General features: G+C 47.6%; 3 protein-coding genes across 7 annotated transcripts; 1 reads left to right on the top strand and 2 right to left on the bottom strand.

Moving 5' to 3' along the window:
* Positions 1 to 10,407: 10,407 nt before the first annotated feature.
* Positions 10,408 to 13,764, bottom strand: Timm10 (translocase of inner mitochondrial membrane 10). The gene is made up of 3 exons (XM_052725519.1): positions 13,632 to 13,764; positions 13,095 to 13,207; positions 10,408 to 10,840 (listed from the first exon to the last, which is right to left on the bottom strand). Exons 2-3 carry the CDS (start codon positions 13,163 to 13,165, stop codon positions 10,639 to 10,641), a joined length of 273 nt encoding a protein of 90 aa, XP_052581479.1. The 5' UTR covers positions 13,166 to 13,207; positions 13,632 to 13,764; the 3' UTR covers positions 10,408 to 10,638.
* A 4,881-nt stretch (positions 13,765 to 18,645) lies between these two features.
* Smtnl1 (smoothelin like 1) lies at positions 18,646 to 31,604 on the top strand. 5 transcript variants are annotated; one of them, XM_052725752.1, is made up of 9 exons: positions 18,647 to 19,041; positions 22,031 to 22,075; positions 23,180 to 23,955; positions 24,912 to 25,044; positions 25,150 to 25,201; positions 26,179 to 26,334; positions 26,506 to 26,620; positions 26,790 to 26,941; positions 31,254 to 31,604. In XM_052725752.1, exons 3-9 carry the CDS (start codon positions 23,182 to 23,184, stop codon positions 31,396 to 31,398), a joined length of 1,527 nt encoding a protein of 508 aa, XP_052581712.1. In that variant the 5' UTR covers positions 18,647 to 19,041; positions 22,031 to 22,075; positions 23,180 to 23,181; the 3' UTR covers positions 31,399 to 31,604. The 5 variants fall into 5 exon arrangements, with proteins under 5 accessions (XP_052581713.1, XP_052581712.1, XP_052581710.1 ...); XM_052725750.1 differs by having other exon boundaries at positions 18,647 to 19,289; XM_052725753.1 differs by lacking the exon at positions 22,031 to 22,075 and having other exon boundaries at positions 18,646 to 19,289.
* A 1,249-nt stretch (positions 31,605 to 32,853) lies between these two features.
* Ube2l6 (ubiquitin conjugating enzyme E2 L6) lies at positions 32,854 to 47,737 on the bottom strand. The gene is made up of 4 exons (XM_052725560.1): positions 47,636 to 47,737; positions 43,281 to 43,376; positions 37,318 to 37,504; positions 32,854 to 33,141 (listed from the first exon to the last, which is right to left on the bottom strand). Exons 1-4 carry the CDS (start codon positions 47,660 to 47,662, stop codon positions 32,990 to 32,992), a joined length of 462 nt encoding a protein of 153 aa, XP_052581520.1. The 5' UTR covers positions 47,663 to 47,737; the 3' UTR covers positions 32,854 to 32,989.
* Between the last annotated feature and the right edge of the window lie 17,428 nt (positions 47,738 to 65,165).

Genomic DNA, 65,165 nt, shown 5'->3' with positions numbered 1-65,165 from the left:
AAAACAACCAAAGACTTGGCTGGCGTTAGACTGGATGCTGAAAAGGCTTGGATGGGGTTTTGAACTGTGAAATCAAAAAGGAGTGTTTTCTTTTGAGAGTCAGAACTCTTTTGGAGTTTATATGCTCCAGTTGCGAGTCTGCATTTTAAAAACTGACTAACCTGGGTTACTTGGGGCATCTTAATCTCTCAGAGCTTCAGTAGAGTTTGCCTGCCTGTCAAGAGGAGATGGAAGAAAGGATGCAATTGTAATGCTGAGTACGCTTGACACGGTGAGCATAGTAAATATTAATTGTTGCGGCTGTTGTCCCTAATATTTCACAAGACTCCGTGATCAGGCTCTTCTGGTCAATAAATGATGGATTTTAGTCAATCATTCTTCTCACCTGGCCTCAAGTTCCTCCTCCGAATAACAAAGAAGGTATTCAGTACTTATTTGGACAATGGTGCAGATTAAGGAAATAATTATGCTGAAGGAAAACACGGATGTGGATTAATTCGGTGCATTAAGAGTGAAAAAAAACGGGCGGTGGTGGCGCACGCCTTTAATCCCAGCACTCGGGAGGCAGAGCCAGGTGGATCTCTGTGAGTTCGAGGCCAGCCTGGGCTCCAGAGTGAGTTCCAGGAAAGGCACCAAAGCTACACAGAGAAACCCTGTCTTGAAGAAAAAAAAAAAAAAAAAAAAAGAGTAGTTAAGTGATGGTGGCGCACACCTTTAATCCCTGCACTTGGAAGGCAGAAGCAGGGGGGTCTCTGAGTTCCCAGCCAGCCTGGTCTACAGAGGCAGTTTCAGGGCAGCCAGGGTTACACAGAGAAATCCTGTCTCCAGGGAGGAAAAAAAAAAGTCAAAGTGTGGGGCTGGGGTCGCGACTCAGTTGGTAAAGTGCTTGCTTAGTACACTTGATCCTGGAGGTTCCATCCAAAGCACAACACAAACCAGCCGCGTGTCTATAGCAACGGAGAGATGGAGGCGAAGGAGTCACAAGTTCAAGGTCATCTTCAAACTGCAAGTTGGAGGTCAGCTTGAGTTACGTGCAACCCCATCTCAGAAGAAAAACACGTGAAGATCGCAGCAGATGGTAGCCACAGAGCTCTGGAGGAGCATGGAGAAGTGGAGAGCTCCGCAAAGGTAAGAGGTAGGGAGTCAGTCCCTGAACCCCTGAGCGAGCTGCTGAGCCACAACACCAAGAAAGGAGCTAACACTGTCAAGTGACTACGATAGATATGATGGGCACTTTCCAAAACGAAAGTCATTAAGTGTTCAGCTCATCACAGTGTGCTTCAAACCTCGCAAGTTTTCACATGGGGAGTAGCCAAGGTTTGCAACTAGACCACAGCGATTGGAGGCAGGCCTGCCTGGCTTGTAATTTTTCTGATGTTTTCATTTCTGCGAGCCAGGTGAAGGAACAGCTAAGCAAAAGCTTGGCAGCAGAAAGGCACGGGGAGTTCTCTGGCAACAGCACATGTAGGCTTTGGTGGTGGTTTTCCTTCTTAAAATGCCTTGCTGGCTGCAGGGTGAAAAGTATGGCTGAGCAATAGGGCTCTTGCATATGTATGTACTCCATTCCAGAAAGATGTGCGCGTGCACGTACACACACACACACACACACACACACACACACACACACACACACGCTTCCAGACCTTTCACCTCAGGGTCAATTCTTTTTTTTCTTTTTCGAGACAGGGTGTCTCTGTGTAGTTTTGGTGCCTGTCTTGGATCTCGCTCTGTAGAACAGGCTGGCCTCAAACTCACAGAGATCCTCCTGGCTCTGCCTCCCGAGTGCTGGGATTAAAGGCGTGCGCCACCACCGCCCGGCCCGAGGGTCAAATTTTTTAGCTCAGTACACGGAGCCCTACAGGAGAGGTTCTAACTCAAGAGCATCATGGTTCCTCTTGAGACTGAGATAAAATATGAATCCATGATCTATGAAAATGCTTCATGAGCACGAGCACAGACATTCACATTGAAATTGCAGTGGGGTTGTGAGCCCCAACCACAAGACTTTAGTGTCCATGAACTGTGTCTGGAAGGCTTGCTCTTCCTCATCCTATCCAATGTTCTCATCTTCCTCTTGGGGACTCAGAGCTCTGCGAAGTCAGGAGCATTGACTGTGTTCACTGCTTCCGTACCCCAAACACCTAAGAGGTGCTCACGGAGCAGATGTGCAGGGAAGAGCCCGGCCAGCTGGTTTCGCGCCTTCCTGTCTCTGCACCTGTTCTCCCTTCTTGTGGGAGTGACAGATTCACTTCTTCATTTCGGATTCACCCATCCTTCCAGCACTGCTCCAGCTTCACCTTTGTTTGGAAGCCGCCCACGGATCCCCAAACACTGTGCTGACCTCTTCGGATGCCTGCTGATCTAAAACGATCAGTGTCCTCCCTCTCCTTCCCTACTCCATCGGCTGTTAAGTCTGTTGGGTGCAAGAACAACCGTGTTGTAGGTAATTTGTACGGCTGCTGCCTATCACAGACCTGGCATACAGTAAACTGCGGGTAAACATTTGTTGAATAAATGAGAAGGGAGTGGCAGGAAATCAAGCTGGGAAGGGAGGCTAGGATGACTTTGAAATGACATCCATGAAGCCAAGGACTTACAGTGCTGTGAACTGTAGTAACTCCTGTGTTTTGTTGTTTTCTTTTCTTTTGGTTTTGTTGGAAGGGGACAGACATGGTTAAGTTTGTACGTTTAATGAAAAGAAGGTATATTGGGAAGGAAAGCTTAAGTAAGTAGGAAGCAGCCGGGTGGTGGTGGCACACACCTTTAATCCCAGCACTCAAGAGGCAGAGCCAGGTGGATCTCTGTGAGTTCGAGGCCAGCCTGGACTACAGAGCAAGATCCAGGACAGGTACCAAAACTACACAGAGAAACCCTGTCTCGAAAAAACAAAATGAATAAGTAGGAAGCCAGTGTAATAGCTCAGATTGTGAGGGGTGGGAAGGCCACATATTTTCACACACGCCTATAATCCCAGCACTTGGGAAGCAGAGACAAGGCAGGATGACAGGCGCACCTGAAAGGCCAGTTCCAGGCCAGAGCTACAGAGCAAGACTAAGACCAGAAAACGGGGACGCTGGAGAGATGGCTCAGCCATTAAGAGTACTTGTTGTTCTTGCAGACGACCTGGGTTGGGCTCCCAGCCACCCACGTGGCAGCTCACAACTTTGTGTGACATCAGTTCAATGGAACTCGGTGCCCTCTTCTGGCATCCACAGGTACTGCAAGCATATGGTGCACTTGCATGCCTTCTGGCAAAACACTCAACACACATAAAATAAAAATAAATAAATCTTAAAGATTCTATTCCAGAGGAGCACATGAGGTCTCAGAAAGCTGCACAAGGGCCGTGGTGGGAATGTATAATTGGAGGGTGTAAGATATGCCGCTATGGGAATATATAATTGGAGAATGTATGATATGCCACTGTGTTAATGTATAATTGAGGAGGGGAGTTGGATCTAATCAGGGGCTCAGGGAATGGTCTTTAAGGGTGGTGTGTAAGCTGAGATCTGAGATGGCTTTAGGGACAGAATCAGCAGGATTTATCAGTTCCCAATCCTCACATGAAGGATTCAATTCCTAGAGCTCGAGAGAAACACACAGAGGAAGGGATTGTAGCGCGGGTTGCCACTGAAAGCCTCCAGGCCTGTCCTGCTGGGTCTTCTAAGACTATGAGGATGGCTCAGCAGTTTAAAGTGACCGTTCTCTCCCCTCTCTTGCTCCTCAGCCATTGCTGCCTATGTTAACATCAGACCAATTCTTCCCAGGCTGGAGTACTGGAGACACCCCAGATTCTGTTCCTCACCTCTCTCTTCACACGCAGCCTGCCAGTAGCCTGTGATTCCCACCTTCTAAAGACTCCTTGTCTCCATTCACTGGCCTTCCCAGCCCCTGCTGCTCACTGAACTCAAGATGGACCCTCGCAAGCTGGCCTTCCCAGTCCCACCCCATTTGACCCCACCTATAACCTGCATCATCTACTGGAAACAGTTTTATCTGGCCACTCCCCTTGAAATGCCTTCGGTGTCCTTTTGTTACTGGAGTGAGGGTCAGTGGTTATTCTCTTTTTTTTTTTTTTTTCCATTTTTTTTTTATTAATTTATTTTGCAATACAATTCAGTTCTACATATCAGCCACGGATTCCCTTGTTCTCCCCCCTCCCGTCCCCCTCACCTTCCCCCAGTGGTTATTCTCTTGACAGTTCAGGCTCAGCCTCTTGTCCACAACAAGTCAATTAGAAGAACCAAATTAACAGTGAAAAACAAGCCATCTACTTAATGTGGCCACGGAGAGAAAAGGAACAAAGAGATACAGTGACCCTGCACCCCAAGTCCATCTTTAGGGTCCTGGCATGAGGTTTAGGCTTAAGTAGAGAGCTACAGGTATGCAAAGCTGAACAGTCTGGTCAGGGTGTGGTTTCTGCCCATAACTGACCCATCATTGTTTAGACTTTAGTTTCATCCTGCAAGGTGGTCTGATCAGTTGTCAGAAATGTGTGAAGTCTGCTTCCAAGAGACAAGGCCCCCCTCTGGCTGGCACTCGGCTTCAGCATTTCTCTCCTCCAGCGTGAGAGTCCTGAAGAAGTCCCAGTTCATTGTTGACCATTATTTTAATAATAACCAAACAAGGAGCTTTAGGGTATCTTTATGTCGTTCACATGGTCCCACCTTGTTAGACTCAAACAATGAGCCCTGACTCTGTCAACTGTGCCTCCATGATGCTTCCAACTCCTCTTTCTAGTCTCTGTGACTTGGTCCTTCACACCATTAACACTTCATACCCTCGCCGGGCAGTGGTGGCGCACGCCTTTAATCCCAGTACTCGGGAGGCAGAGCCAGGCGGATCTCTGTGAGTTCGAGGACAGCCTGGACTACCAAGTGAGTTCCAGGAAAAGGCGCAAAGCTACACAGAGAAACCCTGTCTCGAAAAACCAAAAACAAAACAAAACAAAACAACAAAAAAAAACACTTCATACTCTCTCCCACCTCGAGTTCATCTTGGGCCCAGAACATTCTTCTGACCTGGCATAGTAAACTAATCCTTCACATCAGAATGAAGGTGATTTCCGTAAGTGCCCGATTCTTTGCAATAACTTCCCAGACTCGATCTGTAAATCCCTTTGTTGTGTGGTCTATATAACATTTGACTTTTCCTGTGATAAACTCATCAAGGTGTGCCTGTTTCCTCTGATGGACTGTGTGCTTTTCAGGGTAGGTGCCTGCATACGCCTTCCCTCTGGCCACCCACCCTCCAGGCCCACTGCCTGGCAACTCCTACTCATCCTTTGACTCTCGCTAGCCTACCACTTTGGGGGAGGCAGCCTTCACCGGATACCCAGATTATGAGCACATTCCTTCTCGTAGCCACACAGCTCCTTAAATACCTTTTGTAAAACTTATTGAAGGGTTATTACAGTTCAAGGAGGACACTGGAGACAGACTGTCCTTCTGGGTAAGAGACTTATTAGGAGAAATAGTAACGCCACGGAAAATGGCATGTGAGGGGTTCTGAGAAGAGCGCAGACCCCAATACTGTAGACAGACAGCATGGAAGGGGCCAAGTGAGGGGTCCCTTCTTATAGGTTCCAGAGGAAGAGGTAAATTCCATACACCGTTCATTGACGAGTATCCACTGCACAGGCCTGCCTCTGATTCCCAGGGATTCTGGGTAGGAGGTCTTGCATAAAGCAAGAAAGGAATTTTGTTAGTGTGTGATTTGGAGGATGTGGGGTAACTGGAGAGGAGGGGCACATTTACATGCAGTGTACCCATTACCTGGGTGAGTGTGGGGTGACACTGGTACCCGCTGATATCTTGGGAGTCTAGTAGCCTGGTTCTGTCCTTGAGGAAGTAAGGGTGCCAGTGAGATGGTTCAGTGGGTGGATGCTTGCCACCGAGCCTGCATTCAATCCCTGGAATCCACACGGCAGCAGGTGAAAACTGATGCAAGTTTCCCCTGACCTCTGACATATGTACACATATGTACCCACTAAATATTTTTTTTTTTTAATTAGAGCACCTCTGGCCCTGGCCCTCACTGGCTGGTGGAGAGCTGCCCTCCCCCTACTGGAGAGCTGACCCCACCCCGCAGGCACAGGAGAGCCAGCTTCATCCCTCACCTGAGGAGGGTAGTCCCAATGGCCAGGTCAGACCAGCTCAGCTACCACCCAGGCACACATTCAGGGCTTTGAGTTGGCACTCCCCAACATCTACCCCATCTGACCTGCTGGAGAGTGAAGGGACTGGTCCTGCAGAACCATGGCGGCAGGATCTCCATGACTCCAGGCAACAGCAGGATATCTGAGAGGAGTTTCGGTGAGGGTCCAGCATTGATGGTGTACCAGAAACCAGAGGCCTTGAACCTGACCAACAAGTCATTACACAATGAACATTTGCAAGAAAAGCTGTTTGGACAAAAGAGTAGATTGCATGATACACCACACTGCAGCTCCCAGTGCCACTGAGATCAATGAAGAGGCGATGGAGAGGCAGGAAAGATGGAGGACTGAAGTGGGGTTTTTTGTTTGGTTTTGGTTTTTGTTTGTTTTAATTTTCTTATTTGTATTTTTTATTTTTATTATTTCTCTTTAAGTTTTACTTGGGGAGTGGACGATACAAGGGTGAAGGGTAGATATGGAAGGATTATGAAATGAGTGGGACTGGGGTGTATGAAGTGAAACTCCCAAAGAGTCAATAAAAAATTGTGTTTAAAATAAATAAATGAGGGCACCTGCTATTCATCTGGAATCCAGGCTCCTGGGGAATCTGCTAGAGGGTAAGAGATAGGCTCTGGGTAGGGGGCTTGCCAGTTCCTTTACAGCAGCTGTGAGACAGAAGCTGCTATACATGAGTGTGGCTTGCTCGGCTCCTAGTCCAAACCGAACGACCCTCACAACTATAAACCACCTGGTTTGGGTATTTGTCCCACCAACTAGATCTTTTAGAACCTCATTCCACTGCGTCCTGTCACGTCAGACAACACTCATTACAAACTGCTCTCAGCTTAGCACACACGAGCTCCTGCACATTGAGAAAACAGATCTTAGCTTTTGTCAGATTTTTAAAGGGGTCTGAGACCTGAAAGAGTCTAAGCCTTTCGTTAGACTCTGAAAGGTCTGTCTGCTCTTTGGAACAGCATCCTCCACTACAATGTAAACTCTAAGAGGGCAAGTGTCTTATTCTGTTTTGCTCTGATGTATCCCCAGGGCCTAGAATGGTACCCAACACATTCTTGCATAGGTGTAAAGAAATGACCAGGAGTCTCAGACAAGAAGAGTACGATCATGTCTGTGGCTGAGTTACCCCAAAATATAAGGCTTTTAGCAAACATTTATTATCCAAGCTTCTCCAGGTTAGTAGGAGGTAAGTTGTGACTTGACTGGGTCTTGACCTTCAATGTCTCTCTCCCAGACTGCAAAGTGTGAATCAGGGATGCTATCTGCAAGCTGAGCAGGGGCAGGCGCACTCACACAATGGGGCATTCACCATGTAAGGGTTGCTTACCACAGGGGCCTCTTCACAGGTCCTCACAACATGGGAGCTGGCTTCATCGGAGTTAGCAAGGAAGGGAAGAAGTGCACGCAGCCCCTCGTAACTATATCTAATCACCTTAGCTATGATCTTTTTATAAGAAGTAAGTCTCGTGATCCCGTGCACATTGCACACAGGGAGAGGATCCATCTAAGAGCAAAATACATGGCGGTATTACCTGAGGCCCCAGGAACCTTAGAAGTTGCCTACCACAATATACTAACCAAAGAAGGCTTAGACCAGAGCCTACTGGGTCAGGCCGGGGAGGGGGAGGCAAAAACTAGCGGTGAGAGATTTGATGGACAGCTGAGGCTTTGCCCACCTTCCAACAGGCTGCTATCAACCTGTAATGCAGATCTACAGATCTTCTGACTTTTTAAAAGTAGCCAAAGCCCAGTGGTTTTGCATGCCTTTAATCCCAGCATTCGGGAGGCAGAGGCAGGCAAATCTCTGTGTTTGAGGCCAGCCTGGTCTACAAAGTGAGTTCCGGAACAGCCAGGACTGTTACATAGAGAAACCCTGTTTAGAGAAAACTGAAAAAAAAAAAAAAAAATTGCCAAAGCCTAGATTTTTGTGAGATATTTCCTGATTTTTAAATCTGGGAAAATCAAGCAAAACCACATTTGGGTTTATACGTACTCCCAATGGCAGGAAGGACCTAATTCAGTCTTATTTCTCCCACCCTTTGAATATGTCTACTATCTCTCCCGTCCTTTACTCCACCCAACTTGTTCATTGGCCGCAAAAACCTAACCAACTCATTCTGTGCATGTTCACAGAAAATGGTCTAAAAATGCAAAAATGCTACAATATTGTCTCCCTAGGGAACTGCCCTTAAGTCAAGAACAACGGCTTAAGTAGCCTCGGGTCTGTGACTTGGGATCTCAGCTCTGCCTTGGACAAGTGATTAACTCTTGAGAGCCGCAGCCTCTTCATCCATAAAACGCAACCGTTGTACCTGCCTCAGAGTTGTCCTAACATTAAGCAAAATGACGCATGTGAGGCCCTCGCAGAGCCTAGCCACGGCAACTCAAAAAACGTGAGCTGGTCTTCTGCCATCACCCCTCTCTCCTGTCTGCACCACGTCCCTCCTTGATCCATTATTTTCCGTCACCTAACACTATCTGGCTGGGAGAGGAAGCCTTTGGAAAGCAGAGCTGTCACTGAAAGGTTTAAATCCTCTAACAGGCTGCTGATGCCTTCAGCAAGCGAAAATCCAAATAGTTTAACACAGCCCACTCCCTAGGCTGTTCTGGAGCTGAGCCTGCCCAGGCTTCTGGGCGCATGGCTCAGCTCTTGTCTTCACACTTGGTGTTGCAGCCACTCTGGAGCTGTTCCACAGCACTCCACACTTCCCTGCCATGGCGAAGCCGTTCTATTCAGGAGCTCTTCCCGAGCTGGAACGTCTTCTCCCTCTGTCCACCGGGCCTTGTTTGTTCCAGCTGTGCACTGTCAAGAAAATACTCATTATGTCCCTTTTTAAACCTGAAGGCAGATACGGTATGTCCTTTCCTCACAGTAACTCCTCTCTCTTCCCAGCATTGTGCGCGGCTGGCAGAGCACAAGAAAACGCAGTAACTTTATGGCGCTGGCCCCAACAGCTCAGACCTGAGGGCAGACAGCGCCACCTGCTGGCCTGCGTTTGTATTTCAGCATTTAGAAAGCCTTTATATAGTGTCTTCCCAGCCTAATAAAACAACGGTTTTGAATTTTTACAGAAGTCCATCTAGAGTAGTGGTTCTCGATCTTCCTAATGCTATGACCCCTTGATACAGTTTCGTATGTTGTGGTGACCCCCAACCATAAAATTATTTCGTTGCTACTTCATAACTGTAATTTTGATATTGTTATGAATTGTAATATAAATATCTGGTATGAGGATATTTAATATGTGACTAAGAGGTTACATATTAAGACCCACGAGTTGAGGATCGCTTGCAGTGTCTCCACTAACCATCAAATTTAGCAAATTATTGAGTATTTGATGTACTTCAGATACTTTTCTAAGTGTTTGAGTTACTAGTTTTCACCCTCACCCAAGGAGGCAGGTAGGCCCACACTGCAGTTTTACAGGTAGGGTAACTGAAGCAGTTATGACTCTCAAGTCATGCATCTAGAAGACCTCAGCCAAGACCCAAACCCTGTTTGAACCTGCACTGGGAAGCTGAACAAAGTCTCTGCCTCTATGCCCTTCACTGCATCCCAGACACCTCTATCAGGAACGCCTACTTTCAGTCAACAAGTGTCTTCTAGAATGATCCGCACATTCTGAAAGCCTCACTCCTCCAAGGGCCCTCCTCAGACGGAAGTGGGACTTAGCCTCTTCTCGGTCAGTCCTGGCTTCCCACTGCTCTCCTGTGCCACCTGCAGCAAGCAGCGGCCTCCTGAACCTGCTTCCTTACTAGACCTTCAGTCTGGACGCGTGGACTCTGTTAGATACTGAGAAGCGACCAAGGAGCAGTCTGATCAGATGAACACAGATGGCGGGAGCCATCTAGATCACCTTCCATGATGCTCGGCCAGCCTCGCGCCTTGACAATGCCATCTAGCGCAGTTTGGCTACTTGCTTCCTAAATCCCATCCATTGTCACTTCCTCTAGATCATTTCATTTTAGTATGTGCTATGGGTAGAAATGACTGCTCGCCTCCACTTAATATCTAATTAAAAATTTTTAGTGCTTCCCACCCGAGTCACTCTACCAAAGTACAGAGGTAGGTCACAGCAAGCAGCACACCCTGAACAAAAACCTACTGATCTCACTAGTCTACAGTCCTGAAACAAAACCCAACCCCCAAACAAAGAGAAAGCCCATCGCATCCAATTCCATCTACTGTCAGGTGCTCTAGCTGAGTCATTACTCTCAAATACTAAAGACACTGCTTTTCACAAATCTGTTTTAATACAGATATATACATATACACACATACACAGTCACAAACCAGCGTGACAAATTCCCCTTCTTTAGTCAGGAGAGCTCTACCACACCCAGGGGTCCTGGAGACGCTCCAGTGAGCCTAAGCATGACAGTTTTCACATACGACACCCATTAGGGAACACTTAAATCGGGTAAGTGGCAAGGTGCACCCCAGGTGTACACTGCCTGGGGCCTCATGCGGGTCCAGAGCTCTGCTGTACCCTCTTCATCAGCTCTTCATCCTGCATAGACAGCTCTGTCAACTTTTTGCCCATCCTCTCATGGATGTCCAAGTACTTGGATACACATCGGTCCAGGCACACAGACTCCCCTTTGGACAGCTCTGCTTCCTTGTAGTGGGGAGGCACACATTTCCGGTGGCAGGCACTGGTCATTCTGGGATTAGAGAGGGACAAGGTTGTATCAGTAACTTCCTGTGGCAACCCAGAACCCTTCAACAACTTCAACCCTCCAGTACTGATTTTTGCCTCACCCTCTCCCCCAAGAAACTAGTGGAAATTCTGTTTTCACTTCAAACGCCTTGGAAGGTTCTTCAGACTAAGAACCTTGTTTGAGACATGTATAAGACTAGTTAAAGAGGAAGGACTTGCTGGATACTGGCTGTGTACCAGGCATCATGCTAAATGCTAACACAGACTCTGTTACGTAACCCTCACAGTAGCTCAGTGGGGTTAACACAATTAAATCCCCAATTGTACAGACAAGGAAATTAAGACAGAGCAGCTCAGTAATTTGCTAAGGATCATACAAAGCCAAATAGTCTGACCTCATAGTCTGCATTTTAAAAACCATTCCAGCCGAGTGGTGGTGGTGCACGCCATCAATTTCAGCACTTAGGAGGCAGAAGCATGCAGATCTCTAAGTTTGAGGTCAGCCAGGTCTACAGAGCCAGTTCCAGGACAGCCAAGGCTGTTATACAGAGAAACCCTGTCTTGAAAAATCAATAATAATAATAATAATAATAATAATAATGAAAATAAAATTCTAATTTGTGGCCTCCAAGATAAATCAACCAATGAGAAGAGCTTCTGCTGACTAAAACCCCCAAGTGTCTCACTGTTTCCTGAATGATATGCTTGATGCTAAAGGCTTTCAAGTTCAATACTGGTAATGTCATCATGAAGTAATGTTTATTATGTCAGTTTTATTGATGATATAATCAATTAGGAGACAACTTGTCCAAAGATATTCAGTGGGTGACTGGTGCACCAGGATTTGTTTCCAAATTGGCCAAACAGCTCTAAGCAACAGTTGTGAAGCCAGCCTGAAGTATTGGTTCTGACATTGCTACTGACCAGCTAGGGACTAGCTATGAGATTATTAAATCCCTCGATGCCTCAATTCCCTATGTTAAAATGGCACTAATAAAATTAACCCACTGATTTTAACTTATTTCTTTCTTTCTTTCTTTCTTTTTTTTTTTTTTTTTTTAAAGACTAGTATCATCTACCCCAGGCTGGCCTCAAACTCACTATGTAGCCAAGGACCGTGAACTATTGACTCTCTGGCCTCCACCTCTGAGTGCTGAAATTACAAGCACCACCTCAGTATCAAACCAAGGGCTTCCTGCATTCTAGACAAGCACCCTACCAAGAAAGTTATATTCCCATCTCCCAGTGAGTTATTTTATTGGGGGACTGGAAAGATGGCTCAGTGGTTAAGAGAACTTACTGCTCTTGCAGAAGACCTGGGTTTGGTTCCCAGAACCCACATGGCAGCTCACAACTGTCTATAACTCCAGTTCCAATGGATCTGATGCCCTCTATGGCCTCTTCAGGCATGTGATGTACATACATATATGCAAGCAAAATATCCATACATATAAAAGAAACACAAATAACAACAAAAAAAACCCTTAAAAATGATAATGCATATAAAATGCTTTGCAAGTACCTAGCACAGAGTTAAAGTTTAAGGAAGGCTGGGTGTGCACACCTTTAATCCCCAGCACTCAAGAGGGAGAGGCTAGTGATCTCTGTGAATTCAAGGCCAGCCTGTATACAGAGCAAGTTCCAGGCTAGCCAGGGTTACATCAGGAGACCTTGTCTCAAAAAAAAAAAAAAAAAAAAAAAAGAAGAAGAAGAGAAGAACAAGAAGAAAAAAGTTTGAATATTAGCTACTAAACGCTATTAACTACTAAATGACTGTTGAGACGGCTCAGGAGGCAAAGGCACTTGCTGCCAAGCCAGAACTTGAGTCCAATCCCTGAGACCCATGGTAGAAGGAAAGATGGACTCCTAGTAAGATGTCCTCGGACCTCCACTAATGTGCTGCTGTGGCATGCATATTGGCACTCATAAACAAACACAAAAAACATAAACAAAAGTAATTAAATGGGCTATTTGTTAAAAAAAAAAAAATGTTAGTGGTAGTTGTTTTTGAAACTCACTAGATCCCGGACTGGAGATTCTCCTTCACGCCCCTTTACGCCCTCTAAATAGCCAAGTCCTTCTAGTGACCTGTATTTACTTTAGCCAAGCACGGTGAGGGTGGGGCAGAGGTTGGGGGGCGGGGTGGGACTTGGCTCCACTACCTCATGGAAAGCATTCGTTACAAGTCCTTCACTCTGTCCTGGTAAGGGTGACTCCCAATTTCCCAAGACAAGGTATCGTGGAGTGGTTCTCATTACCTGTTGTACATGTCCGCCATCATCTCCACCTCCAGCTCCGCAGCCAGCTGCTGGGCTCTAAGCGGATCCATGTCAACCTAGCACCGTGGAGAATAGCCTCCTGGTCTTTAGTCCTAGGAGCAGACATGATCGTCAGCACCGACCCCTCCCGCTTCACCCTATGATCCGGGGGCTGGAGGACTCGAGGAATCACAGCGTTTCAGACCAGCAGGGACCACTGCCCTCAGTAAACGTAATCAGCCCTCTTATCAGAAGTGGGAATGAGGCCCTTCAAGGGGACAGTGCCCAGCTCAAGGTCACTCAGGATGTCACGAGCAAAGGGCCGGAAACTGAGACCTCTCAATCCCTCGAGATCTCTCCTAGCCAGAGGATGGACGGTAGGAACAGAACAATCGAAGCCCTGGGCCTTGCCCGCACGGCCCTGAAATCCGACCCTAACCACAACCGAGGCTCCCGGAGCCGGCCCAGACGCTGCGGTTGTCATGGCGACGGCATCATCAGGGTCCCTCCGGGGGTCAGACACCGTGGGTCACTCACCACGGCCTGGGGCAGGTCACAGATCCCACGACGTCCCCAATTTCGGGTCAATAGTAAAAAGTTGCCGGGCACCCAGCTAGGCGAAATGAAAAGCACGTGGGTCACTTCCGGGAGGGAAGTCCAACCTCTTCTTTGATCCGGAAGGAAACGCCGACCAGGCGGCGCTGGGAAATCGGCTACCATAGAGATGGAGCCACCGGCTGGCTGAATGGAAAACGACTTCAATTTGCTAGAGAGGACTCCAAAGTAGCATAGAGGCTTGAGTGAGGGGCAGAGCGCCAGCAGCCCTGTTAGCGGGCCAGTCCTCGGGTTGTCCGGGAGATGTTTGATTATTTGCAGTCTGGAAGGGGCTTGGCTCCCCGAACCCACTAAGGAGAGCCCACGTCGGGGCGCAGACAGATCTTGTGTGAAGAAGGGAGAATTTTTCCCAAAGGGAGCCTGTCAGTTTTGCATGCTAAAACCACCTGGAGCACGTTTAAAAAAAAAAAAAAACCTCAATGCCCAGACGTTACCTCATACCCGTGAAATCAGAATCGCTGGGAGTAGGACCCAGGCATTAGTAAACAAACGAGCTGTGTGTGCATCATTAACCGGTGGGGTTGCAGAGAGAAGGATGCAAGGTTGCTGCTCTCAGAAAGAAGAAACACGTGCAGAGTTTTTGTTTGTTTTTTTGAGACAGGGTCTCACGGAAACCAGGCTGCTCTCTAATTTGCTATATAGCCCAAGATGATCTACAACTTACGATCCTCCTGCCTCTCTCTTGCGCTAGTGCTAGGGTTCCAGTTGTGCTCCACGATGCCTGATTTAAACTAGGATCACATGCAAGCTATAGGCAAGCGCTCTACCAACTGAGCTGCTTTCCCAGCCCTGGAGCATGTTTTATTGTACTTCTTCATTATACCCACACGCATACGCATGAACAATAAAAATAAATAAATAATAATAGCACTGGTTTCAATCTTTTAAAACACTTTTATTAGGGCAAATTCACAACACACAGAAAACACAGTCTACCGAACATCAACATAGCTATCACCAGGATTTAATGATTCTTAAAGTTTAGCCCCATTTTCTTGATCTCTTATCGTCTTTAACGATGAAGTCTTTTTTTTCCCAAAGTGTTATGCTATGCTACTTTCACATCTTCAGCTAATAGTGATTTCTCTCTCTCTCTCTCTCTCTCTCTCTCTCTCTCTCTCAGTGCTGAAGGCTGAATCCAGGGTCTCATACACTCCAAGCAAGCAAGCATTCCACCACTGAACTACACCTCTCATTTGGTATACTTTTTAAATTTAAATTTATTCATAAGAGCATGTGCCGTGGGCACATGTGGAGGTCAAAGGACAACTTACGGGGCTGATTCTGTCCTTCCACCACGTGGGTCAGAGTCATCAAAGTTGTCAGGCATCCTGGTAAGCACCCTTACCCACTAAGCCATCTCAACAGCCCACTTATTTCTTAATGTAATCTATTGCAGATTTTGGGGGGTTTTGTTTGTTTGTTTGGTTTGGTTTGGTTTTTGGTTTTTGGAGACAGAGTTTCTCTGTGTAGTTTTGGTGCCTGTCCTGGATCTTGCTCTGTATATTAGGCTGGTCTCAAACTCACAGAGATCTACCTGGCTCTGCCTCCTGAGTGCAGGGATTAAAGGCGTGTGCCACTGCTGCCCAGCTTATTGCAGGTTTTAAAAGTCAGTTATCTTTCTATGTTTTTTTTTTTTTTTTTGTGTGTGTGTGTGTGTGTGTGTGTGTGTGTGTGTGTGTGCGCACATTGTGCACGTGGAGGTTGGAGGATAACCTCTGGTTTCCATCCTTAACTTCCACCATTTTTGACACACAGGCTCTTGTGTTTGCTACTGCCTATGCCGGGCTAGTTGGTCTGAGAGTATCCAAGATTCGCCTGTCTCTGCCTCCTATCTCACTGTAGGAGTCCTGGGATTGTGGACCCATCCTATATCTCTGGCGTTACATGAGTCCTGAGGATCTTAACTTGGGATGTTACTATGGCAAAGCAAGCTCTTGACCCACCTGAGCCATCTCACCAGCCCTATTGCAAATATTTTCTCCAACCTCTCAAAAGGGTCTTATTTTTATTGTAATTAGAACATTTAACATAAGATAATTACTTGTACAATATAGTATTGCTATTTATATGCACTGTATTGCACAGATCTCTAGAATTTATTCATCTCTAGAATATACTCATCAATGTGTTACAGTCCTTATAGAAAGGTTCTGTATTTGTCACTCACTCTGGGACAGTACTACTTTCTTGAATTGGGATTCCAGCCCCAAAGAAAGGAATGCAGGATCTCCCCATTGGGACCTGCCACTCATAAGAGACTTGGAGAGCACAAAGATAGATGTCTCCCTGAGCTGTCCTGAGAGGAGCAGAAGGTGAGAGGCTGTCCCAGTAACAGGTAGAAAGCCTCCTTGGCTGTTCCTCATCACTTCTACTTGCCTCTATTGATGACTGTCTGGCCCAGACCACCACAAACTCTTCTGCATCACCAGGTTAGTCTCCTGGCTGCTCTCCCTACTCCTGCCGATACTTCACGTCTGACTGTTCTCAAAACAGCAGCCAGAGTGATGTAAAAAACTAAAATTAGATCATGTCACTCACCCCTAAATACTGCAGTGGTTTCTAATCATAGAGCAAAAGCCAAAGTCTTCTCAATAGCTTGTAAGATCCTGCATGGTGTGGTCCATTACCTGAGAACAGCACCTAGAGGAGGAAGGGCTCACCTCAGCTTTCGGTTCAGGAGATGCACTCCACTGCGGCACGGAAGGCATTGTGGCAGGAATGGGAGGCAGCCAGCCACATCAATGGCCATAGTCAAGACACGCAGAGAGAAGAGTGCTGCTACTCAGGTCACGACGTTATCCTTTTTATTCTGTCTATTTATTAGCTGTCCCCGTCCAAGGGAAGTTGCTACAGGCTTTCTGGGTGGGTCTTCCCCACCTCAGATAACCCAATATAGAATTAGGTTGTGGACACGCCTAGAGGTTTATCTCCTGGGTGGTCCTAGGTCCTATCAAGTAGATAATCAGTATGAGCTAGTACAAATCCCACATGACTTGCCAACCCAGTCTTCTTCCTTTTATCCCCAACTGTTCTCCTGGCCCCATGCTTTGCCCAGCATTACTGATACCCTATGTCTTTACCCAACACATACATCATACCCCCTTCTTCCTAGTTACTCTTCTCTTTGCCAGGGATGCAGGTGCCCATCCCTGTCACAGGCATCAGTCCCAAACTTCTTCGAGGTCTTTATTCCTATATCATTTGCTGTAGCTACAAATATATTCTCCTCCCTATAAAACAAAGTCAAAACAAACACAAAACCCTGTCATTTACCCTGATTCACCTTATTTCATAGAATCTATGGCATCTAATATAGTCCATATTTTACTTGTTAATGTGATTACTATCTCCTCATACTAATATTATTTTCTTTTGTGTTCAAAGCTGTTGTCTCCAGGACTTACTTGGTGTTCACTGACCATTGCATCATCAAAGAATGAAAGGATTATATAAGAGAAGTTATGATGACTGATGCCACGACCTTCTAGTTTCTGCTGTTTTTATTATCTAGTGACAGCAGGACAAGAAATGAGTTAAGGGAAGGAAAAAAATCACGAAGCCAGAGAAATGTGGGAGAACTCATCTGTCTTCAGCAGATAATTTTTGGATGGATGAAGGAGATGTACTAGAGACAGATGTTACACTTATTTGAACATCAGTCCCCAAACCTGGGTTAATAAAATAAGCTCTCTCTCACATCGCAGACACTGACCCCAGCTCCTTTTCTTTTCCCTGCTTTCCTTGATTGATTCCTTAATTCAATATCAATTTATCAAGAACCAGATATGATCTAGGCAAAGCTCTGGGTCTACATCTGTGAGCATGGAAAATAGATTCCCTGTCCTCATAAAGTATAGAGGAGAGAGAGAGAATTTACAATAGATTTTAAAGATCTATTTATTTTCATTTTATGTGTAGGAGTGTTTTGCCTGCATGTATGTAGTGCACTACATGCATGCCTTCTGAGGTCAGACAAGGGCATCAGATCTCCTGGAACTGGAGTTACAGATGGTTGTGAGCCATTATGTGGGTGTTGGGAACTGAACCCGGGTACTCTGTAAGAACAGCAAGTGCTGTGCTCTTAAACACTGAACTATCTCACCAACCCTAAGAATGAAATTTTTGTTGTTTTTCAAGACAGGGTTTCTCTGTGTAGCCTTGGCTGTCCTGGAACTCATTCTGTAGATAAGGCTGGCCTCAAACTCAGAGATGACCTACCCCTGCCTCTGCCTCTTGAGTGTTAGGATTGAAGTGTGCCCACCATGCCTGGCTAAGAATGCTTTTTCTTTTTTTGGTTTTGGTTTTGGTTTGGTTTTTCCAAGACAGACTTTCTCTGTGTAACTCAGGCTGTCCTGGAACTCGCTCCGGCCTCAAACTCACAGAGATCTGCCTGCCTCTGCCTCCTAAGTGCTAGGATCAAACGTGTGTGCTACCACACCCCGATAAGAATACAACTTTTGATTCCAGTAAATATTATGAAGTACATACATAAGCAGCGAGAAGATTGGAGAGAGCTTGACAATCATGGAGGACCTCTCTGAGGGGAAAAAAAATTGAGCTGGGTCCAGAACACTGAGAAAGAGTCTGTCTCACAAAGAGCAGAAGGAAAACCCAGTCCTGAGTCTGGAAAGCACTGATTGGATTTATTTAAGGAACAGGAAGCAAGCCAGTGTGGCTGAGTGGAAGGAGCTGGGGGAGGGGAATTGGAGGAGTCACAAGTTTCATAAATGGGAGGGGTGTCCCTGCCCACAGTCTCCAAACGGTACCCTCCTTAAGTTGTATGACACATAGCCAGGACAAGGATTTGTTTCCGTTTTTCTGAGCAGACTTTCAATTCAACACACACACACACACACACACACACACACACACACACACACACACACACACACACACTCAGAGCTGATCATGTATCAGTCAACCCTGCTCAAAACAGAATCGATGAGTTATTTGTGATGTAGATGCTAAGTCCCGTGTTTCATTGGCTCTCTCCATTCCTCTCTCCTCTTGGCCCCTCCCCTTTCAAGCTTCCTGGTCCAGTGTGAGCCCACTGTTGGCAGCTGCCCCACTTGCCACCTCCTGAGCCCACCCCTCAGCAGCTGCTCTGCCTAGGGAGGGGTAAAGGAGGCGCTCAGAGGAAGACTGGAGGCCAGGGGCTAAGTTAGGAGCACAGGAGGTCCTGCCTGGCTGTGGATGATCACAGGCGACCGCAGAGCTGGAGACCATGTTCTAAACGGGCCAGGCAGTGGCTTGTCAAGATCTTCAGGCCAGAGCACTTCAGGAAAGAAGATGCTGTTAGGGTCGAGAGGGACCGCAGCATGATTGAAAGGTGCCACCTGTCAGATCTTCAGGGGAAATTTGAGCCTCCCAGTCTAAGAGAAAGTGTTGTACCAACAGGGCGGTAAACAATGCTCTTCCCGGGCTTCTAGAAGGGGGTGGAGGGGGGGGGGAGTGAAAGCAAGGAGGCGGGACTATGAGCTGGGGGCTCAAAGCTACCAGAACTTAAAGGACCATGGGAGTAAGGCTACTCAACGGGAACGAGGCAGGAGCTCCCAAGCTGCAGGCAGAACCCCACAGGTAGGAAAACCCCTGGGCCCTTTTCGAATTACTCCAGCCCCTACTCTTCCTTCCAAGAGCCGGATCTTCTAACAGCGACCCTACAATGAAAGAAATTCAGGCTGCTTCCGAATTCTCTCCACTATATCAACTGTTTTTAGCTGCCTAAAGGAGTTGGGTAAAACGAGGCCAGGTACAGAGTAGCCTGCAAGTGGCCAACTATGAAGAAGGCCTCAGGGGGACAGGTGGAGATCTTGGGGGACTTGGGACGACGCAATGGCCTCTCCAAGAAAAGGCTGAGTTGTAAAGTAGGGGCCTCAGAACTACTGGGAGAGGGACTGGGCAGTAGGAGGAGATAGAGGCATCCCAGAAACAGCGAGCATCACTCACACTGTTGAAGGCTCGGAACTTGGGTTTTCCTTCTGGATTGGGGGAGCTGAACTGAAAAGCCGAACTGGACACAAGATAGGGGTAATAGTTGGGGTTCAGGAGGACGAGGGAAGAAGGAAGCAGGGAGTAAAGCTGGAAAGGAGTGATGAAGAAAGCTTTGGTGAAGGGTCTAGTGTGCACTTACAGGAGAGAGAAAAACTGCTCAGCCTTATTGAGTGGCTCCTCGCCACAGGTGCGATGACCAGTCTTCTGAGCTGGGACTGCTGAAGGGGCACTGGGCTGAGGATCGAGTGGGAAAAGTATCCTCAATCCATGCTCTAACCCGGGACTCAGGAGACCTAGGTTCCAGGTGTGGTTTGGCCCACTTAATTCTCCTATGACGTTAGTCTCAAGAACTATAATCCCTAAACCAGACTCCTAAACTTTAAAAGGGGGCTAGTTCCACCCTTCTGAGGGGTCCGTCAAGGAGTGACTAAGGTAAAGCAGAGCACTTCAGTGTAAGCTGCAAACTGCCGTAGCATCATGAGCACTGGGGGAGGAGAGCTAGCCTCACTCCTCAGAATTCAGAGCTTCTTCACTCCTTGTCTATTTGTGACAAGCCCAGAGGGGAAAGCAGAGGTGACGAACAGGCAAGGTAACTGAGGTGTGCGCATATGTTCCCATGCATACTGTCCCCCTGCCCCCAAGTGTGTAGTGTGCAGCTAGAAAGATGGTTGAAGCAATCCGCTATGTCTTAGCCAAATATGCCGCACTTGGGGGTATAAAAAGGGCTGTTACCATCTTACTGACATCCAGTTCTCTCTGGCTTATGTCACTCACAATGCCCTGGGGACCAGGTCAGGTCCTCACCCTGGCTCAGGGATGGCACAGTCAATCTTCACCAGGCAAGCTGTGGAGTAAGGACTCCTTCCAAATACTGCCCATGTGCTAGCGACCTAAGCCTTCCACTCTCCATGTGGGCCAGACCTATTCTATCTACAGAAGTGAAAAGGCAGAACAAGCGTCACACAGTAAACAGAGGCAGCTGGAATCCTGCCGTCACAAGACCACAATGCCTTCCACCACTGACTCACACCGTCTTCCCCATGAGGACAGAGAGGGAAGAGGGTTTGTGGCTCATTCAGATCTTGAACATGGTTTTGTCAATGGGATCAATGGGAATGCCTCACGGACAGCATTCCAGTAAGGAAAGAGGGCAAAGAGAAAACCCATGGCCAGGAAGGTCTAGGAAAAGGTGAATTCAATGATATTCAAGCTAAGTTTTCAGTTTTTTTTTTTTTTTTTAACTCAGTGGCACCTGATACCTGCTTAAGTGCTAATGATGCTGTGTATCTCTAGGAGGGTGAAAAGCTGGCTATATTTGGAACAACCTTGGTCAGTGAATAAATACATCTTCCTCTCACTGTCAAGAGAACCTTTTTGTCCTCTTTCTCTCTCTCTCTCTCTCTCTCTCTCTCTCTCTCTCTCTCTCTCTCTCTCTCTCTCTCCAGCCTCAGCTGGCCTCAGCTCACCATGTGCTGGGACTGATCCTCCTGCTTCTACCTCGCAAATGCTAGGATTACAGGCATGTACCACGATACTCAGTTTATACTGTGCTGGAGGTTGAATCTAGGGCCTTGCTTGTTTTAGGAAAGCACTCTGCCGGTGAACCCATCCCTTTTGTGTGTGCCACACCTCTACAGAGTACTGTCTAGAAACATCTGATCTAAAGCTGGGGCTCAGACGGAATGCTCAGTAAGTGACTAGAATGCCAGGGTCCATGTGCCGTGACCTCCTGACCACCACCCGTGCGTGCTGCTACACAGATGCTTTCCCCCTCTTGCTAGAATATGTGGCTGGAGCTGCTTCACCACAAAGGGGCTATCATGGTGGACAGTCTTCATACCTTTACAAAATTCCATCTGCCTCCTAGAAAGTGGAGAGCACCATACCCAGAGACCCCAGGACTCCTGTCTGGAGGAACAGGAACAAGGAAGTGGGTGGCAGAATGTATCTTGTCTTCATGCCGCCTGGGCTCTGTCCAGTTTACCAAGGTGTCCTAGGTACTCTCACCAAGAAAGAAAGTACTGCCAAGAGCAGGAGGTATTTTTAGCCAATGACAGGAGTGTCCACTTTTCTTACTGTCTGAGTCATGCCCTGAACTCTATTTGGGAGCTGTTTTCTTTGTAACTAGACCCCCAACAAGAGAAGGTAACGAGGGAATTGGCCCCGTCCCCACACCAAAACTATATACCATACTCAAAGAGGAATCCCCAAGTTAAGGGGTCTTCTCCACATGTATCCAAGAGCAGGTGGAGGCCAGCTTTGCAGACTAGAGAGGATGTGATTCTATTCTCTCACCAAAGCAAACTCTTCTCATTCACTTTTTCAAGAACCACAGAGGTTCAGAGACTCGCCTGCCCCGGGGCTCCCAAATCGTGAGTATTTTTACACCATCTCTATGATCTGACATTTGTACCATCTTTACTCGTTTCCTAAATGCCTGTCTTGTTTTGAATTAAGTTATTTTTAAATCCAATAATGCGTTTTAAAAAGACACTTCAGATCACTGCTGGAGATGGAAGCTCGATATCGCTTACCAGAAATAGAAGGTAACTGAAAATCCATACAATAGAAGCAAAGCAGGGCTGTTCAGTTCTGTTGGCCAGCCTGCTTTCGGCTCTAGGGGGCGAGCAGCAAATGTTCCTTCCAGGTTCCAGAACAATGGTATTACATTGTGACCACCTCCCTTGTTAATCAAAGTGAGGCAAAATCATTGAAAAGGCACTATGTGAGGCTGGACATTTCACTCAGGGGTAAAGTGGTGGCTTGCATGCATGAAGCCCTAGGTTTGATGACAGCAATAATAATAATAATAATAATAATAATAATAATAATAATGGCCAAGTATGGTGGTGCAAGCCTGTAGTTCCAGCACTCAGGAGACAGAGGCAGTAGAATCAGGAGTTCAAGGAAATCCCCTGCTACAAAACAGGTTTGAGGCCAACCTGGGCTACATGAGACCTTGCCTCAAAATAATAACAATAAAAAAAAGTCAGGGGACTGGACCTACCTGGACTGAGGGGACTGGACCTACCTGGACTGAATCTACCAGGTTGAACTCAGTCTGTGGGGAAGGCTTTGCCCTGGAGGAGATGGGAATGGGGGGGGGGGCTGGGGGGAAGGTGAGGGGGACGGGAGGGGGGAGAACAAGGGAATCCGTGGCTGATATGTAGAACTGAATTGTATTGCAAAATAAAATAAAAAAAAATAAAATAAAAAGTCATAGCATACAGAAGGGCCTTGGGTAAATACCATCCAATATCAAGTCAATATGGCCCAACTGCCCCACTTTAGCAAAAGAAGCGCTCTATCCTTCATGTTACCACAGGGAGAGTGGGTATGTTGTCATGCCCAACTAGTTAGGGAAACAGGACAGAACCAGAGACTTCTTGACTCCCGGGCCAGGGCACTCAGTGGGCAGGGTCTGCACCTCATGCTGGAGTAGTGTGTGACAAAGTCTTCATGTCTTCTCTTTCTAGACATGGAACGGACAGAAGAGAGTCCCTCTGAGAACGGGACCACTGTCTCCCCAACTGCGGGGAATCTTGACACACCAGGAAATCAAAGCACTGCGGAGGAGGTGGCCAAAGGTCCAGCTGGGACAAGTGTCAAAGACCCTCCGGATGAGGCAGAACAGGAGGGTAAAGCAGCCCCCAAGGGGGCTGTGTCGGGGGAGTGTCCGGAGGACGCAAGTGTATTAGATGAGCTCAAGGTAGACCTGCAAGGGGAGGCCAGTGGGAAGGAGGAAGCCAAGGGTGACCTTGCAGAGGAGGAGGGTGGGAAGGAGGAGACCACCATGGCTTCCCAGGAAGAGACTGGCAGGAAAGAAGACACAACACCTGAACCCAGCGAGGTTAAGGGAAAAAAGGAGGCCATGCTGGCCCCAGAGAAGCAGAAGTCTGACGGAAAAGAGGCCAATCTGGACTCTAAGGAGAAATTCGATGTGAGTGATAAAGCCAAGCCTGAACCCAAGGAGGGTGCTGGGGCAGAGGTTACTGTCCAAGAGGCTGAGATGGAATCTCAGAAGAAGGCTGATGTGAAGGACCAGGCCACAGCTGAACTTCAGGCAGTCGATGGGAAGGAGGTCGTCGATGGGAAGGAGGTCATCGATGGGAAGGAGGTTGTCGATGGGAAGGAGGTCATCAATGGGAAGGAGGTCGTCGATGGGAAGGAGGTCGTCGATGGGAAGGAGGTCGTCGATGGGAAGGAGGTCGTCGATGGGAAGGAGGTCGAAAGTGGCACAAAGGAGCTGGTGGTGAGTAGGGCAGAAAGGAGGGTCTCGAGTCCCCTCTTCCTCGGGAACCGAGGCCTCCCTGACTCCCTCGTTTGTTTATTGTTGTTGCTGCTGCTACAAATCCCCCAAGCAGACCAATTTAAAGGGGGAGAGTTTTATTTTGGCCCGTGGTTTCGAAGGTTTCAGTCCTGGCTTCATTGCCTTGAGGTCTGTGATAAGGCAGAAATATGAGAGGGGAAAACTGTTTTCCTTACAGCAGTCAAGAAACAGGAGACAGAGAGGGAGAAGAAATCTCTGAACATAAGACATTCCCCTCACTGGGGAGATGGCTCAGTGGGTAAAAACTCTTGCTAAGAGGGCAGAAGCACCTGGGTTCAAATCCCCAGAACCCATGTAGGAGTCAGGCACAGTAGTACACATCTGAAGTCCCCGTGTGCCTGAGGGAAGGCCAAGACGGGAGAATCCTACTACACACCGGAGGACAACAAAGAGAACTGGTTTGAAAGAAGGAGGAAGTAAGGGTTACACCTGAGGCTGTCCTCTGACTTACACGTGCACGCATGCACGCACACACTCACACACACACACACACACTGTGGCATGCGTGTGCCCATACTCACACACATAAATACATTCACATACACACACACACAATCGCAGCACACACACACATCACAAACACACATGCATCACATAAAAGATATGCCCTTCAAAGGCACACCCCCCCCCCCATGATAGATCCTCTAAGTAGTCTGTTGATGAGGTTAGAACCCTCATGATAGCTACCTCTCAGTAGACTGTGTGGCCACTTTCTATCCAAATCATACCTTGGGAAAGTACAATCTTCCTCCACCAGGTATCAAGATCCTGGGAGTGGGGATGGGGAAAGGAGATTGTGGCTCAGACTGCCTTCCAAATCTTTCTGAAGTTCTTAGAAAGCCTTGGGTAGCTGCCCACACAGATCCTGTCCACCCCAGGAGCCAGGGAGTCCCACTGAAGAGCAGGAGCAGGGTGAGGAAAAAGAATCAGAAGAAAGGACAGCGGTGATTCCCAGCTCCCCCGAGGAGTGGCCTGAGAGCCCCACAGATGAGGGAACCAGCCTCAGCCCAGGTAAGGGAGAGCCCAGGGTGTTGCATGACTACCCTGAGGAAGGATGCTGCAGGGAGCACAGGACAGACAGCCTCAGCTTCCTTCTGCTCTCTTCCTTCCCTCCAGATGGCTTGGGTCCAGACTCTACGGCGTCTGGAGAGACCAGTCCTTCAGCCAGGTAATCTCAAGCCCTGGAGCTCTGACTCCTCCAGTCTCCTGCTCCTTTTGAAGTCAACTGTCACCTCTCTCTGGGCCTCCCCAGACCTGATTTCCAGATATTCCAGGATTCCTTGTATCTCAGACAGATCCCAGAAAACAAATGGAGGGAGAGGCATGAACGGTGCCTGGTCTACCTCCTGCTCCGTGGCTGAAGCCTCTTCAGGCCCCACAAGTATTCGTTACAGCTCTCTAAGTGTCGTCCATAAGAAGGGTCAGAAAGCCTGAGTCTGGACAATGGCTCTGCCGCTTACCAGCCCGGTGACCTTGGCTGTGTCCCTTAGCCTCTTCGCGTCTGTGAAGTGGATATAACAATTGTAAGGACCTCACCGGGTTATTGTAGGCTCCAGTGACTTGTGAGCAAGAAAAGCGCCTGAGCACACAGTGCCTGCCTGACATATGGGAAGCGCTACACAGCTAGCCTTATTCTTCCATCGCGCACACTTCAGTCACTTCCCTGTCTCTTGGGGAAAGCTGACCAATGAATACTCAGCAAGCATTTGCGCAGCTTTGTAGTAAGCGGCAGCTACCTGACCCCGTTCTTCTGTAGGCCTCAGAATCACCTTGTTAGGTAGGCATTCTTGTCCCCATTTTACAGACGGGGAAGCCGAGGCTCAGAGAAGTAAGGGGGCAGCCCCAAGATCACACAGCAAATAAGAACAAAGCCAGGATCCAGACTCAGGTCAGAGCCCAGGTGTGCCCTAGTTCTGCCCCCTATGGCCTCAGCAGACCACGTGTTCCCCAGAGTTAGCCTGAGTCTGTTTACTGCTTCTTGACCCTTCCAGTGCTAGGCACAGGATGAGTGTGTGCACCAATTAAGCTTAACTGCGCAGGCCTGTCTATGGCAGTGACCTCTGCCCAGCCAGCCCCCCAGAGCTGTTCTGCACCCTATGGTGTCAGTTGAACCTCCTTTCATGCTTCTGTGACCTCTCCATGTAGTGAGTCTTCGCCCAGTGACGTGCCCCAGAGCCCCACGGAGCCCCCACCCTCGGAGGAAAAAAAGGAGAGAGCACCAGAGCGCAGGGTGTCGGCCCCTGCTCGGCCCCGGGGACTCCGTGCACAGAATCGCAAAGCCATCATGGACAAGTTTGGCGGGTAGGATGCAAACCAGGAGTCAGGGTGGGCTGAGATTTCCCTAGGATTTGTGGATGGGGCTAATGGAGGGAGGTCTGGGGGCCAGTGGAAACCATCAAGGCCAGACACACACCTGTAGCCTGAGATTCCTCACAATGGGATGTTTGTGGTTTCTTGCCCCTCTCCTCACAGGGCAGCCTCGGGCCCCACTGCCCTCTTCCGGAACACGAAAGCCGCGGGGGCAGCCATTGGTGGTGTTAAGAACATGCTTTTGGAGTGGTGCCGGGCCATGACGAGAAAGTATGAGGTGGGCAGGGGCTGGGGATACAGAAGGGACAGGGGACACTTTTTTTCCTCCGGGGCAATAGTGCGGTGGAGAATCCGAGGGTTCGGATTCCAAAGGGTGAGAGAGGCAAAGTCCAGGCCCCCCAGCCCGGGGCCACGAAGGTCTTCCATCCCCTGCCTGTCTATCTCAGCACGTGGACATCCAGAACTTCTCCTCCAGCTGGAGCAGCGGCATGGCCTTCTGCGCCCTCATCCACAAGTTTTTCCCAGACGCCTTTGACTATGCAGAGCTGGACCCATCAAAGCGGCGGCACAACTTCACCCTAGCCTTCTCCACTGCAGAGTAAGCCTCAGTCCCGGCATGGCAGAGTCAGAAGGGAAGTGGGTGGCCCCAGGGGAGTCCAGGTGCGTGCAAAGGGTGCATGTGGGCAATCAAGCTAAGGCTACTGCCACACAGCCTTGTATCTGAGGGTTTATTTTTTAAAGCAGCTCTGGGTAAATGGCTCAAACAGAGAAAACTATGCTCCACTGTGGCTTATATTCTAAATGAATAGACAGGTCGTAAGAACATGCATGCAGATAACATATAAGCAGTGACAGGTGCCCTGAAGAAAACTCTGGGGCCGAGGAGATGGTTCAGTTGGTAGAATGCTTGCAGCACCACCGTGAGGACCTGAGTTCCATCCCCAGGACCATGTAAAATGCCAAGGGCGGCACAGACAGGCAGATCCCTGGAACTTGCTGACCATACTAGCCTAATTGGTGACCCTTCAGTTTGGTGAGAAACCAAGACTCAAACAACATGATAGGCGGCTCCTGAGGTACAACATCCAAGGTTGACTTCGGGCCTCCACAAACCTGAACACGCATGTGCACATGAACACACACATCCAAAGAAAATTCGAAATTCAAGCAGAATAAGGGAGAGAAGAAAGGTAAGCCTTCTGGTTTGGGACAGGGGGGTTACAGAAACTTGAGGTTAGGTTTTGACTCTGTGTAACCTTGGACACGCCCACACCCCTTTATCTCCATGATGTTTCCCCTTTTACGGAGATAAGAACTCAGTAACATAATTAAGTCCCTGTAACCCGCCGGTAACAGGGCCTAACCCACAGCAAAGCCCTTCAAACACTCTTGGCTACATGACTATCATTATAAAGAATGATGTCACGGCTGTTATGGTAATTACCATTCACTCTGGGTCCTGGAGGGGCATTATTGCCGAGGCTCATACAGCCACATGTCAAGGGTAGCAGCTGCTGGAAGGGTGGTGTCAGGAAGAGTGGGGCTGATGGAAGAAACTGAGACAAAGACAAGGCTTTGAACAATGGGTGTGGTGACACAGGACTATATTCCCAGCGGTCACGAGGCTGAGGCAAGAGGATCTCAAGTTCTAGGCCCACGTGGGATATGCGGCGAGAGAGCCTATCTTAAGACAAAAGCAACCAACCAACCAACCAAACAAAAAAACATGGTTGCCAGAGTGGGGAAAAGGGGTCTGGGTTCCCACCATCTTCAACCTCCCACCTCCAACCTGGGCGATGACCCCAGAAAGAAACTTGTAAGTCACTGGTGGAAACAGGGTTGTACAGGGAGTGTGGTGAACACGAGGGCAACTCAGGCCCCTGACAGACAGACAGGTGCTTTTTCTAAAGCCCACACATAGTGGTGTGTGCCTATAATTTCAGCACCCCAAGACTGAAGCAGGGTTGCTGAGAATTTGAGGCCGGCCTCATGTCTACAGTAAGACACCATCGATCAACAGCTAAGGGTGTACTTCAGTTTATAGGGTGCTTGCTTCCCGTTCACGAAGTCCTGCGTTTGATCACCAAATGTGATGGGGCACACCAGTAACCCTAGCTAGAGGAGCGAGAGGCACGAGAATCAGAAATTCAAGGTCATCCTTGACTACACACGGAGTTGGAGGTCAGCCTGTGCTACAGGAGAGGCCTGTCTCAAATAAATAAACATATAAACCCTAGGAATGGCAGTACCAAGTTGTCTGGCCTGGGAAGCCAACCCCTCTCGTCTAACCCAGGCATGGCCACCCACCAGTGGGGAGGAATGTGTGTTTTCCTCAGGAAAATGAGAGTATTATATTGATCCATACTTCTCAACTTTTTTTTTTTAAACAGCAAGTTTTCTCAGACATTGGTTGAATGAGCTACATAGCATACATATGAAGGGGAGACCTTCCAGTTTGTTGATCAGTGGCCAACTCTCTTTTTCCTAAGAGGGTCTCTGGGGACATGTCCTTAGGGCCATGGGACACATGGATGTCACTTAAAAGCCACCAGATGGCCGGGTATGTAGCACATGCCTTTAATCCCAACACTTGAAAGGCAGAGGCAAACAACAAAATTCCAGCCAGACTCTGTATTCCGGACAGTCTCTTCCGTTTTCTGTTGTTCTGCCGTGGGATGTGACGGTCAGTGAAAATGGAGTCGTATTTCAGCTCAGCGATGCTGAGTAAAAACTCCATAAACCAAGCAAGCACCTGCCGAGTGTTTGCCTGGACCCACTCACTTGTCCTCACAGGTGGAGGTGGGCAGAGGGGCTAGGGTCTTCCCAGGTCCTACAGGAGGACTGTGGCAAGGTAGGTGTTATGTGACTCCTGGTCTAGCTAAGCTTAGAGGCAACAAAAGAGCAGGCAGCTCTGCCCCAGCCAAACATCCTAATCCAGGGAGTGCAAGCCTGGTTTCCAGTGAGGCAGAGCCCCGGAGAGGCAGAGGATGAGCTGAGGATGACTGCAGGCCTTGGGAAGCACCAGGCAGCTGAACAGGACCGAGGCTAAGGAGAATTATAGAAATGGAGAGTGGAGCCGGGTGGCAGTGGTGCATTCCTCCAATCTCAGCACTTGGAAAGCAGAGCCAGGCGGATCTCTGTGAGTTCCGAGGCCAGCCTGGTCTACAGAGTGAGATCCAGGATAGGCACCAAAGCTACACGGAGTAACCCTGTCTTGAGAAAGAAAGGAAGGAAGGAAGGAAGGAGAGAGAGAGAGAGAGAGAGAGAGAGAGAGAGAGAGAGAGAGAGAGAGAGAGAGAGAGAGAAAGGAAGGAAGGAAGAAAGGGAGAGAGAGAAAAGAAAGAAAGAAAGAAAGACAGGAAGGAAGACAGGAAGGAAGACAGGAAGGAAGACAGGAAGGAAGGAAAAGAGAGAGAAAAGAAAGAAAGGGAGAGGAAAGAAAGAGAGAGAGAGAGAAAGAAAGAAAGAAAGAAAGAAAGAAAGAAAGAAAGAAAGAAAGAAAAAGGGAGAGTGGAGAATCATACTTGAGGTGCCAGGGTTTGAATCCCTACTCCTTTTTCCTAACTCTGAGGCCTCTCAGAAGTGACAGGTGAAAGGGGGCCTCTGCCACAGCTATTGCCCTGAGCTCCTGATCCAGAACTCTCCTCTAGTTCTCAAAGGCCTGGCGGGAATAGAAGAAATGACCAGTCCAGAGCCCCAGTGGGGCTGCACCGCTGCACTGTTGGAGGAGCCCTGCTCTGTTCCGGGCTCCATTGGCACAAAGGGCCTGCCTTTCCAGTGCTGGGGGAATAGCAGCGGCCCACACCCATGGGACTGAGGTTGAAGCCCTGGATGCAGAGAGCTTGCTTGTCCTAGTCTTCAAAACCCTTCACACTGGGCCTCTCCCCCAGCTTCCAGGCCAGTGGCTTACACATCAGCCCAACTGTGGCAGCCCCGAGAGAGGATTTCCGCTGGGCCTTCTGGGCCTTCTGGCTCCCACGGCCAGCATCCATCGTCGGCTGGCTGTGGCAGCCCACACTGCTGAGAGCCAAGGTGCAAGAGGCACTGGGCAGGCTTAGGGCTGAGTCCCAGCTGTTACACTCCCACCGTGGGCAAAGCACCAAACCCTCTGAGCTCAGTTCCTCCTCTGCTCGTTAGAGATAAAGAGGAGTAACCGAGACCATCTCCCGGGATCACCCGATAAGACACCTGGCACCGGGCAGGGAGGCCCCAGCAGCGATTAGGCCAGCTTATCAGCCTCAGCAGAGCCAGGGATATCAAGTAGCCTCAAAATGCAGCTGGGACGTTAAAACAGGAGGACTTGCTGGGTTCCCTGCAGTCTGGAAACACACCAAGCCGTCCTGCAAAGGACCTCTGCAAATGCCCTTTCTCCACCTGCTGTCCAGCACCCTACTACAAATTACCAGAGGTCCCCTCTAGCACAGAGCGGTCCTTTTCTGCTACCTTTTTCTCCCTTGCACCTCTCACCAGTCTGATACCCCTTCTGCCTCATGCGTTGGATTTCTTTGGCACCGCAGAGAGCAGAGTTTTGGCTATTCACTGCTGACCAACAGAAGACGGCCTGGCACCCAGTAGGCGCTTAACAAATAGGTGATCTAACTGAATGGAGCTGCAGGGCTGCCACAAGCCAGCACTCTAGGTAGGACTCATGTTCTGTCCTCTGAAGTATTTGCTGTCCCTAATCCACAGCACTGCTGTCCTTATGTTCAAGAAGGAAGCTAATACAGGCTAGAACACAGAGGTTCCCGTGTGAGGATATGGAGACCCAGGTCCATCTTGCCCCTGCAGGGGCCTCAGTTACCACACTCAACCCACCCTAGAATGGCTGACCTGGTGGCCTTCGCTTGCCTGGACCCACCTCCTCGGCTCCCTCCTCACCTTTGACCCTCTGCTCCTCATTCCACCCTCAGGAAACTAGCCGACTGTGCCCAGCTGCTGGACGTGGATGACATGGTGCGGCTGGCCGTGCCCGACTCCAAGTGTGTCTACACCTACATCCAGGAGCTGTACCGTAGCCTTGTGCAAAAAGGGCTGGTGAAGACCAAAAAGAAATGAATGGCAAAGCCGTGCGGGCGGAGGAAGGGGGGGGCAGCTGACAACGGTAGACTGGGCCTCCAGGCGTGAAACAGGTGGCACCGGTCTCAATGGCATTAAAAGAACTGTTGTAAAATCCCTCTCATTCCTTGATGCTCCCCGCACCCCAACCAGCCACATGTATGCAATAGGCGGTGGCCAAAAATAAAAAGAAACCCGCATTTGGAGCTAGGGATGGCAATTTGCTCTCTCTCCTCCCTCTCCTCTCTTCCCCTCTCCCCTCTCCTCCTCCCTCTCTCCACTTCCCACAGTGGGGGAACTTCTAGACAGGAAGTAGACTATCTCTAGAAATCTCTCCAAACTGGGCTGCTGCGACCGGCCAGTGGGTGGCGCTCTTGAGATGGACAACATTAATTTTTATTTGAAACTCAATGGTTTCAAATAAAATTAATCCCTCCTACTCTGGCTGAAGTTTTACCTTGTGTTGTTCCGCTGTATCGAAGCTCAGTTGATAATAGAGGACTGGTCTGGCATATATGAAGCTGTGAGTTCATTCTCTAGCACCAAACAGGGAAGGATAATCAGATATGCTGCCAAGGCTATAGGAAGAAATGTGGTCTCTGCTGATTGACAGATAACATATGCCCAATTCACTGATGAGCTGTTCCCTCGTCTGGAAAACACTGGTGTCCCTCCTGTAGACCTTCGGAAGGCGCCTTGAGGATGTTCTACTCAGGGCCAGCTTTCCTTATAATGTGTGGTGAATATCCACACTCTGTTAGTCCCCAGCCAGCCCTCTTTCTGATGAAACACTTAATCCATGAGACTCAGAAGGTAGAAGGCATAGGCCACCAAGCCAGGTGGGTGACCTTAGTTGAATTCTTAGGACCTACATAGTGGAAAGAGAAAACTGTCTCCCCAAAATTGATCCTTTACCTGCACTCCCAGGCCATAGTGTGCTCACCAGCCCCTACACAAACACACAAAATAAATAAAAATGTAACAAAAACTTAAAAAAAAAAAGCTATCCTCTCATGGAAAACGTAGTTGAACTCTGGAATTCATCTGTGAAGTTAATGGCAAACCATCTAGAAGCATGAAGTCCGGTTTCTGGGATGGAGTTTAGACCCTTCATTTTGAGACTCATCAGCGGAAAATAAAATGTTTAACACTTAAATCTGGGCACGCCTATAACAAGTGTGGCTGATCTCAACCACTCAACAGGGAATTTGGCTCCTTCTGTGTGCCCAGCCTTCCAGCCACAGTCCTGCCTTCCTTACTCCTTGGTGCCTGGGCCCTGAGGCATTTAGTTTTCTGCCGGTTGGCCTGGAAGGTAGCCTAAGACGGAGAACTGGCAAGCAGGCCTGAAACTGGGCAAACCTAACTTCCCCTGGCTTTGAGAGAGGCCAAGGACGTGGGAACGGCACATCTACAGCCATACGACTCGCAGAAGGAGCACACATCACACAGACCCTCCCCCATACACACACACAGTAGGCACATTTATTGGTAATCAGCAGCTACAAAGAAAAACTTGAGCACAAGATGGTGCCAGTCTCTGATATCCATCCACTCAGCAGAAGATCCAGGCAGAGAGGCCTCAGAACCAGCCTTAAGAGGGTCGGTCCACTCCAAATTGAAGGGTGAATTCCTCTGCCTTCTGCCTGAACATCTCCGGGTTCTGAGTCAGGAGGTCAGCAAGTTCCAACCGCACAGGCTCCTCTGGATTTGGTCTACTCACCAGCATGTTGAGGGCCTCCAAGACTGGAGAGAGAGGACAGAGAAGGGCATCGGGGCCAAGGAGAACCGTGGGAGGAGGTTAGGGCCATTCATCCCCAGATTCTCCCCAAGCCCCACAATCATTCCTCAGGGGACCCCACGAGGGTTCCACCACTTGGGATGGCTCCACAGCCAAAGCAGATGTCCCTCTCACTCTTCCTTCGTTTTATACAGGGTCTTGTCATGGAGCCCAGGCTGCCCTCACACCAGAGCTCCTCTGCCTCCTGTGTACCAGGATTACCAACACACCCCACCACATCTGACTGTAGGTCTACAGTTTTCAACAACTATTCGCCATGGCTTCAAAGAAGCTTCTCATGAGATAAGTGAGAGTCCTGGTCTTCACTCTCATCTTTTTTTCTTCCTTTTCATTATTCTTCTCTCATACAACATGTCCTGACCACAGCCTCCCTTCCCCACTCCTCCCAGTGCCCCTACACCATCTCCGCTCTCCCCCAGATCCACTCCTCCTCCCTTTCCCTTCAGAAAAGAGCAGGCCTCCCAGTGATATCAACTGGACACAGAATAACAAGATGCAGTAAGATTAGGCACAAATCCTCATATTAAGGCTGAACAAGGCAACCCGGTAAGAGGAAAAGGGTCAGAGACACCCCACGCCCACTGTTAGGAGGAGTCCCACATAAAACCCAAGTTTAACAGCTACAGCATGTATGCAGAGGACCTACCTAGCACAGACCCATGCAGGCTCCGTGATTGTCGCTTTTGTAGATCAGGCTGGTCTTGAACTCACAGAGATCCACCTGCCTCTGCCTCCCAAGTGCTGGGGTTAAAGGTGTGGGCCACCACCACCTGGCTGTTTCTGTTTTGTTTTTAAGATTTGTGTGTGTGTGTGTGTGTGTGTGTGTGTGTGTGTGTGTGTGTGCCCACATTTGTACAGATGATCTTGGAGGCAGAAGGGGGAGCTGGAACCCCTAGAGCTAGAGTTACAGGGAGTTGTGAGGGGCCTAATGTGGGTGCTGGGAACTGAACTGTTCTCAGCAAGAGCAGCAATCACTCCTAAATGATGAACCATTTCTCAAACACCCTGGTTTTCTGTTAGATTGGGATTTCAAAGAAACTTTTATTTGGGGTAAGGGGTTCTAAACTAAAGACTGAAAACGGTTCCCACCCCAGTGGCTTCCAATCTTCTCAACTGCTTTTGGGAACCTGGGGAGGTGGCATTCAACCCTCCTAGGCAGGTGCACAAATGTCTATGCCCTCATTGGTGAAGAGGGCATCCCAGGCCCCTAGGGCTCATCCAAGCCCCACTCCTTGTGTCTCCCCTGCCCTGGGGGTCCTTGTTCTCCTAAATCAAGAATCCTGAGCAGGCCAGACACAGGTTGGCACCCAGGTTGAGTTCACAGACTTCAGAGCTTTACTGGCCAACGTGGTCACTACTGCTTACATGTTATTTAAGTTTAAATTCATGGAAGTTCGATACAATTGAGAATTCAGTTCCAGTTTCTTTTTTTTTTTTGGTTTTTTCGAGACAGGGTTTCTCTGTGTAGCTTTGCGCCTTTCCTGGAACTCGCTTTGGAGACCAGGCTGGCCTCGAACTCACAGCGATCCACCTGGCTCTGCCTCCCGAGTGCTGGGATTAAAGGCGTGCGCCACCACCGCCCGGCTCAGTTCCAGTTTCTTTAACCACAGGGGACTATGGTATTAGTCACTGGAGACACAGCTGGCATTTCCAACACTACAGAAAGACCTGTTAATGCTCTAGAATCAGGTGTGTCCAACTTGGGGCTCAACACAAAATTATGAGCTTGCTTAAAACATGGTATTTATTTTTGCCCTTGTGGGGGTGGCTTGATAACACAGTTCTCAAGCATGAATTTTGCAGATGACAACTTCCTTTTACAATATCATTGTCTTAGGGTTTCTGTGGCTGTGATGAAAGACCGCGACCAAAAGCACCTTGGGGAGGAAAGGGCTTCTTTCAGCTTACAACTCTCAGGTCTCAGTCTGTCATTGTGGGAAGTCAGGATAGGAACCAAAGCAGAGGCCATAAACGAACACTGTCTATTGGCTTGCTCCTCACAGTTTGCTCAGCCTGATTTCTTTCTTTCTTTTTTTTTTTTTTAAGATTTATTTATTTATTATGTACACAGAAGAGGGCACCAGATCTCATTACAGATGGTTGTGAGCCACCATGTGGGTGCTGGGAATTGAACTCAGGACCTCTGGAAGAGCAGTCAGTGCTCTTAACCTCTGAGCCATCTCTCCAGCCCTCAGCCTGCTTTCTTATACAACTCAGAACCAGCTGCCCAGGGATGACACCACCCACAGTGGGCTGGGCCTTCTCACATCAATCTTTAATCATGAGAATGCTGGGCAGACTTACTTATAGGCCAATCTTATGGAGACGTCTTCTCATTTGAGAGTTCCCTTTCCCAAATGCTTCTAGCTTGTGTCAAGCTGCCATAAAAGTAACCACCACCCTACACCCGCTAGATCCAGCCAAGCTCTGCCCCTCAGCACCTGTAGGGCCTTATTCAACAGCTTCACCCTTCATAAGCTTCAGTGTCTCCATTTATTCAATCAGGCTAATGGTGACACCATCTCATAGGAAGAGATGATGGTCCTCTTACCCCAAGCCCTTCCCTCTGCAGGCAAGCTCGCTCTCTCTCGCTCTCTCTCTCTCTCTCTCTCTCTCTCTCTCTCTCTCTCACACACACACACACACACACACTCTCACACACACACACACACCATGGCAAAGTTTCTCAGTCACATCTGAAATAGTATACCAACCATCCAGTATCTAGGGAAGCATCTCTTCATTCAACAGGTTCACCTCAGACTCACATTTTTTTTTTTTTTTTTTTTTTTTTTGGTTTTTCGAGAGGGTTTCTCGGTGTAGCTTTGCGCCTTTCCTGGATCTCGCTCTGTAGACCAGGCTGGCCTCGAACTCACAAAGATCCGCCTCCCGAGTGCTGGGATTAAAGGCGTGCGCCACCACCGCCCGGCTCAGACTCACATTTTTATCACCTCTGATTTATTCATTTTTTAAAATGTATTTGGGCTGGAGAGATGGCTCAGCAGTTAAGAGCACTGGCTGCTCTTCCAAAAGTCCTGAGTTCAAGTCCTAACACCCACATGGTGATTCATAACGATCTTTAACTATAATCCCATGGGTGTGCATGCAGCACCCTTGAAGGACAAAAGAGGGCGCTGGATCACATGGAACTGGAATTACAGATCCCCTGAGTGCTGGAACTGAACCCAGGTCCTCTACGAAAGCAGCAAGTGCTCTTAATTTCAAAGTCATCTCTCCAGTGCCTATTTATTTATTTTTGACACAGGGTCTAATTTAGGCCAGGCAGACCTCAAATTTGCTATGTAATTGAGGATTAACTTTTAAAATTAATTTATTTGTGTGTACGTGATATGTGTGCATACTGACACAAGCATGCCACAGAACTCATGTAGAGGTCAGAGAACAACTTTTGTGAGGTGCAGGTTCGTTCCTTCCACTGTGGGATATGTGGATCAAACCCAGGTTTAGGTTTGCTCAGTGTGGTAATATGAATGTAATTGGCTCCCATAAACTCATAGAGAGTGCCACTATTAGGAGGTGTGGCCTTCTTGAGGTAGGTGTGGCCTTGTTGGAGGAAGTGTGTCATGTGGGGGTGGGCTTTGAGTTCTCCTATGCTCAAGCTATGTCTAGTTCAGTTCACTTCCTGTTGTCTTAGAGTCAAGATGTAGGACTCTCAGCTCCTTCTCCAGCACCACATCTGCCTGCATGCTGCTATATCCTACCATGATAATAGTGAACTAAACTTTGAACTGCAAGTCACCCAAATTCCTTGGTTGCTGTGGTCATGGGGTCTCTTCACAGCAATTGCTAACCCTAACTAAAACACCACTCAGCAAGCCCATTTGCCAGCTGAATCATCTTGCTCTTGTAGATGACCTTGGACTTCTGACCCTCCTGCTTCAACTTCCCAAGTACTGAGATCCCACGTGTGGGTCATCACACCCAGTTTATATGGTGTGGAGGACTGACCCTAGGACTTTATAAGACAAGCACTCAACTGAGTTACACCCTCTTCCCTAGCTCTTCTCTTTTAAGCCTTTAACACAAATTAAGCCCCAAACATCCCCATCCAATAGTCCCCTATCTACATCTGCCCATCTTCTGGGCAAGGCCAGTCCTACCTTGGCAGGTCTTGGTGTAAGGCTTCCAGTTCTCAGTGCTGATGAGGGGCAGGCACACCAACCCATCCTCGCTGATGTTGGGGTGATAGATCTTGGTGATGAATTTCAAAGTGGGAGGCTTAAGTGGATACTCTCTGGGGAAGTCAATTTGCAGATGGAAGGCCTTGAGGTGATAGGGAGGTTGGTCCTGGTCAAAGAGAAGAGACTGAGCTCTGTTCTGATGGTACAACTCCCCGCAAGATGGCTTTCCTCCAAGGGCTTTGATCTGGTTCCCTCCCTTCCTCATCCCAGGGTCCCAGGTGTTCTCTGGTCTACTCCCAGGAAGAGAGGAGCATCTGGCAACTGCCTTAGAAATTAGAGGAAGGATAGACCCTGGGTTTTATTCTGTTGTCATGAGTGAGACACCTCCCATCCCTGAACCTCAGTTTCCTCAACTGACAAATGGGACAGAAGCCCAGAAAATCACACAGACAGGCCCGGTTAAGCTCAATGGGTCACAACACAAAACAAGCAGACATGTGAGGAAGAGTTCTGTAGGGCAGAGGGAAGGCGGCATGAGAGCAACCAGTGTGTGTGTATAATAGATGTATGAAACTGTCAAAGAACAAATTTACTAGTTAAAAGTGGTTGTAGATGCTATGGAAAACCAGAAAGGAGGTCGCCAAAACTTCAAATATGATCCATCAATTCCACTTTGGGATCTATTCCTCAAAGAATTTTTTTAAGATGTATTTATTTTGTGTGTATGAATGCCTGCATGCATGTAAGTGTACCACAGGCTCATGGAAGTCAGAAGGTGTTAACACCCCTGGGACTGGAGTTACAGGCAGTTGCAAGGTGCCATGTGGGTGCTGGGAACTGAACTTGGGTCCCCTACAAGAGCAACCAGGGCTCGCAACTACTGAGCCATCTCTCCAGGGCTCCCCAAAGGATTTCCTTTGTTTTTCAAAGACAGGGTTTCTCTGTCCTGGAACTCACTCTGCAGACCAGGCTGGCCTCAAACTCACAGAGATCCGCCTGCCTCTGTCTCCCGAGTGCTGGGATTAAAGGTGTGCACCACCATAGCCTGAAGGAACTTTTTAATAAAATCACTGTATTACAATGAAGTCATAAATAAAAACATCACAGAGTTAAGTTAACATAGCCACACAAACCTTTGCCCAGTCCTAAACTCTATACATCTCAATGAACTTCTACACAGAACAGCCTTTCTGAAGCCACGCAACCTCCCTTAGGTTTTTGTGTTTTAATTTATTCTTCTCTCATACAATACATTCTGGCGGAAGCCTCCCCTCCCTCCACTCCTTCCAGTCTTGGTGGCCCTCCCTGCCCCCCTCCACATCTTCCCTCTCCCCCAGATCCAGCTGCTCCTGTTTCCCTTCAGAAAAGAGCAGGCCTCCCAGTGATATCAAAGGATTAGGGTTTTACACTTTCACTTTCAATTACATTTTTATGGACTTGTTCACCACACACAAAAAAGAAAAACCATGACAGAGCTGAAACTGAAAAAACAATCCGTTTTTTATTCTCTTTCACGACTTGTGTGTCCTTTTGTCTGCAGCATTCTGTCTGTCCTCATCACCTGATGTTACCCTTTCTTGGTCTCCTTTCTAAATGTCACGACGCTGTGCCCACCCTTACAGCTATTTGCATGTATACACTCTAGAGTAGGTTCTGTACATGAGAGAGAACATCCTAATTGTTTTTTTGAGTTTGAGTAATCCCACTTAATATTATACTTTCCAAGTCCATCCATTTGCCTGCAAATTTCATGGTTACGTTTTCCTACTCAGCTGAATAATGACATTATTATAAGACAAATGAATAAAACAAGACACATATGGACAAAGACACATTGTTTATCCTTAAAAGGGAACGACAGCCTAATACATGCTACAACTTGGATGAACCTTGAAGACATCACAGTAAATGAAATAAGCTAGACCAAAAAAAAAAAAAAAAACCCAAAAAACAAAACAAACAAACAAACAAAAACCTGACAGCTACTGTATAGATGGCATTCATGTCAATACCTAGAATGGTCAAATCCTAGAAATATAAAACAGGAAAGTGTTTATCAGGTGCTGGAGGGATGGAGAGAGATTATCAAATAAAGGCAGAATTTGAAACGCAGGTTGAAAAGCTCTAGAATGGAGGGGGATGATGACTACATAATGTACTTAATGCCACTGAACTCTTTAAACACGGTAAATGTTATTACTTTACAATGATACATATACACAAACAAAATAAACCTTTAAAAAAAAAAAACTAGACATAAAGCTCCATGCCTATAATCCGAATGTTTGGAAGGTGAAGTGGGAGGCTGTTGCCTGGGCTACAGAGTGGGTTCAAGTCATCCTGAACTACACAGCAAAACTCTGTCACAAAACAAAATACAACAAAACCCAGGGACTGGAGTAAAGAAGGGTTTGGCAATGGCCAAAAGCTAGTACAAGAAGAATTCAGATCAAGTGAGCTGAAGAGTCTCCTGGGCACCTACCCTGGGCCACTCGTGACTAGGAATGGCCCCACATTAGCCTGTAGAGTGGAGTGCAGGCAACATGAAGACCCTGAAGCTACAGGGTCAGTTTTGTCTCTTTCACCCACGAGCAGTGTCTCTTAGATGAGTGGCTGGACCTCTCTGGGTTTCCCTAACAGTAGATGTCTTCGTAGGGCTTAGCTGAGGATGAAATAAGTTAGTTTATGTCAAAGGCCTAGAACAGGGTATGGCAGCACACATACATGCACCAGTTATTATTGGTAAGCATGAAAGCCACGTCTCTCAACGTAAGGAAACTGTAGTTCAGTGTGTACATGCAATGTCCAGGTCACAGTGACTGTGCTAAAATGGGAATTCAGGATTTGACTCCACAACCCACATATGACCACCACTCTGTGCTCCCTGAAGAAGTTCCAGGGGCTGGAGATGTGGCTCAGTTGGCAGAGCATTTACCCAGCATGGACAAAGCCCTGGGACCAGTTCCTGGCACCACATAACACAGGGTGTGACGGTGTACACCTGCCATCCCAGTGCGTGGGTGGCAGATAAGACGTTCAAGGCCATTCTCGGCTATCTAGGGAGTTTGAGGCTAGCCGTGGACACACGAGACCCTGTAAAGAAGAGGAAAGGGGAGGGGAGCGGAGACCAGAATGATCCCAGCACAGAGCTCAGGATGCTTCACGCTGGTGCCAAAGCTCCAAATCCTTCCAGAAGTTCCATTATTGAATACACAGGGCTAAGAGAGCTAGAACTACAGCAGTGGTTGGGCAGAGTCAAGTACTGTGTTTTGTTTTGTTCTGTTCTGAGTGCTGGAATGGACACCGAGGCCGCACACGTGCTAGGCTCGTCCACTGTTACTGAGCCCTGTCTGTAGCCCAGAGTCAAGGTTCTGACTGAGTACCTGTCTCTAACACACACAGAATGGAAACTGGGCTTGGCTGTGTTGAAATGAGACAGGGAGCAACCCCTGGGCAGATAGAGAAAATATCCAGCTCATGGTCTTGATAAACAGAAAAGCCTGGGTCTGTGAGGCAGAGACAAGAGTGACTGACGTAGGACCCTCAGGGCAGAACCGGGTGTCTTTGCATCCTGTCTGGAGACTTCTTCTTGCTGAGCTCCAAGGTCTTAACAAAGGATGAACATGCAGACAGCTGAGGCCCGAGGCCTTCTCCTGCTCTGCCTCATGCTGCTGTGTGACTCTGAGCTTCTCTAGGACTCGCTCTCTCATCCGTAAAGAAGGTGGACCAGATGAAGGAGTTCACACTGCATCCCATGTTGGTGGAAAGACTGTTACTGCTTTCCAAATTCTGGGTTAAATAAAATTTTTGATTGAAACCGTCCATGCACTGGTTAGGACGGAAGACTCTGGAGCTGGAAATGTAGCTCAGTGGCAAAGTACATGCTTTGCTCATGTGCCTTGGGTTCAAATCTTAGCACCGCAAGCAAAAAAAAAAAGAGAGAGAAAAATAGGAAAGTCCAAGGCAGGAGGACTGCCAGCCTGAGCTACAGAGTAAGGACCTGTCTCTAATGAAGGAAGAAAAAACAGAAAAGGAAGGGACTGAGGGAATAGCTCAGTCAGGAAAGTGTTTGCATTGCAAACATAAGGACCTGACTTGGGTCCCCCAAATCCCTGTATGGGGGAAAAAAAGAAAAGCTGGACATAGTGTCACACCCTTGTAATCCTGGTGCTGGGAAGTGTAAGCAGGCAGATCCCTGGGGACTGGCTGCTTGGCCTACCTACCCTACTTAGAAAGTCCCAGGCTAAAGTCCAGAAAAAAAAGAAGTGGACAGCATTTAAACTGACCTCTTGCTTCCACAGGTTCGCAAAGGCAAGCATGGAGGAAAAGGGACAGAATTTAGGGGGGTGGGGGGATGAAATTGAATTCTGGAGCCAGACGAGCCCCTGCCCTGCCCCCTTATTCTGTGTAACAGTGGGCACATTCCTCGACTGCCTAGCTTTCCACATCCTCATCTGTAACAGGAAGATGTCCTTCCTTAAGGTGGGTGAGGCTTCTTAGTGTAACCTCATGCCGTGTTCTTCAGACAGTGATCCATCTGCTGCGATTCTCTACACAGCTTTCCAAGGCCAGCGCAGCTGTGACCCGCTTTCACTGAAGGGACAGGTGGGCTGCGTGGATGAACATGTAAATTGAGACTAAGTCTTTCTGGGGCTAGAGGTCTGCTTATCTCCAAAGCCTCTTTGCTTCTCCTTCTCTGCAGGCCAGCTACTCTCTTCATCACAGCTCCCTAGAGTCTAACAAATGTCCTCCAGCCTCCTGATTGGCTGGAGAGGTGTTGGCACATCTGCCTGAGGACTCACCCATAGAGATCCTGTGACTTCACAGTCTCTCTCAAACATGCCCTGTCCTAATTTTTCCTGTGACTGCCCTCTTCCTTCTGACCTGCCCCTCCTCCTCACCGTCATCATCCCAAAACTGGTCTCCTGGAAGACATAACCAGGACCCATTTAGTATCTTTTCCCCAACACTTGTGGCCCAGCATCTGGACAGCTTCAACCCGGGGGCTGAAGGACCTTGACAGGGCTCAGATGTTGGCCTAGCTCAAGCCTTCCTCCATTTTCCTGTACTACAGATTAGTGGGAAGGGAAGGCGAGACCATCGCACAGTAAGTACAGATTCTAAATAATTAGACCATCAGTTTTCTCCAAGAGCTTTGCTTAGCAAAGGGCTGTGTCTTTTGTTTTTGTTTGTTTGTTTGTTTTTCTTCTTCTTCTTCTAGGTGTTATTTCTCAAGTTGAATCATGACCCTATATCAAAAAACCAAGGAGGTCTCATTTTGTCAGAAACAATATTAACTAAGCCTGGTAGCACATGTTTTTAACTCCAGCACTCAGGAGGCAGTGCTCTGAGTTCAAGACCACCTTGGTCTACATAGCAAGCTCCAGACCAAGCTACATAGGGAGATCGTATCTCAAAATGTGTGTGTGTGTGTGTGTGTGTGTGTGTGTGTGTGTGTGTGTGTGTTAAACTACCTTGTTTTGGGAGACAGGGCTTCCCACTGGCCTGAAAATCACCAAGTAAGCTAGGCTGCCTGGTCAGTGAGTTCCAGGGACCTGTCTCTGCCTCCCCAGCTCCGGGATTACAAGCTCCTGCCATCATGCTTGACTGTTTACATGGGCTCTGAGGGCCGAACTCAGATCCTCATGTTCACCAACTGGGCCTCCCCTGATTTTGGTACTGTTTGTCTGCTGAACCTTCCTTCTTTGGTGGGCTTGGTAGCTACCAGTTTGAAGGAGAGGTGTCCTCTTAAGTCCAAAGTTTCTGTTGGTGTATTCGTTAGTCTGACTGGACTTAGAAGCAATTGGTCTAGAGACAGAACTTTTAACATACACCACAACCTCCAGGAAGAGATCCCAGGTCAAAGGAAGTTCTCACCTAGGCCTAACCCTCCCATCTAGCGTAAGTCACCCCCTACCCCAAGAGTTCCCATGGATACTCACAGGCAGCAGGAGCATGTGCCATACAAGCACGTTGGCATCATCGCTAGACAGGTCCCGCAGGTATGGTGGAAGCTTCTCCAAAAGATCCTCCAACTCCTGTAAGGGGTCACATGGGGACCGTGGGCCAAGTGTTCATAACCTCAGCCCTGAACCCACAGCCCTGCAGCAAGCCCAAACAGGATATTGTAAGAATAGAAAGCAAAAGGTCAGAGCCTTTTGTGAAATATTTGTTTACACTATGTGAAGCTGTGTCACTGTGATTGGTTTAATAAAGAGCTGACTGGCCAATAGCTAGGCGGGAGAGAATAGGCGGGAATTCCCAACAGATTTAGGCGTTAAGAGATGCCAATGAGACAGTGAAGAAGTTGGCATACAATACAGAGGAGAGGTAACTGAACATAGATTAATAAAAACAGGTTAATTTAAGTTATAAGAGATAGTTGGGAACCAGGCGGTGGTGGCGCATGCCTTTAACCCCAGCACCCGGGAGACAGAGTCAGGCAGATCTCTGTGCGTTTGAGGCCAGCCTGGTCTACAGAGTGAGTTCTAGGACAGCCAGGGCTGTTACACAGAGAAATCTTGTCTCAAAAAACCAAAAGAGAGAGAGAGAGAGAGAGAGAGAGAGAGAGAGAGAGAGAGAGAGAGAGAGAGAGAGTGCTAAGTCTCCATGCCATTAGTTGGGGAAAAGCCTAAACTAAGGCCAACCTCTTATAACTAATAGTAAGTCTCTATGACGTTATTTTTGAACTGGTGGCCCAAAGGAAAGTCCGACTACAGGAGCCCTCACTTAGGGAGCACTTAGCTGGTGTGAGACACAGTACCGAGTGATGAATGAATTACCTGATTTCATTCTCACCCCAGGTCTGCAGGCCCCAGCATAAGAATAAGCTGATCACTTCTCTCAAATACTGAGAAATTGGGAGTAAGTTCTCCTAGGAGCCTTTCTTTCTGAAAGCAAGGTACTTAACTCTGTCTTCTTGCCCTCTTTCTGGAAAGTCACTGGGTCCAATTTCCTCTTGGTGTCTTCAGTAATACCTGCTGAGTTTCCAGTACAATGTGCACTGGCGGAACCAACGGCAAGGACATCACCCACCCACCCCTCCACCATGCCACACCGCCCTTAGAGTAAAGGACTGCCCCCAGTGAGGAACTCTACACACCACACATGGGAACCAGGGGATAAGGAGTAACCAGGCTTCTTAGAAATATGGCCCAATCACTTGGGCACCCCTTCTTCATTCTCGCAAGAGCAGTTTACTGAGCATCCTCTGCTGACCCCTGACTAAGACAGGGTGCAGCCCTCAAGAATGTCTTCGGAGCAATGGAGGAAACGCAGATTTGAGGATATGAATGCTGTGAATGGACACATAATCAGGGAGGAGGGAAGAAGGGGAGCAGGAATGCTTCACAGAGGTCGCACGCTGTGAGGTGGGCCTTTAAGAGTAGATGGGAGCCTGCCAGGTAGAAAAGCAGAACGCCAAGGCTGAGGGCCCAGACAGGACAAGTGTATGCAGGTGCCCCATGGAATACTAACGTTATCACAGAAAAAGGGCTTCACAGCTAAGTACATTTGGGCAAGTTGAGCTAAACAGGTTCATCACTGCAGAACAGCCCAAAGGTTGTGGGTTTGGTTTGGTTATTGCAGTACTGGGGATGAAACTAAGTGCCTTGAACATACCAGGTGGTACCCTGCCGGGACCACATCCCCACATGCCCGGAGTCCCCGTATACCACAGTGCATCTGACCAAGGGACCTTGCCCCTGGGACTCCAGAGCTTCTCATTTTGGAAGGGGGGCGGCACTGAAAAACATTCACGCAACAAGCAGCTCAGTCCTCTGGGACAATGACTAGATGCAAACTCGTGTTTCTCATCCAGGGATGCGTGTACCCCCTAGGGTACATTTGTCAATCTCCAGAAACATTTTCCACTGTCACAAATGGGGTGAGTGCTACTACAGTTCAGCAGGTAAAGTCCAGAGATACTGATGAAACATCTTACAAAGAACTATCCGGTCCCAAGCGCCAACAGAGACAAAGTTGAGAAGTGCTTGTGTAAACACACGCAGAGAGAAAGTTTCCCTAACCCAAGGGGTTGGGTGTGGGGTCCTTCACTGCTGTAGACTGTCTGTACTTCCTCTCCCAAACACATGGACTTCCCACATGTTCTTCTGTCTCTCAGCCTCTCCTCCATGTCTAGCCACACCAACAAATTGCCTCCTGCGTCTTCCACTTAGAACCGTGACCGCTCACTTGCCTGTGCCACCTGACGACAACCATCCTCTTGGCAAGAACAAAGGTTTAGGAAAGAACACAGACCTTGAACGAGCATGTTCTGGGCTAGAGATGCAGCTCAGCTGGTAGAGTGTTCGCTTGGCATGCACGAAGCCCTGGGTTCGATTCCCAAAACTTCAAAAAGCTTGATGAAGTGGCACACATCTCTGATCCCAGGACTTAAGAGATGGAGGCAGAAGAATCAAGAAATTAGAGGTTGGACTGGTGAGGTAGCTCAGCAGCTAGGTGCACCTGTTGCTCTCTAACCGAGAGGACCTGGGTTCAATTCCCAGCACCCACATGGTGGCTAACAACCATCTCTGTAACAACCAGTTACAGGGGATCCGATATTCTCTTTTGCCTCTGCGAGCACCCGGCATACAGGTGGTTCACAGATGCACACGCAGGTAGAACACCCATGCACATAAAATAAAAGTAATAATTTAAAAAAGAAATTAAAGATCATTGTCAGCTACATATCAAGTTTGAGGCCAACCCGGACTGCATAAAACCCTATCTCAAAACAACAACAACAACAAAAAAAAAAATCCAAGGGGAATTTTCTCTCTTACCACTGGGAATACTTGGATTTTATGTGCTTTCGTGAATTCTGCCATGACTTTCCCATAATTGCTGAAATCTAAGCTAGGACACACAGCTCCTCCCAAAGTCTGCTAGTAAGTCACCTGACTTGGAGGAACTGAAACTGAAGACACAAAGGCCCTTAATAGCCCTGTTGTGATAGAGTCTCGTCAGTCTAGAGTCAAATTCTGCCCCATCACTCCTGCTGAATATCTGAACAGCACGGTCAGCCAGGTCACTCTCTCTGATATCTCAATTTCCTCCTCTGCGAAATGGGAAGACACAATTACCTCACAGAGTTGCTATACAAATTAGATAAAATAAACTGCCTGGCACTCAGGATTCTGGAGCAATACAAGCCTGTCATCTCTTAGCAAGAGGTAGCGAGGACCCTCTGCCCTATTTTGCACCAGCCTCCAAATTTTAGTTCTGGGATGGGTCTGCTCTGGCCTTCTCCATCTTAAAGAATTTTCCCTTATGGAGCCGAGGACAGCAGCCATCCCTTCTCTCTCCTGAAGCAGCCTTTCCCTAAATTCTGCAGACTGGAGGGGCCTTTGGGGAAAACTTCAAAGCCTGGGGTACCAGCCCCAGCCCACCAGCGTTTCTCCTCTACAATCCCCAATCGTGGCTCCATTCTGCCCTCTAGACATTCCTAAGGAAACTGACCCCTTTCCATTCTTCCAGATAGTATTCAGTGTCCCAGATAGAAATGAGCGCTCAAAGGGGATAAGATTTTTGTTCCTTTTCTGCCCCCTGCCGCCTGGCACTGGGCTAGTACGAAATAGGCATTTAGCATCTGTAGCAGACTGCATGCAAACCTACTCAGGGCATAAATTGGTACTTCTCATCCAGGGACTCTTCTGTATACTTTCATTCCAGGGACTGCCCATTCCCGCCCTACTGCCCATCAGCATCTCTAGCTTCTAAGGCCTCAGTTAAGAAAGGTATCAAATTATGGGTCCATCCGGTAGGTGGCGCAACAGAACCCTTCCCGTGCCTGAGATACGCCCCACTTATTTCCAGCAGAATTGAAACTGAAACCAGTTTGGGGACGCTAGTTCATTCTCACCCCCGCACCCCCCCCCACACACCCCCACACACACCCCAGTACAATTGGAAAAGTGGTGACTACTCTGTCTTGTGTGTCCCCATCCCGGCCCACAAACTCCAGCCCTACAAACAAACACACCCCCACACCCCCACGCCCCCACACACCCACACCCACACACCCACCCCCACAAACACACATATCCCGGCCCACAAACTCCAGCCCTACACACACACACACACACACACACACACACACACACACACACACACACACACACACACCCCGACCGCCTCCTCCCACTCCTTCACTGGGAGAGGGTGAGGATGCCTGGGTTTCAGCCCACCCTGGTACCCCTAATAAACAAAAGCTCAGAGGTCAGCTGGGGGAAACGAAGGGACTAGAGCATGGGGGTGGGGAGCACCAGAAAGGGGTCGTCTGACACGCGCTTACCTTAGCCACTCGCTTGCTGGCTGTCATCTCGGGTCGGAGTGTGTGGCACCTGCAGACTCCCTCAGGTCCCGGCTTTCTGAACCACAGCTCCGGAGCCCCACCCACGCCCCGCTCCACCCACGCGGACTCCAGCTGCAAAGACCTGCTCCCCCCACCCCATCAGTGGATACCTGGAGGGCGCCAGTCATCGAGTGCCCCAGGAACTCAGCTCTTTGCAGATCAGAGACTAAGTCCGCGGAGCGCAGTGCTCTGCTTGGTTCCTGAGTCCCCCGGGGGACGTCGCTCAGGAGCCGGAATGGGGTCCATCCCTAGACTTCATCATCCCCTCCACGCTGAGAATACACTCGCCCGAAGTACAGACGATATACTCGCTGTGCAAACCTTAACTCTGCTTCAGGGCTCTCTGCGACCTCCGCAATGTGTTAGCCGGCCTAACCCCTACCTCTAGAAAGATTCTCAGAGCCCTGAGGCAAGTCATTTTGCCTTTATGGGCCCAGTGCCCAATCCTAAAAGCGAGTGGGGGGACAGAGTGAACTATATGCCCTCCAAGGACTATGAGGAATCCTAGATGCAGTCCAGCAGTTGGACTAAGACACAGCGAAAGATGCTTCTTTTAGGTTGCTTGGTGCTGAGCACCACATGAGGATGCTGTTGGACCCATTTGCTTTTAGTTTTGGGTGCTCTGTCGACCTTAAGCCCTTTACTCAGCAGAACACGTACAAAGTGCCTGCTGTATGGCGATTTGGGAAACAGATGGGTAAGAGAAGCCTCAAGATAGATTTCAGGAGCCTATTATAGTTTACTACCAGCCGATTACAAACTATGGACCTGTTGTGTGTTCTCATGAACAGCCAAAAGTCTCCACCCCACTGCGCAAGGGCAGAGACCCCTTGCCCGAGCCCAAGTTGAGACCATGGTGGAATAGCAGCGCCCCACCCCCAAATATTGAAAAGCATCTGGGAGAAATTCTGCTGCTGTGATGAAGCTACTGAGAAGTCTACCTTCCCCACCTCACCCAGCCTAGAAATTAGTATATTTCGAACTCCAAATTTTGACCCAGTATGCCACATGTTTTTTTGTTGTTGTTGTTTTGTTTTGTTTTTCCTCTGTCTGGGATCCAAATGTCTGCCTTGCTTCGTTTGCAGAACAATTCTGTTTATTCATTTCAATAGCTTTAACCAGATACTTCCTAAATGATGGCAATAAACAGGACATCATTGGCAATCCCTAAATATAGGTAAGGGGATGAGGGAGCAGAGCATTTGAACCCATTTCTAGTTAGTCTTAGTTAACAAGCACGTAATACCGAGTGCCAGGCACTATCCAGGGAACACACCAGACTGAAGAAGTGGGGTGACCGTCCTCAGAGAAGCTCTCAGGCAGTTGAAACACGGGGAACTCAGCCTCTGAATTTTTGTGTGTTTGTAGTTTTTTGAGATAGGGTCTCACCATGTGGTCCTGGCTGGCCTAGAACTCAGAGATCTGCCCGCCTCTGCCTCCTGAGCACTGGGATTAAAGGCCTACGTCACCAAGCCCGGCTTGGTGAATTTTTAATGATAATAACATAAAGAATCACTCGGTCCTCTGAGGATAGGAGACTCACTTGATCTCCTTGTGGAGGGGGGCAGAGGCCTCCTGGATGACGGAATCTAAGTGAGGGAGACTGAACAGTTAGCTAGAGGAAGAGCACAGAAGGAAGGCGTTCCAATAAGAGGAAGGAACAGCATTGGCAAGGTGACAGACAGGGTGTGGGGAACCTGAAAGGGTCGGCAGTGGGAGCATAGCAGTCTGGTCGACCCTCCTTCTTCCCTTTACAGCCTGCATCCTGATGTGAATTCAGGCATTCTGGGAAGGGTCCAGAACCAGCCTGTGAGAGCTTACACACACACACACACATACATACACACACACACACACACACACACACACACACACACACACACACGGACACAAGAAAATAAATAGTTCATTTATTTTCATCGGAACACAATAACTGTACACACTGACAGGTACAGTGTGGTAATTCAACCGATGTATGGAATGCGCAATGATGAAATCACAGCAATTAGTATCTGCATGGCAAGCATTCTTACTTCTTTGTGTTCAGGATCTATGAACTCTTCTAGTTCCTTAGGAAATGCATAATGAATCGTTGTTAGTGAAATTTGCCCCACTGTGCTATAGAACATAAGAACCCAGGGCTGCTGGGAGCCTGAGGAGATGGTTCAGCCATTAAGGGCATTTGTTGCTCTCACAGCAACCTGGGTCCAGTGTCTAGTACCCACATGGCGGCTCACAAACCATCCACACTTCCAGGAGACACCCTCTTCTAACCTCTGCGGGCACCAGGCATACATACGGTGCACTATGCAGGCAAAACAAACACACATATAAAAGAAAAAAGTCTTTTAAAATATGTAAAAAAAAAGAGGGCAGCGATGGCGCACACCTTGGGCGGGGGAGGCAGAGCCAGGAGGATCTCTGTGAGTTCGAGGCCAGCCTGGTCTACAGAGAGAGAGCCAGGACAGGCACCAAAACTACAGGGAGAAACCCTGTCTTGAAAAACCAAAAAAGAAAAAGAAAAAAAAAAGAAAGAAAGAAAGAAAGAAAAAAGAAAGAAAGAAAGAAAGAAAGAAAGAAAGAAAGAAAGAAAGAAAGAAAAAGAAAGAAAAAGAGAAAGAGCGAGCTCAGGGTTGGAGAGATGTCTCAGAAGTAAAGTCAGTGGCTGTCAAACTTGACTTCGGGAGGCCACATGGCAGAAGGAGAAAAGGAGAGAACTGAATCCTTTGGGTTGTTTTCTGACCTCCACATGAACACCACAGTATATTCACGAACGCACATACACTAAATAAAACACAATAGCCGGGCGGTGGTGGCGCACGCCTTTAATCCCAGCACTCGGGAGGCAGAGCCAGGCAGATCTCTGTGAGTTCGAGGCCAGCCTGGGCTACCAAGTGAGTTCCAGGAAAAGGCGCAGAGCTACAGAGAGAAACCCTGTCTCGAAAAACCAAAAAAAAAAAAAAAAAAGAAAAAGAAAAAAGAAAAAAAAAGAAAGAAAAAAAAGAAAACACAATAAAAAAAGGAACACGAGAATTCATTCCTTTAATCTAACCATATTTGGTATCCATTACCTAGCTCCCTCCATCCTTCTTCTCTGCTGTCCTTCCTCATTACCTAGTAATATTTATTCTATTTTCTGCTTCTGTGAGAACCTTTTAAAGCTTCCACATAGGGGAAGAGCTAGCTGTGGTGGCACATACCCTACCACTTAGGAGGTGGAGACAGGAGTTCAGTGTCAGTTTGGGCTATTTTGGAGAATTGGCTAGCAGCTAGCCTGGGTTACAAGAGACCCTATGGTGGTGATATTTTGTTTGTGCTCTAACAAATAAAGCTTGCCTGGAGATCAGAGTGCAGAACTAGCCACTAGTTAATCATAGAGGCCAGACAGTGGTGGCTCACACCTTTAATCCCAGCATTTGGGATCTCATGCCTTTGATCCCAGGACTTGGGAGGCACATGCCTTTAATCCTAGCACTAGGGAGGAGGAAACAGGAAGTAATATGGCTGGGCTGAGAGAGGACTATAAGGCAAGAGGAGAAAGGAGCTTTTCAGGCTGAGGAGTTGGCAAGGTAAGAAGAGGCTGTGGCTTGCTCCTTTGTCTCTCTGATCTTGCAGCATTTACCCCGATATCTGACTCCAGGTTTTCATTATTAAGACCAATTAGAATTTGCAGTACAACCTGTCTCAAACAACCAGAACAGAAAACCCATATACGAGTTACAATATGTAGTATTTGTCTTTCTGTGTCTGGCTTATTTCATTTATGACATCCATCATCCATGTAATAAAATTTAAATAGAAATTTTGAATAAAATCACTACCCATTCAAACCTATACACAAATACATATTTTAAAGGTTACAGATGAACATTTAAATTTTTTAAGCTCCATTGTAGTTTATGTGCAGGAGTGTTTTATGTGAATGCATGTATGGGCACCACATGTATGCGTGGTACTGGAGGAGGTCAGTAGAGAGCCTTGGGTCCCCTAGAATGGTTGTGAGGCACCTGGGTCCCCTGCAAGCGCAATACATGCTCTTAATTGCTAAGCCATCTCTCCAGCTCATAAATATACACTTTCAAAGAAAATTGTTTTTAAAAGAGGGAAAAAAACAGAAAATAGACATAAATAACTGAGAACAGGTGGTTTAAAGCTCTGACATGCTGGACTATCTAATTAGCTCCCCTAAACTCTCTTAGTACTTGTTACATGCAGATCACAAGGACTTTCATGAATACAAGCATTTTAGCCCAGGGCCTGATATACTTACAACAAACCTAGACGACAACAATATAAAAATCAACATGTCACCCGGCAGTGGTGCTTTTATTCCAGCACTCGGGAGGCAGAGGCAGGCAGATCTCTGTGAGTTCGAGGCCAGCCTAGTCTACAGAGTGAGTTCCAAGACAGCCAGGACTACTAGAGAAACCCTGGGGTGGCGGGGGAGAAATCAACATTGTTATTGTTATTTTCTTCATCATCATTACTTCCAGTCCAGGTGAGTACCCCAAAGGAATGCCAAACGTTTTTAATGGGTTTAAGTAACAACACAAAACTGAGGTAGTAGTTAGCAAATAAGCAGAGAACTTATTTAGTAGGAATAAGGCCTGGCTTCGATCTCCTGTGCTCCAGAATGCATGGACAAGGATTTTTTTTTTTTTATTTTGCTTTTTTGAGACAGGGTTTCTCTGTGTAGTTTTGGTGCCTGTCCTGGATCTCGCTCTGTAGACCAGGCTGGGATTAAAGGCATGCGCCACCGCTGCCCGGCAGACACGAATTTAAAAAGCATTTTCTGCTTTTGGTTTGGTTAATTTTGGTGTGTGATGTTTATTATTAAAAAAAACCCTTCAAGTATTTTTTAAATAATGAAGGCTTATTTTAGTTATTGGTTTTGGTTTTGTTTTGTTTTGTATTTTCTGGGGCTGGAGAGATGGCTGAGTGGTTAAGATCACAACCACTAGTAACTCCAGCTCCAGGGCAGCCAACAACCTATCCAGGCCTCCACAGACAACTGTACTCACATGCACATACACATAAGTAAAAATAAAATAAATCTTTTGTTTCAAAAAAGCCTTTTGTGTTTTCAAGTTCTTTGGTTTCTCTTTGATTTCTCAAAGATAAATGATCAGTTTAATGCTCCTTAGTCTTGAATTTTTGTTGTTGTTATTGTTGTTCTTATTTTTGTTTTTGTTTTTTTGAGACAGTTTCACTGTGTAACATTCCTGGCTCTCTTGGATCTGGCTCTGTAGACCAGGCTGGCCTCGAACTCACAGAGATCGGCCTCTGCCTCCCAAGTGCTGGGATTAAAGGTGTGTGCTGCCACCCTTCCCACCCCCACAGACTCATGCAAGCTAATTTCCTTTGTTTCTTTTTTGTTTTTGTTTTTGTTTTTTGTTTTTTGTTTTTTGTTTTTTTTTTGGTTTTTCGAGACAGGGTCTCTCTGTGTAGCTTTGCGCCTTTCCTGGAACTCACTTGGTAGTCCAGGCTGGCCTCGAACTCACAGAGATCCGCCTGGCTCTGCCTCCCGAGTGCTGGGATTAAAGGCTTGCGCCACCACCGCCCGGCTCCTTTGTTTCTTTTTTGATTCAGGGTCTCCTGTAACCCAAGGTGGCCTCTAGCTTGATATTTAGTTAAGGCTGGCCTTAAGCTCCTGATCCTTCTGCCTCAGCCTCCTGTGTGTTGAGATCACAGTCATGTATCATCATGCTGCTATGCTGCTTCTAATTCCCATTTTAACCAGGAGGGCAGAAAGACGATTCACCGCACAGTTAGCCGGGAGACTTTAGTAACCCCATTCTTGTGTTCTTTACGTTGATGTCAGCAGCATTTCCTGTGGGGCTGCATTCGGATTCTCATGGCTGTCTTTGTCTTGTTTCCCTTCCTCCATTAAAGAAAAAACAAAACAAAACAAAAAAAACTCTAAATTGACTCGGTGGTGGTGGTGATAGTGCACACTTTTAATCCCAGCACTCAGGAGACAGAGGCAGGCGAATTTCTGAGTTCGAGACCATCCTGGTCTACAGAGTGAGTTCCAGCATAGTCAGGGCTGTTACACAGAGAAACCCTGTTTTGAAAAAACAAAACAAAAAAATCTACAGTTTTAAAAAAAAGTTATTAAGTCAGAATAAACAAGAATACAATCCATGTATGGGCATGATAGTTTAGTGGGTAAATACTTGCCGTACAAATGCGAGGACCGTAGCATGAACACCCATAACCCCAGGGCTCCTGTGGGGGATGGAAACGGGAGGCAGGAGGTTCCCCTGCAGCTCACAGGCCAGCTAGCTTCCTGGGCAGCGGAAAAACAATCAAAGAGACCCCACTCACAGACCTGTGAGGTTGTCCTCTGACCTCCACACAAGCAAACACACACACACACACACACACACACACACACACACACACACACACACACACAGGCAATCCAGGCAAGGGGTATGAGTAACAATACTCACTGCTACTATATTTAATTTTTCTTCTAATTTTAAAAGAAATTAAAATTGAAGCATATTCATAGGCCCCTAAAAGTATCATGGGCTAAAGGCCCTGAGCCTGGCTGGCCCAGAGCCATTCTATTTGTGGTGAGTGCTATTGATTTTCCACTTACAGAGACAAGGTCCTGCTCTGTTTTCACATCAGCGTAGCCAGTAAACAAAATGAACCCCGTAAGCAATATGAAAGTAAACAATCCTATGGTGGGGTAGATGAGAATATGGCAGAAATCAAAGCCCTTACATAGCAGGGGGGACTGGGGTCCAGAGACATGCATCCTCGTGGGCCTGGGGCAAGAATTCCAGAACTGAGCTGTCTCAACCCTTCAGGACAACCTTCTGTGATGAGGTATCTCAGCCGCCCCAGAACATTCCGGGAAGAGCTGATTTGTCCCTGGTGGCCCATTTTCACAGGATTCGGGAAGTTCCCAAATTACCCCATAGCCTGCTCTTGCCAAGGCCTGGGGCCCCCCCGGGGAGTCAGCTTCCTGGGGGGCCCTGTGAGGAAATGCCTCCAGACTGCCTTTGTGTCCAGCAGCACACTCTTTTCAGACTACTCAAAGATAACACACCAAAGACAGAGTACCTTTAAATCCACAGTGCCACATTTTATGGAAGAGAAAAAGGACAGGGTGGGGAACTTTGAAGAGGAGCAAATTAATGGAGCTGCAGTGAAGGCTCAGCACTGAAGAGAGCTCCCTGCTCTCTCAGAGGCCTCAGAGTTCCATTCCCAACACCCACACGCCCACATGTGAAATGCAAAAAAAGAATGAACTAGCTTCCTTGACTTGGAGGGAGACAGACTGAGCCCCGACCAGAGGACCCACGCAGAGGTGGGAAGACTTTTCACCCCATCCCCTGAGACCTTTGTTCCCTCCTGTTTCTCTACTGTAACCTAATGGGGGAAGACTAAAGATGCAGTCCAAAGTTGAGTGCGACAGCCTGAGCCATCCACGGGTCGGCTTTCTGAACCCGCTCTCTGGATGGCAAATGGGAACAGTGCTAAGAGGTAAAACATGGCCGGGCGGTGGTGGCGCACGCCTTTGATCCCAGCACTCGCGAGGCAGAGCCAGGCGGATCTCTGTGAGTTCGAGGCCAGCCTGGGCTACCAAGTGAGTTCCAGGAGAGGACCAAAGCTACACAGAGAAACCCTTGTCTCGAAAAACCAAGGGAAAAAAAAAAAGGAAGAAAGAAAGAAAATGCAGGCAGAGGAAGAGCTGTGGAAGGTCAGGGCCTTTGTGGAGTCTCGGCTGCTCTGTAGCTCAAGGCAAGACCCACAAAAGTCTCTAGAAAGCTTCCGACTAGGTGAAAAATACAGCCGGGTTTGGATGTCTATAATTTCCAGTGTGTAGTGTGAATGAGTGTGTGTTCTGTATGTGTGCTCACACATGCATGCAGGTGCACGTACTGATGGAGCCCGGGGGTTGACTTCGGGTATCTTCCACTGGTACCTATCTTTTGAGGTGGGGTCTTTCATTGGACCCAGAGGTCACTAATTGGCTAAACCAGCTAATCAGGAAGCTCTGGAAATCCCCTGTCTTGGCCCTACCCAGTGCAAGAGTTATAGATACTTATGACCATGCCTGGCTTTTATGTGGGTGGTGGGGATCAGGACTTAGGTCCTCATGCAAAACCTAATGCTTGGGTAAGGTGGGGAGGTAGGTGATTTATTGAATGAACTATCTCCCTAGCCCCAAGTTTGTTTCTTGTTTGTTTGTTTGGTTGGTTGGTTTTTGAGATAGAGTTTCTCTGTATAGCCCTGGCCACCCTGGAACTTGCTCTGTAGACCAGGCTGGCATTGAACTCAGAGATTCACCTGCCTCTGCCTCCCATTAAAGGCGTGTGCCAACACTGCCCAGCTCCAACTTTGTATCTTAAACACTAAGTGAGCAAGTGTGCAAATCCAACTGTGGAATTCCAGTGATTGGATACAGAGGGGCTGAACAGAAAGCTGCTATTTATGATTTTTTGCCAAAGGACCATTTTCCTGTAACACGCAGGTACAGGCAAATAGTTCATGTTAATGTTTAAATATTTGACTTAATAAAGGGATGTTTTTAATAAGAAAATGAGAACTATACCGGGCTAGAAGTCAGAAGGAAAGATGACTGCAGTTTATTGGGATGGAGGCAGTAAAATATGAAACTTCACCCAGAGGTATTCATGAGCTCCTGGTGCAGCTGTTCCTCTGGAATGTGGGCAGTCTTGCTCTTCCCTCCCCCACCCTCCTTCATGTAATGTCTTTGTGTCTCTCCTCTAATTCTTATCAGTTCCCTAGAGGAGACAACAGGCAATACCAGCCTCCTTGTAGCCGCCGCCCTAAGACCCTGTGGGATGGGAGTACAGCGTAAAATAACACCAAAAGGCCTAATTGGACAATCCCATCTGTGCCCTTGACAGCCAGTATCAAAGGACCTTTGCCTATTCCATTGGTCAACAAGTATTTACTGAATTTCTGCTGTGTGTCAGGTGTGTGGGGGTGTGAGGCAGAGTGGGGGTGGGGTGGGGGGAAGGAGTAGGGGGGTGAGGGGGACAGGAAGTTGCACAGACCAGAAATGGAATCTGAACTTTCCAGGAAGCAGGCAAGAATTCTGACATTGGCTCACAGTGGACCTCCCATGACTGGCTCAAAGTAGCCCTTGGCCATAGTAGACCTCAGAAGGTAAAACCAGTGTATGGCTAGTCTGCTTCTTTCAATACCCCTCTGTCAGAGTGGCGACGCTCCGTTGGTAGAGTGCTGTCCCCACATGCAGGAAGCCCTTGGTTCAGTCTCCTTTACCACAGACTGAGTATGGTGGTGCACATCTGTAACCTCAGCAGTCAGAAGGTAGAGGCAGGAGGGTCAGAAGTTCAATACTATCCTCGGCTACATACCAAGTTTGAGACTAGCCTAGGATGCAAGAAACCCATCTCCAAAACAAACAAATTGCTCCATTCTCCCTAGCTATTGGTGTTCTTCCCTTCACTTATTCAGATGAAAGACAGGATATATCAGAAAGAGTAATTGTTAAATTGTTAATGGTCAACAGAGGGGACTCCTGAGCCGCCCCAACTAGGTAAATTTGTGTGTTGAACACATAGAAGTGCATGTGTGTGCTGTTGCAGTCACCTGGGCATACGCATAAGGAAGTCAGAGGTTGACATTGAACATCTTTTTTTTTTTTTTTTAAGATTTATTTATGTATTATGTATACAATGTTCTGCCAGAAGAGGGCGCCAGATCTCATTATAGATATTTGTGACCCACCATGTGGTTGCTGGGAATTGAACTCAGGTCCTCTGGAAGAGCTGCCAGTGCCCTTAACCTCTGAGCCATCTCTCCAGCCCAACGATGAACGTCTTGATTTATCATTCTGCACCGTATTTTCTGAGATAGGGTCTCACTGAAACCAGAGCTTCCCATTTTGGATAAGCTAGCTAGCCGTGAGCCCTGGGGATCCATCTGTCTCCACTACCCCATCTCCAGTGCTGGAGTTACAGATGCATACAGCTCTCCCTCGCTTTTACATAGGTGCTGGAGAGGTGAACATGGGTCCTCATGCTTGTAGAGCCATCAGATTTCCCACTGAACCATTTCTCCAAGCCCCCGCATTTCTATACTGGTGGGGTTCCAATTAGTTCCCCCACACCCTCTTCTGGTCACGTGTTGTCATGACCGATTATTATGCACTTAAGATTCTCAGCAGATTGCTGGGGTTCCTCACTTGGGGCACTTGCTCTCAGAACTTCTTTCTTCCAATGAAACAAGATGTATTCATTGATTCAGAAAACATGTATCAGCTATATTCTAGACTGTGGTGAGCAGAGGACGCTCTGTGGTGAGCCAAGGAGGCAGTGGGGAAATCGACACACACTTCAGAGTCTAGTGGGGCAGGCACCGATAGACACTGCGGAAGTCAAACTGAGCCTTTGAGAGATGTTTTTCAAATGCTAGCATGGTCTGAAATTCCGTTGTCACCAAATCACCTGAGTACATATGCAGATATTATCTTCTGTAAGTAGCCTATTTTTCCTCTTCATTTTCTCCACTTTATTTAAAGAATAAAACCCAAAGTAAAACAAAACAAAACTGGTCTTGTTAACAGAACTATTTCTGCCCCAGAAAAATAAGATTAAATCAAAAAGTAAAGTTCCCAGATGTACTAGTTACTTTTCTCTTGCTGTGATAAAACGCCATGACCAAGGGAACTAATAGAAGGAAGCATCTGTTTGGGCTTCCAGTTCCAGAGGGGTAGGAGTCCATCACCATCACAGCAAGAAAGCAAGGCGGCAGGAAGCAGGAAGTACCCCAGAAATTTGTGGCTTTTGAAACCTCAAGGTACACCCCCAGCGATACATCTTCCAGCAAGCCCACAACTCCTAAGCCTCCCCAAACAGCACCCAATGGGGACAAGTATTCTAATGACTATGGAGAACATCTGTCATTCAAACCACCATGCCCACCCGACTCAGTCATTAAGAATACTTGTTACTCTTCAACGGTCAGGAGTTCAGTTCTCAACACCCACATCAGGTGCTCACAGCCATCTGTAATGCCACCTCCAAGGGAATCTGGCCTCTGAGGGCCCCTGCACTCATGTCTACATACCCACATGCAGACACACGCATATACATATTAAAAATAAATCTTTCAAAAGAAGTAAAGTTCCCAGCCTTGGGGCTGAGGGTGTCGCTTAGTACATGTGAGGCTCTAAGTTCCATTCCCAGCACTACAAAACACCAACAAAAAGAAATTCCAGCTGGGCATATCAGCACACACCTTTAATGCCAGTCTGGGAGGCAGAAGCAGGCTCTGTGAGTTAAAGGCCAACTAGGGCTATATAGTGGGATGCTTTCTCAAGAAAAGAAAAATACAACCTATGTGCTGAAAGTTAGTGCAGAAGCAGTGTTGGCACAGAGAATAGCAAAGATATAGTCAAGAATCTTCCAGAAGTCAGTGTGTGTGTGTGTGTGTGTGTGTGTGTGTGTGTGTGTGTGTGTGTGTAGGTGGCATGAGCTGAGTTGAGTAAGGCAGAGGAAGTTGGACAGGGAGACAGAGGTCAGCTTGGACATCAGTCTCAACGACCAGAGAAGAGAATTTAGACAGCCTTATTCATGTGGTAAGACATCCTTTTAAGGGGCATTGCAGGAGAATGGTTTCCCATGGAGAACCAACTCATATTCTAGAGACTCTAACTGTGGGTTGGAGAAGCGATGGAAGGAGAGAGGGGAGATAAGTCCAGTGAAGATTCGGTGGTGCGGGTGAGAAATGGCTGTGCCAGGCTGTGGCTGTGCCTAGTTGTATGGCCAGGAGGAAAACAACTGTGATGAGCAGTAAAACCAACAAAGAAAACAGACAATAAACATGAATGATTGCCTAACTCATTTGTTAGCAAGGAAATAAAAATGAAGACCACAATGAGATATCAATAGATTGGCTAAGAGTTCTAATTATGGCACTAGCAGAAGTTAGTGAGGATTTAAGGAAACAGTAACTTTTTTTTTTTTCCCTCGAGACAGGGTTTCTCTGTGTAGCTCTGGCTGTCCTGGAACTCACTCTGTAGACCAGGCTGGCCTCGAACTCACAGAGATCTGCCTGGCTCTGCCTCCCGAGTGCTGGGATTAAAGGCGTGTGCCACCACCGCCCAGCCAAGAAACAGTAACTTTTTTTTAAAAAAAAAAAAAGATTTTATTTATATGTGTGTGAATAAAAATTCTTGAAAATAAGCAGTGTCTGACTGTGAAGAACAGACAGTAAAAACCTCCGGGAAGGACACTGTGTCTGCAGAGATGATTGGGATTTTGTAGAGTTGAAAGCTAATGACTTTAGCTGGGGCTAGTGTTAGCCTTCTGGAACAGCCAGTCCTTGCCCCACTCTGTATCTGAACTGACACCTCGTGATAATAAACTAAAACCTCTTAGAAGCTATCAACTTAGTGAAACACTAGCTTCCACAAATCCAAGAGCTAAGCATCTCATCAGATAACATTCTAGGCCTATTTAAAAAAAAAACACAAAAAAAACCCTTCTGGGTTGGAGATGGCTCAGAGGTTAAGAGCACTGGTGCTCTCCCAGAGGTCCTGAGTTCAATTCCCAGCAACCACATGGTGGCTCACAACCACCTGTAATGAGATCTGGCGCCCTCTTCTGGCCTGCAGTCATACATGCAGGCAGAATACTGTATACATAATAAATAAATAAATCTTAAAAAAAAAACATACAAACTGTGATGATATTGTGTTCCCCAAAATATTGTGCACCCTAATAAACTTATCTGGGGTCAGAGAACAGAACAGTCACTAGATATAGAGGCCAGAAAATGGTGGCACACACGCCTTTAATCCTAGCATTGGAAACAGCCAGGAATGATGACTCACACCTTTAATCCCAGGAAGTGATTGATGGTAGAAAGCAGAAAGGTATATAAGGCGTGAGGACCAGGAACTAGAGCCTGGTTAAACTTTTAGGCTTTAGAGCAGCAGTTCAGCTGAGACCCATTTGAAGATGGGGACACAGAGGCTTCCAGTCTGAGGAAACAGGATCAGCTGAGGAATTGGCGGGGTGAGGTAGCTGTGGCTTGTTCTGCTTCTCTGATCTTCCAGCGTTCACCCCAATACCTAGCACCGGATTTGTTTTTATTAATAAGACCTTTTAAGGTTCGTGCTACAAACAACAACAACACACACACCCCTGCCCCTCTGGTGTGCCTACCAGTGCATTTTAAACTTGTCTTGTTTTATGACTTTTTTTTGTTCTGTAAAACTATAAAAACTTCGTGAAACTGCTTCCACATGAGAACATGGAATTTGGAGTATTCTAAATCTGTGTTCCAGGGCCATTGTCACTCAAAATAGCTCCAAAATAAGGATCTTTTTTTATTCCCTTTAAGGGAATAAAAGGTGTGATTTTCACGTCAACATGTGTCTGTGCACAGGAGCACAGGTGCCCATGGAGGCCCAAAGGGAGCACTGGACCCCTGGAGTTACAGGTGGTGACGAGCAAGTGAGTGCAGGGAACTCAAGCCAGCCAATGCTTTAATTGTGGAGCCACCTCTCCAGCCCCAAGAAATAGCAGCTTTTGTTCCATGCATTTCCTGTTCACCCTGGGGATGAGATTCTCATCTAACATGTACTACCAGACACTGGACAAGTAAGATGAGTGGTGGTTGATCAGCCACAGATAGCTATTCCCATGGACATGGATAACACCAGTCACAGTGGACCACACAGGGGCTGGACTCTCAGCAACAGAATAAACAGCTGGGGTGGTGGGATTCAGACAACATAATAACAAGAGTCCGGGATGGCACTTGTTTGACTAATCCTGCAGGCCGCCAAGGAACTGAAATTCAGTGCTCAGTGATAAGCAGGAACATACCTGATACCCTTGACAAGGAAGGTGATCAGCTAGAGGCCTTATCCAAGGGAGCAGACTGGAAGGGAATCTTGCCACAAGCCTTTTGAAGCCCCCTGATTGTCTCCAGCTGTCAGGGCAGCATGTAATATGGAGCCTTAGTGTTTGGCCTGTATTAGTCATGTTTCTCCAGAGAAAAAGAACCAACAGGATGTGTATATATAGAAAAGAAATTTATTTTAAGGAATTGGCTCCCGTGACTGTGGAAGCTAACCTGAAAGCAGTCTCCTGGCAAAATTCCTCTTTGCTGGAGAGGTGGCTGTGTGGGGCTTGTTTTATTAGTACCTTAGCTGACTGGACAAGACCCTCTCATATCATGGAGGGCGACTTGATTTCCTCAAATGTGAAGCTCCTGTAAAAACCACCCTGGACTGGATGGCTCAGTGGGTCAAGTTCTGTCCCTGTGGTTCACATTGGTAGAAGAAACACAAAACAAAACAATTTTTGCAGGTTTTCCTCTGGCTTATGCATGTACACACAAATAAATAAATAATAAAAATTAAGAGAAAACAAAAAGAGGCTGGAGCAGTGGTTCAGCAGTTGTTTCTGTTTCCCAGAGGACTGGAATCCGTTCTCAGGACCCACAAATAAATAAATACAACTGCCTGTAACTCCAGCTCCAGGGTATTCAGCATCTTTTTCTGCTCTCCATGGGCACCTGCACACACGTGGCGCGCGCACACACACACACACACACACACACACACACACACACACACACACGTAAATAAAAATAAATCTTAAAAATAAATAATCCAGGCATGATGTTCCATGCCTTTAATCCAAGCATTGTGAGGCAGAGGCGGGTGGAACTCTGTGAGTTTGAGGCCACCTTGGTATACATAACAAGTTCCAGGCCAACTAGTGCTACCCAGTGAGATCCTGTCTCAAAATAAAATAAATAAACAGAATTATTAAAATGTCCCTTATAGACTCCTCCAGAATGTTTGACCCAATAGCAGAACACTGGCATAACCAGGTGAACATATAAAATGCACCACCATGAACACCAGCTCTAGTGGCATATACCTGGAAGCCCAGCACTGGAAAGGCTGGAGCAGGAAAATCTCCAGTTTGAGATTAGCTTGGCATCCAGGGCTACACAGAGAAATGCTGTCTCGAAAGACATCTCAAAATACAAACAAATTTTGCCAGGTGTGGTGATAGACTGCAAATATCGCAGCACTTGGCAGGTGGAGGCAGGAGGAGGATCAGGGGTTGAAGGGCAGACTGAGACAAATAAATAAAAAGGAGGAGAAGGAAAAAATAAAAAGATGATCACAGTGCTTTTGTAAACCAGGAGAGCCGACACTGGGAAAGACGCATTGGAAAACGTTAGTCAAGTTGAGGCTGCATAACATCGCTTAGCCATGATACTCCTGTGCGCAAGCCCTAAAGAAACAGGCTGAAGGCAATTAGGTCCAGAGTAGCATTGCACAAAACAGGCTGCAACCGGAAGCAACCCAAATATCTACCAAGAGTAAGACAGATAAAACTGCAGAACACTAAACTGAGAACTAACAAGGTGTAATGGGATGCATCCCCTACATCAACAGTCCCAGCTCAGAGGCAGGCTGCAGCAGGAAGTCTGCCTGAGAAACGTAGTGAGACTCTACGTCTTCCAATTTAACGAGAAGAAATGTAACTGCAAAGTATGCAGAAATGAAAATAAACCGCAGCCACATGCCGTAATCGTTGATTTTATTTTTTAGAGACAGCCGAGCGAGCGAGCGAGGGAGATGGTTCATTTGGTGAAGTGCTTGCCTTGCAAACAGAGGGCCTGACTTCAGTCCCCAGAAGCCACTTTTAAAAAGATGGGCATGGGGCCAACTATGGATCGATGGGGTAAAAGAGCTTGCTGCCCAGACTAATGACCCGAGTTTGATCCCTCAGATCCACCTGGCAGAAGAGAATTAACTCCCTCTAGTTGTCGTCGGGACCTAAGTTGGGTTCCCAGCATTCATGTTGGGCAGTTCATAACTACCTGTAGCTCCAGTCCCAGGAGATTCTGGTGAACTCTTCTGATCTCTGCAGGCATCCAAACACACATGGCACATACACAGCACACACACACACACACACACACACACACACACACACACACACACATTTCTTAATTACTTTTTTAAAAGAAAAGTGAAAAAACAAAGAGCAAAACCAGTTTGGGGGCACATGCTTCTAATCCTAGCACTAGGGAGGAAGAGATATGATGATCACCAGGCTCACTAGTCAGGTAGCTTAGCTAGGGAGTTCTAGGCTGGCAAGGTTGGTTCCTTGGGAACAACATCTGAAGTTGTCCTTTGACCCTGATGTATATGTGCACAAAAGCACGTGTCCACCCACACACACACACACACACACACACACACACACACACACACGGACGCACATGAACATGCATGCACAAAAGTGTAATTTTCAGTGAAAGAAGTCAGATATCTAGGAATGTACATTGTGAAACAAACTTCAAAGCCAAGGCTGGGGGTATAACTCAGTGGACAGGACCCGTTTAGCATGTACAAAGCTGTGAATTTGGTTCCTGGCATGGTGTAAACTGGGGCACATGGTGCACTCCTCTAATTCCAGCATTCAGGAGTCAGAAACAGGAGGCTTGAGGGGTTGAGGCCAGCCTGCCACATAGGGAGATCCTGTCTCAAAACACTCAAGGGCCAAACCATGCGTGGTGGTGTATGCCTGTACTCCTAGCACATGGGAAGTGAAGAGAATCAGAAGTTCAAGGCCAACCTTGGTTACACAGTCAGTCTGAAGACCAACCAGAGTTACTGAAGACTGTCACAAACGCCCAAGGGCTGGAAATGGGTTGGAGTGCTTGTCTGTCTACCACATAGGCCCTAGATTTAATCTCCATCACCACAGGGGGGAAAAGAGAGGAAGGAAGAAAGGGAGGGAGGGAGGGAGGGAGGGAGGGAGAGAGGGAGAGAGGGAAGAAAGAAAGAAGGTATTTGCAATAGCATTAGGATGGTTGGTATCCTACAGCAGTGGAAATTGTGGCTGACAAGAAAGAACTGCTAGGCCAGGCGGCAGTGGCGCACACCTTTAATCCCAGCACTCGGGAGGCAGAACCAGGCAGATCTCTGTGAGTTCGAGGCCAGCCTGGTCTACAGAGCAAGATCCAGGAAAGGCACCAAAACCACATGGAGAAACCCTGTCTTGAAGAACCAAAAAAAAAAAAAAAAAAAAAAGAACTGCTGAGTGTCAATAATACCCTGTTTCTTTTTCTTTTTTTTTTTTTTTTTTTGGTTTTTCGAGACAGGGTTTCTCTGTGTAGCTTTGCGCCTTTCCTGGAACTCACTTGGTAGTCCAGGCTGGCCTCGAACTCACAGAGATCTGCCTGGCTCTGCCTCCCGAGTGCTGGGATTAAAGGCGTGCGCCACCACTGCCCGGCAATACCCTGTTTCTTAATCAGAGTAATGGTTCACAGATGCTACCTTTATTGTTTTTGATTAAACTGCATGTCTATTCCTATGAATTAACATGAACTTCTGAACTGTATTTCACCATAAATAGTTTTAAATGATAGAAATTTGAAGACTCTAGACAGCCATTGCAACACATATTTCATCAGA

The sequence above is a fragment of the Peromyscus californicus genome, unplaced genomic scaffold (genome assembly GCF_007827085.1).
Source record: "Peromyscus californicus insignis strain IS unplaced genomic scaffold, ASM782708v3 Scaffold_7__1_contigs__length_154581171, whole genome shotgun sequence".
NCBI lineage: Eukaryota > Metazoa > Chordata > Mammalia > Rodentia > Cricetidae > Peromyscus > Peromyscus californicus.
This window is presented reverse-complemented; position numbering and strand designations above follow the sequence as displayed.

What these genes read in the sequence shown, in the direction of transcription:
- Timm10 (XM_052725519.1), bottom strand. Translation starts at nt 13,165, where the DNA reads ATGGATCCGCTTAGAGCCCAGCAGCTGGCTGCGGAGCTGGAGGTGGAG. An exon ending in ATGGCGGACATGTACAACAG is followed by an intron (nt 10,841 to 13,094) that starts GTAATGAGAACC and finishes CTCTAATCCCAG; the next exon opens with AATGACCAGTGCCTGCCACC.
- Smtnl1 (XM_052725753.1), top strand. Translation starts at nt 23,182, where the DNA reads ATGGAACGGACAGAAGAGAGTCCCTCTGAGAACGGGACCACTGTCTCC. An exon ending in ATCATGGACAAGTTTGGCGG is followed by an intron (nt 26,335 to 26,505) that starts GTAGGATGCAAA and finishes CTCTCCTCACAG; the next exon opens with GGCAGCCTCGGGCCCCACTG. An exon ending in CTAGCCTTCTCCACTGCAGA is followed by an intron (nt 26,942 to 31,253) that starts GTAAGCCTCAGT and finishes TTCCACCCTCAG; the next exon opens with GAAACTAGCCGACTGTGCCC.
- Ube2l6 (XM_052725560.1), bottom strand. Translation starts at nt 47,662, where the DNA reads ATGACAGCCAGCAAGCGAGTGGCTAAG. An exon ending in GGCACATGCTCCTGCTGCCT is followed by an intron (nt 37,505 to 43,280) that starts GTGAGTATCCAT and finishes CTCTTTGACCAG; the next exon opens with GACCAACCTCCCTATCACCT. An exon ending in TTACACCAAGACCTGCCAAG is followed by an intron (nt 33,142 to 37,317) that starts GTAGGACTGGCC and finishes CTCTCTCTCCAG; the next exon opens with TCTTGGAGGCCCTCAACATG.